Source organism: Adiantum capillus-veneris, chromosome 3, assembly GCF_014529385.1.
Source record: "Adiantum capillus-veneris isolate H3 chromosome 3, ASM1452938v2, whole genome shotgun sequence".
Lineage (NCBI taxonomy): Eukaryota > Viridiplantae > Streptophyta > Polypodiopsida > Polypodiales > Pteridaceae > Adiantum > Adiantum capillus-veneris.
The window spans coordinates 83,651,099-83,723,187 of NC_140933.1; the positions used below are offsets into that span (position 1 = coordinate 83,651,099).

The window sequence follows — 72,089 nt, forward strand, 5'->3', positions numbered from 1 at the left end:
AGTCAATGGCCGATGGCCGGTGGCCGAATTCAAAAGCGGACTTGTCTTCTCAAGGGTGGCCACACATGGGCGGATTGGAGGGTCCGATTTGGACTTATTCGCACAAGGGCGGCTACACATGGCTATCTCTCATAAGAGAGGGCAGCCCTTTTGGCCTATAAAAGGAGGCCATTTCTACACACATTTCATAGTGTGAAGTTGATGCAACAAGGTGAGTGTGAGGTGGTGAGAGTGAAGCAAGGCGGGAGCTCTATCAAGGGTTTAATCCCTTTGTAAACTACTTCTTCTTTTGAAGTGCTAAAGCCATTGAGTGGCTGCTTTCCCGTGGACGTAGCCCACATTGGGTGAACCACGCATGTCATGTGTACTCTCTCTCTCTCTCTCTACTCTATAATCTCTTCTGTGTGAAATCTATCTCTCTCCATTAAGTAATCTACTAAAAAATCTATTTAGCTACGTCTTATTTCCTAACAACAATTCAAAAGCGGACTTGTCTTCTCAAGGGTGGCCACACATGGGCGGATTGGAGGGTCCGATTTGGACTTATTCGCACAAGGGCGGCTACACATGGCTGTCTCTCATAAGAGAGGGCAACCCTTTTGGCCTATAAAAGGAGGCCATTTCTACACACATTTCATAGTGTGAAGTTGATGCAACAAGGTGAGTGTGAGGTGGTGAGAGTGAAGCAAGGTGGGAGCTCTATCAAGGGTTTAATCCCTTTGTAAACTACTTCTTCTTTTGAAGTGCTAAAGCCATTGAGTGGCTGCTTTCCCGTGGACGTAGCCCACATTGGGTGAACCACGTATATCGTGTGTACTCTCTCTCACTCTCTACTCTATAATCTCTTGTGTGTGAAATCTATCTCTCTCCATTAAGTAATCTACTAAAAAATCTATTTAGCTACGTCTTATTTCCTAACAACTGGTATCAGAGCAAGGTTTGCTCGTAGCTAAATTATCTCAAGGAAAGGATTCCTTGAATTGAGTAGGAATTATGGCGGAGGAAGGGAAGCTCAAGATTGAGAAGTTCAACGGCAAAAACTACCAACATTGGAAGATGCAGATTGAAGACTATCTCTACCAGAAGGACCTCTATTTGCCACTAGGCGGTCTTGCGAAGAAGCCCGCAACAATGGCAGATGAAGCATGGATTGTCCTTGATCGAAAGGCACTGGGAACAATCCGGTTAAGCTTGGCGTCAACGGTGGCCTTCAATGTTTCGGAGATGAAGACCACGGAGGACTTGATGAAGTCACTTGACGACTTCTACGAGAAACCATCGGCATCCAATAAGGTATTTCTTATGAAGCGCTTGTTCAATCTAAAGATGGCAGAGAATGGTTCAGTTGCAGAACACCTAAATGACTTTAACACAAACATAAGTCAACTTCGATCAGTGAAAATCAATTTCGATGACAAAGTGCGAGCTCTCCTTATACTATCATCTCTACCGGATAGTTGGGACAGCCTTGTGATGGCTGTAAGTAATTCTATCTCTGGCACAAATACTCTTAAGTTTGATGATGTTGTGGGTGTTCTCCTAAGCGAGGAAATGAGAAGGAGAAGCACAGGAGAATCATCAAGTGCTGCACTATCAGTGGAAACAAGAGGAAGGCCTAAGGAGAGGTTCAAAAATCAAAAGGGTCGTGATCGCTCAAGGCGGAGCAAGTCACGCACAAAGTCAGTTCTTGAATGTTGGAACTGCGGCAAGAAGGGCCACGTCAAGAAGGATTGCTGGTCCAAGAAGAAGAAGGAGACAGAGTCTCAAGACAACAAGCCAACATCGGAGGCCAATGTGGCAGGTAAAGTAGAGCAAGATGCTCTAATTCTCTCATTAGACAATGTGTCTAATTCCTGGATAGTAGATTCCGGGGCTTCATTCCATGCGACACCACACAAGCAACATTTCCAAGACTACACCAAAGGTAATTTTGGGTATGTATACTTGGGAGATGATGAATCTTGTGAGATTGTCCGCAAAGGTACAATTTCTGTCAAAACTGCTAACGGAAATGAATGGAAGCTTAAAGATGTTAGGCATGTTCCTTCTCTTCGCAAAAATTTGATCTCTACAGGACAATTGGACGATGAAGGTCACAACATTGCATTCGGAAACAAACGATGGAAGATCTCAAAGGGATCTTTGGTGGTTGCCAAGGGAGAAAAAGTCGGTACACTTTACTTGTGTACTGTTAGCACGCAACCTTCAGCTTGTGCAACAACTACAGAAGTTGACAGTGCGGTGTGGCACTACCGACTTGGGCATATGAGTGGCAAAGGAATGCAAATCCTTCAAACAAAGAAGCTTCTACCAGGTTTGAAAGAAGTGGACTTAGAGTTCTGTGAAGATTGTGTTTATGGTAAACAAAAGAGGGTAAAATTTCAAAAATCAGGAAATGAAAGAAAAAATAAAAAACTTGAGTTGGTTCATTCTGATGTTTGGGGTCCTGCAAGTACACCATCACTTGGTGGCTCATTGTACTATGTAACATTCATAGACGATGCGACTAGAAAAACATGGGTTTATGTCATGAAGAATAAATTCGATGTATTTTCCATATTTCAAAGGTGGAAAGCCTTTGTGGAGAATGAAACAGGTACCAAGGTTAAATGCCTCAGATCCGACAATGGAGGCGAATATTGCAGCCAAGCTTTTGAAAGCTTTTGTGCTAGCAATGGCATTCGGAGGCAAAGGACAACCCCAAGGACACCTCAACAAAATGGGATTTCGGAAAGGATGAACAGGACAATCATGGAACGAGCACGAAGCATGCGGCTACATGTAGGCCTACCGCTTGAGCTTTGGGCGGAAGCTGTAAGTACGTCTGTGTACTTAATCAATCGGTCACCCTCAACGGCATTGGATGGGGGAGTTCCAGAAGAGGCATGGACAGGTAAAACGGTGAATTATGCATTTCTCAAAGTGTTTGGGTGTGAGGCTTTCATGCACATAGATAGAAGCCTAAGATCAAAGCTAGATGCAAAGTCCAAAAAGTGTTTCTTCATTGGCTATGGAGAAGGAGACTTTGGGTATCGCCTATGGAATCCTGAAGATGGTAAAATCTTAAGGAGTAGGGATGTAATATTTAACGAACAAAATATGTACAAAGATTACTTGGAAAGAAAACAAACAAAAGAAACAGGTGATGAGTACATGGAGCTTGAGGACGGTGAAGAATCAAGGACTGCAAACGGTGACAATGTGCAACAACGTCAACCAAATGAGGAGCCTCAACCTATTCCCCGAAGATCTACAAGAGCAAGTAGACCTCCAGAAAGGTTTGTTCCTTCCTTCAACCATCTCTTGATCTCAGATTCTGGAGAGCCGGAATCATACGAAGAAGCTATGCAACATGAATCCAAAGAAGAATGGACGAAGAGCATGCAAGTGGAGATGGACTCACTACATCGCAACCAAACATGGAAGTTGGTTGAGTTTCCTAAAGGTAAGCGGGCACTTCAAAACAAATGGGTGTACAAGCTGAAGGAAGAAGAAGGTGGGAAGAAAAGGTACAAGTCTAGGCTTGTGGTAAAAGGTTTTTCTCAAAAGAAAGGTATTGACTTCAATGAAATATTTTCTCCTGTTGTAAAAATGAACTCAATTAGACTTGTCTTAAGCCTTGTGGATACTCATGATCTAAATCTCGAGCAAATGGATGTAAATACGGCATTCCCTCACGGTGACTTAGAGGAGGAAATCTACATGCTTCAACCAAAGGGGTATGAAGTAAAAGGTAAGGAGAAAATGGATTGCAGATTAAAGAAGAGCTTGTATGGTTTAAAGCAAGCATCAAGACAATGGTACTTGAAGTTTGATCGATGGATGTTGGATCATGGATTCACAAGATGCAACTCGGATCACTGCGTCTACACAAAGAATTTGGGAGATGGGAAATTCATCATCCTAATGTTGTATGTTGATGACATGTTGATTGCAAGTGCTAACATGCAGGACATCAAAGACCTAAAAGAGGAGCTGTCCAAATCTTTTTCAATGAAAGATTTATGTGCTGCAAAGAGGATACTTGGTATGAAAATATCAAGGGACAGGACGAAGAAGACAATAAAGCTATCTCAAGAAGATTACATCAAGAAGGTACTAGAAAGGTTTGCAATGCAAAATGCAAAACCAGTTTCTACACCTTTGGCTGGTCATTTTAAACTAACAAAGGATATGTGTCCAAAGACAAAAGAGGAGATAGCCTATATGTCTAAAGTTCCATATGCTACAGCGGTAGGTTCTCTAATGTATGCTATGGTCTGGACAAGGCCAGACATTGCACATGCAGTGGGAGTTGTGAGTAGGTTCATGGACAACCCAGGTAAAGAGCATTGGCAAGCTGTGAAGTGGATACTTAGGTATCTAAAAGGGACAACAACAAATGCTTTGTATTTTGGAGGAACTGAAATTTTACTAGAAGGGTATGCTGATGCAGATATGGCAAGTGACAAAGATACTCGAAGGAGCACTACTGGCTATGTGTTCACGGTTAGAGGCACAGCAGTAAGCTGGGCTTCAAAGCTGCAGAAAGTGGTTTCACTTTCTACCACGGAAGCAGAGTATGTAGCAATGACGGAGGCAAGCAAAGAAATTCTGTGGCTTCACAGATTCTTAGAAGAGCTTGGATTCAAACAAGACAATTGTGTCTTGTATAGTGATAGCCAAAGCGCTATCCATCTTGCGAAGAACTCAGCCTTTCATTCAAGGACAAAGCACATTGAGGTGAGATATCACTTCATACGCACTCTTTTTGAAGAGGGACAGCTAAAGCTAGGAAAGGTGCATACAAGTGAAAATCCTATAGACATGTTTACAAAAGTGGTCAACAAGGAGAAGTTGAGCTTTTGCTCATCTTCAATCGGCATTCAAGGATAAGAAGCCAGAATGGAAAGCAGTCACAGGTTTGGTTTGGAGATCAGTCTCCAAGTGGGAGATTGTTAAGTATGGAGCCTGATTTACCCTTGTAATTTTCTGTGGTAAAAGCGCACATTTGTAAGGCCCGCATTATGAGGAGAAGCCATCGTGCGTGAAGGAAAATCACTCACCGGAAACCAAAATTTTCACGGACAAGAATCAGGGGCAACTTTAGAGGCCTCGGGGGCGGAGGCCCCCGAGACTTTTTTTTTTTGGCCAGACCATTATGAGGAGAAGCCATCATGCGTGAAGGAAAATCACTCACCGGAAACCAAAATTTTCACGGACAATAATCAGGGGCAACTTTAGAGGCCTCGGGGGCGGAGGCCCCCGAGACTTTTTTTTTTTGGCCAGACCATTATGAGGAGAAGCCATCGTGCGTGAAGGAAAATCACTCACCGGAAACCAAAATTTTCACGGACAAGAATCAGGGGCAACTTTAGAGGCCTTGGGGGCGGAGGCCCCCGAGTCTTTTTTTTTTGCCCGGAATATTCCTTTTCGCCGGAATATTATGGCCGGCCGGCGGCCGGAAAGTGGTCGGAAAACAACCGGTCGGTTGGCCGGTGGCCGGTGGTCGGAAGTCAATGGCCGGTGGCCGGTGGCCGAATTCAATGACCGGTGGCCGAATTCAAAAGCGGACTTGTCTTCTCAAGGGTGGCCACACATGGGCGGATTGGAGGGTCCGATTTGGACTTATTCGCACAAGGGCGGCTACACATGGTTGTCTCTCATAAGAGAGGGCAGCCCTTTTGGCCTATAAAAGGAGGCCATTTCTACACACATTTCATAGTGTGAAGTTGATGCAACAAGGTGAGTGTGAGGTGGTGAGAGTGAAGCAAGGCGGAAGCTCTATCAAGGGTTTAATCCCTTTGTAAACTACTTCTTCTTTTGAAGTGCTAAAGCCATTGAGTGGCTGCTTTCCCGTGGAGTAGCCCACATTGGGTGAACCACGTATATCGTGTGTACTCTCTCTCTCTCTACTCTATAATCTCTTGTGTGTGAAATCTATCTCTCTCCATTAAGTAATCTACTAAAAAATCTATTTAGCTACGTCTTATTTCCTAACATCTCTCTCTCTCTCTCCCCCCCCCCCCCCCCCCCTAGGAGGGCCAAGGCTCGCTCTAAACCAAAGGAAAGAGTATTTTCCCATCTTTCTCTCTCGCTTCCAACCTTAGTCAAGGGATGAAGGAGGGGTAATTGAAGGGCCAATATCACTCTCTATTCCTTGATCTGTTTAATGAAGGAAAGTTGGAGAGAGATGAAGACAAACTTAATATATACTTTCAAAGTACCCTGTAGAGCAAGGGTAGACAAATAAGATGGGTAATTGCTAAACTTAAAGGGAATCTATAATACAAAATCCTTTTGGAAGGGGGACTAGCTCCACATAAACCCGGTCCTCAACTGTTGTCATGTTTTCTAGCTCTTTCTCTAAGTATAATGGTTATGTTGCTACTGCTAATTAAATTCACCCTCTCTGTTCTCAAAGTAGTCTCACAAAAATGCTCACTCTAATTCTCTTAATTCCACTATTCAAAGTTAATAGGCCATTTCCATTACACTGATAGCCATATGTGGCGTAGTTTGAGACTAGGTGGTTTGCAAGTGGGTATGATATGCTATATAATTATACAATTAAGAAGGAGCATTTTGCAGCCATGCTATACGTGAAATCCATGATATGGTTCATGCAGTATGGAAACACAGCTTTTCCAAATTATGATAATTTGAAGACCAGATTTTTGGCAAGATTTAGGGCATAAAAGACCCCTAAAGATGTCTTGAAGAAGATCAAGAAAATTAAACAAAAAGATTTATTGATGGAATATTATGCACAACACTTCAAGAACTTGATGAATAGAATGCAAGAAAATCAAAGACCGTCATGGGAGCAGTTGGATGGTTACTTCTGTAGAGGTTTAAGGAATCATCATAAGAGTGATATTGCAATTAATGCACCTCTCACCCAACCACGGGACTTTGGTAACTTGGTGGATGTAGCAATGAGAGTTAAAAGAAGATGTGGGACAAGTGAGCAAAGAAGAGTCAGAAGAAGAAATCCAAGCATTATTTAGATTTAGAAGAGGAATATTTTGATCAGGATCAAGATGAAGACGAAGATACTGATGAGGATTGATATGAAGATTCAGATTTTTATTCAGATGAGGAGTCAAAAATGATGACGAAGAAGATACCTAAGTGCAAAGAAGAAAAAGAGATCAAAGAAAAAGATAAATGTTAATCCAAAGAACCTAAAGAGTAAAATGGTAAAGTAGATTCTGAAGACACCTCCAACGTTAATAGACAAATTCTAGAGAAGTTAAAAGAGATCCAACCTTCACCATTTTCAAGTCCCTCCGAACCACCATTTTGTGAGGTATGTTATAAACTTGGGAATAATTATATAAATTGTTATTATAATCCTAATTTCATGGAAGGAAAATAGCCCATACTCTTGCAAAAATGGAATCAGGGGCAAATGTGGTGGCACCACAACCCTTCAGGACCCAATTTTAGAATATAGGTCCACCAAGGAAATTTCAGCAAGGAAATTGGTAGCATGTGCAGACATATTAGCAACAAAATAATCTAATGCAACCATGTACTTGTGGAACTCTGGGAACAGGAAGGGACCTACATGTGAAGTGTGCTGCAAACATAGGAATGAGAGGGGAATTCCAATTGTTAATTATCCACCTATAAATGCAGGGGAGGTAATTCGTCCAACGATGGGAGAATGAAGGCACTTGCTCAGGTAAATGTAGTTCTTTTGGAGGAGATCTCCTGCAGTTGAGTAGTAGATAGATCAATCAGTAGAAGAACCTTGGACACAACACTCTCAACTAGCCCATGCAAAAATGACAAAAGGAGAAAGTGATACCTTGCATTGTTTTTGGTGTGACTTCCCTACATGCCATTTTTTTTGTTCCTATGATGAATCATTCAAAGCCAAGGCAAAAGAATTTCATTAGGAAGAAGCTCACTAGCAAAGCTTGGATCACTTGTGGAGGAGAGAGAGAAATATGGTGGTGGTTAGAGAGAGGATGTGAGCAAGATGATGTGAGAGGGAAAGAGAGACAGACACAAATAGACCAATCAAGTGTCGTAAGTGCTCTTCCTCACATGGACCACACACTAGGATTTCATTGTAATTTTTTTTTTGACAAATTTGCCTAGATATAGTTTTAGCTTTTTAATTCAAACACTCAAAACTGTTAGTTTAGTTGAATTCAAGTTTTTTTCCCAAAATGAAATTAAAAATCTAGTGGTAGGTTAAACCATATTATGTAGCATATCTATGGAAAGAGCTCAACATGTAGATCACAACTATATAATCTCCGCTCAAATCAAAGACTATATATAGGATGTCTAGAAGTTCACAAATTATGAAATTGTTTACGTTTTTTTGGGGGGAAAGTGTATCCTTTAACCACTCTTACACATCCACCATTTTTGTACACATGGAGTGTACCTATTCATCAAATGTTAATCACCTCCATAATCGCATGGAAAATAAAGGGGCCCTCCTAAACTCCATCTGCTTCCTAATGTAATGAAATTGTGAGGTTCTCCCTCATCTACTATACCCATTTGTCAATTGTTTTCCTAGTTAAGCTTAAATTCCAAGCAGTGCCCAGGGAAAGGTAGGTTCGCTTTCCCTACTTTATATACCATAGGGCTAAAGCATGGGATCAACGATCCAATTCACCTAAACCAATGATTGTAACTTTTGAATTTTAAGGAGGCTTTGGATGGAACGGAGTAGCAAGTAGACTACCATGACATTCTCGGGGTGGGTTTTGGTGGCAACATTTAAGGCCATGCTTTCCAACAGCCTCACATCTACAACGAACTCACCAAGCGGGCACATTGCACAGTTTCCTGTAATGGATTAGTTTTACTTCATCATCTCTCTGATGTAGAAACCTTTGATTGCTTTCAAGCTATTAACACAAAGAGGTGATTGCCAAGACCTCATTCCCTTTTCATACTAGAAGATTGTAGCTCAACCAGTTCCTGTCCTAACATGCCATGGCACAAGTAGCACAAAATTTTCTCTATTGGGTTGTTTATTTGCATACAGAAGAACCACAATCTTGTGCATATTGTGAGTTGATTTTGATCAAGTGCTTTTTTGATGCAAATAGATAGACACGGGTATGCATCCATAGTATGCATGGATATACACACAAACACAACAAACTTACATAGAAACAGACATTACATGACATAAAACATGTATGACTTGATGATGCATGCCATTGTGTACTTTATCCCTATAACACAAAAAACTTATGCTTTTTTGTACTCGCAAATAATAGCTAGACATGGAGGAGGTTTCCCCCCAATTCCTTCCTATGTGCCTCTTAGGGTTCTGCATGATTGTGGTGGCATAGCATGTGTCCACAACAAGATCTTCATAATCGGTGGTGGGGACCACTTTCACTGGTGCAGTTTGCACTGGCATGTACATGTTGGACATTGCATCCGACTTATGGAGATGGGAAACTTTGGCTCCCATGAACTCTAGAAGGCCCTTCTTTCATTGCATTTTCTATCACAAGAGATTTATATAGCTACGAGAAGCACATAATGACCCAGACCTCAATCCTAAGGTGTACACTGAAGAATGGGAGCTTTTGTTGAGAGTGGTTATGAGTAGAAGCTTGCATTACAATGGTGTATTCTTCATCAAACATGTCAGTCTACACAAAGAGATTTATATAGCTACGAGAAGCACATAATGACCCAGACCTCAATCCTAAGGTGTACACTGAAGAATGGGAGCTTTTGTTGAGAGTGGTTATGAGTAGAAGCTTGCATTACAATGGTGTATTCTTCATCAAACATGTCAGTCTACACAAAGAGGTAAGCTGATCAATTTTTTGCACACATATAGCCACGTGATGGGCATATGGGGTGACTATGAAGGTGAATATGAGATGGAGAATGACGTCTATGATTTCAAAGGTTATATTGTAAGCAATTTGGGTGATGCTGAAAGAAGGGTTGCAAGCAAGATTAACAATATGCCAATTGTGAATATCGTGCTTCCAACAATAGGGAAACGCCATACTGTAATGATAAAGAGAGTGATGATAAAATGAGGAAAGAGAAATGCATGTGCATTGTTAAGAAGTGTGCAAAGTGGCTAGGGCCTCGTGGACTGCGAGGGTTTGAAGCACAATCAAGTGATTCCTTTGAAGCTAAAGACACACTCAAAAAGACCAAAACTCTATCCATGAAATCATTACTCTTGGAAAAATAAAATAACCTCAAAACTCTTGTGTGTGTGATGATTTGATGTAGCCTTGCTCCCAATTGCATAGATATGGTTCTATTTCACCTTGATAAAAACTCTAAATTCACGCTTTAACTCTTTGTCTCATGACCATTTCATGGAAGCTTCAGAATGTCATCGCGTGCCCAAAAATCCAAAGAGGTAGAGGATCTTAGAATCCATTTTCTTTCTAAATTATTGGATAGGTGTTGGATGCATAGGATGCCCAATCCTCCAAGTTCCTTAGCCTTACAACATGATTGCCATGCCACCTTAGGAACTCTACTGATAAATTCAATGTAGCCCCAAAGAAACCTCCTAGCCAATGTAAAGATTTTGTTCAATTGGTAATGTGAGGGCTGCCAACATGCTAAAACATAGACAAGGGAAGAAAGTAAGTAATGATTTAATACAAATACCCTAGCTAAAAGGTTAGGTTGGTGGTTTTTCCAGGTAAATAATACTTTCTTGAATATTTCCAAAAACTAGCTCCACCTCTGGTTGAAAGATACATTAAACCCCATAGTGATACCAAGAAATCTAAAAATTTTCCCCTTTTGGATAGGTTTTGCATCCAGACTAAGAGAGTATAAGTGGAGTGGAACCTTTAGAAACTTTCAAACCTGTTTTAGAATGTTGATAGTTGAATCACTTGCAAGAAAAAAGAGGTTAAGGCACTCCCAAAAAAATTCAACCAAGTGGCTATTATTCATCACTAATGCATTGGTATCATCTCTAAATTGCTAAAGACAAAGGTGATCAGATGTCCCTTCAATAGAAATACCTAAGGCATGTCCTTAACTAGCCTTTCTAAGGCATCAGATGTAATTGCATAGAGCAAAGGAGGAAAAGGCCAACCCGTATCTAATAGACTTGTGCAAGGGTATAGTATCAATCAAAATTCCATTGACAAAGACTCTAGAAGTGGCCTTTCCAAAATGTAAGTGCACAAGTCTAATGAATCTTTTTCCAATACCAATATATTGCATGCTCTAAAGAATGAAATCCCACTCTATTCTATCATATGCCTTGTCAAAATCAATCTTGAAGAAGATAAAGGCCTAGTTTGTCTCTGCAGCATACTCAATACCCTCCTAGATAGATATAATGGCATCCAAAATGAACCTTCCCTTCATAAAACTTTTTTGTTCCTTCAAGATAAATTGGTCCATGGAGGGACTTAGTCTTCTTTCTAAGGCCAAAGAAAAGATATTATATACACAAGTCAAACATGTTATTGGCCTCCAATTTTAAAGTTCTTCCCTAGAGCCCTTCTTATGGATAAGTTTAATGACACCAACATTGATTGAGGGGGACATAGCATCCTCGGGGGATTCACTATGTGTAAAACTACCATATCACGTGCGTTCAAGACATGTTTGTAAAACCCCTTATCTGTGAATTTTGTTAGGAATATAATGTATCCTTCTCTTTTAAAATCTGTAAGTTTTTGTCAAATTTTAAAAAATAATGCCCTTCTGTATATATATTTATGTAAGTTTCAAGAACTTTAAATACCTTTCTATTGAACTCACGTGATAGGTTACATTTTTATTAGGTGACCTACCCGGGATAGCACCAAGAGCTTTCATTGTACATAGGCATGTGTGAGTTAGGGACTTTTCCATATCTCCTTGAAAACCCTCACCTACCTAGTCATTGGGCTAGTTGAGCCAAATAAACAGGCATATATATATATATATATTATGGCCCATCCTTTGCGTGTTAATATTTTCTTTTACCTTGGGCCTAATTATATCATGAATTTGATTACTCCACTATTTAAGACTTATATACATACTATATTTAGGTGTGCCTTTTTACCAGGCCTACTTTGGTCATTTTGCATTTGTACCATCCATAATATATTTTAATATCATCCATGTATACATCTCATGCATTCGATGTCCTCACTCAAGCTTCCACTAAGCTAGTTGTGACTCCACTCTAGCAAAATTCAAAAAAAAAAATCCTTTCAATCCCTCAAGATGAAATTTTTGTAACATTTAATGGCCTAGTAACTTGTGTGTAGCGGAAAATAGCATAAACATAGTGAGCATTTCATTAGAATAGATTCCTAATGAGAATAACAAGAGTGCTTGGGTGGAGAGAGCAACAAAAATTATAACACCTAGTTAGATAGCATGAACAATACTTCAAAAGAGAGAGGAATTAAGCAATTGACAACAGTTGAGGACTGAATTTGCATGGAGCCGGCGGTCCCCCCTCCAAAAGGCTTTGTATTATGGTTTCTCCCATCAAGAGAGACATTTTACAATACAATTCTTTGTGTTCCTTCAGTACTAGCTAGTGCAATGAAGATGGAAACTTCAAGCACTAAGCAAAACGATTATCTAACACAACATCAATTCCCTCACGGTCTCAGACCCAAGGCCTCACACACCTTTGAAGATGGTGAGAGCTAGCGGGGTGGTATGAGAGTAGATTGAGAGGAAGAAGGAGTAGTCTTACGAGAAAGATGTACATCTCCTCACATAATCACTCATATTAGCATAGCTTAGCTTAGTAATTAGCATGGTATAGGAGATGATCATGCATTGAATCTTGGCTCTTGGTTGGATTTGCATCACAAAGCCAAGACTTGTTGGTGTAGGTCTCTCTTCTCACAAGCTTGGAGTAGGTGATAAGCTTTTCATTAAAGCTTGAGAAGAGAGAGAGAGTCTTCTTACTCAGCACATAGACTAGTTTGAGTGTGTAATGCAATAATGCCTTGAGAAAATCATCCCTCTCTCTCTCTTGGTCGACCCCTCTTGCTATTTGCTCATGCAGACACCCCATTGGACCTCCCCAGGCTTAGCCAATAGGATTTGTGGAGCATAAGTGATAGCCTTCTGACATGTGTCTCCCTTTCCCCTTTTGTGAGAGCTTTAGGTAATTAATTAATGCAACTAAACTATCATTGTACCCCTTTGTCTCCTGGCCAATAGGAATTAGGCAAGCCATTGGGCTGTTGAATGCTCATTGGACCCACTAGGAGGCTATTCAATTGTCTTCTAGAGAGCTTAATTCTTATTGGTTCTTTTTTTAAGTGTTTTTAAATTAATTTAACAAGATTTACTCTAGACTAATTCTCATTGGTCCACCTCCATGGCCATCCAATAGGATTTGACACACCTTGTGGGTATCTAGGCTAGGGAGCTGACATGTGTCCCTCATTCCCTTTGTGTAAAGGGAGCTTGTGTGTGTGTGTGTGTGTGTGCACGTTTCTCTCTCATCCCCTACTTGCAAGGCTCACCCCCTCCTATGTAGGGATTATGAAGACTTTTTGGGACACACACAAAGCATCCAATTTCCCTAGTGTTTGGCCTTTGGACACAACCTTTGAATTTTGGAACCCTTAGCATTTTGGAAGTCTTAATGGACTGAACCTTAGGGTCTTTTTAGCCCATTTTTGCACCTTGCTCTTTTGCAGATGGCCCCCCCTTTGGATTCCTTTTTCCCTCCTTTGGATCCCTACTATGGCCGGTCTGCCAGCTTAACCAATATTCAAGATTTTTCTCCCATGGCACTTCCCCATATTAAATGATCAATTTAACATGAGAAAATCATTTAGGAGAATTAGATATTAGTTATTATGACATTACCTCTCTCTTGAGATTCGTCCTTGACTATGAGGTAGAGAAGATAAAGCATATGCACTAGTCCTTTTGCTAGCGGGTAGAGGATCCCCATGTTACCTTACAACATCGTTCCAGAATGGATGACTAGTGCATTTGGTGCTTGAGAACCTAAGCTGCTGCAAGCATGTCTGCACATTAGTCCTATCAAATTCCATAGTAGAGTGACAAGATCTACTTGGTGTTTGGGAGACGTCGTCTCCGCAAACTTGATGTAAACATGCGTGCTAGTTCATTTTTGTGCACAATAAAGAAAAACAGAGTCTTATAAGACAAAAACACTTTGTTCATTTTTAACATTTGTACATGTGCTTACTCTTGGGAAGCATTGTAAGCATTGACAAGGTTTAGGTTATCCTTTAATTGTATGCCTTGAATCCATCTAGCATCTTCAAAAGGATAATTCTTAAACTTAATGAGATATTTTCAGATAGTCTTACCGCCTCCAAGTACCTTGTCTTCATGTCGGAGAATGGACTTGGGCTGTAGCACCTCTTCTTGGTCCTCGATCTCCGGTGGGTCTTCAATAGTTGGTTCTTGTGGCGGCTCTCCGTTGTAAGGCTTTAGAAGGCTCACATGGAAAGCATTGTGTATGAGACAATGGCCGGGCAACTTGAGTTGATAGGCCATCTCATTGATTGGCCTAAGAATCTGGGAGGGACCATAGTACCTTTTTGCTAACTTAGCATAGTACTTTTGGTGTCCTGTAGGAATCTTGCCTGTCAAGTGCCTTAATCGAGCTTTGGTAAATTTGAGTAAGACCCAATCATTTTCTTTAAAGGCTTGGGCTCTTTTGTGCTTATCAGCAGTAGACTTTTGCCTTTGATGTGAGATAGAGATAGCATCCTTAATCTTTTGGAAAGATTCTTGTAGGTCTCGGCTATACTCATCTGCAGCGAAGATCTTCCCGTGTACCTTAAGTAGCAGGGGACTTTTTGATCTTCCCTCAATTACCTCAAAAGGTGCTTTTCTGTGGAAGTATGTACAATGTTATTGTAGTCATACTCCACTAAGGGTAAGTGCTTCTCCCATTGGGATCTTTGATCTACTTCCGTTACATAGGCTTTTAGTAGATCGAGGATTGTTAGGTTAGCTATTTCACTTTGGCCATCCGTTTGTGGGTGATAGGCCGAAGAGAAGTTTAGCCTAATCCCTAAATTCTCAAAGAGACCCTTCTTGGTCATTCTAGAATCTCTGTCCGACACTATGGACATTGGCAAGCCATGGTACTTGAAGATTTGTAAAATGAAGAGGGTTGCCTTTTGATGGGCTTTGATAGTCTTTTTGACATGTATAAAATGAGCTTGTTTAATGAATCTGTCTACTATCATCCATATTCTCATATTCCCATGGATAGACTGAAATGCTCTCCCATGGTGAATTAGGGATTGGCAAAGGATGAAGCAATCCAGGTTGCTTCCTTCTATCAAACTTTGTCTTTTGGTATACCACGCATTTAGAAACATACTCTTGTATGTTTGCTTTCATGGTAGGCCAATAGAAGTATGTTTCAATCCCCTTTAGGGTAGACTGAATCCCTCTATGCACCGCATAAGGAGGAGCATGAGATTCATACATTAATTTCTCACGGAGTGAGTTAGTAACGCATAGTCTATTGCCATAGAGAAGATAACCATCTTGTAAAGTAAATGGTTCCTCTTTATTCCCTAGTGCAAGAGCTGAAATCACATCTCTAAAATTGGGATCAATAGCATACTCATCTATCATAGAAGATAGATCATTGTGAGTTGCTATGGAAACAACATTCACTCTCGGCCATCTTAAGAGTGCATTGGCTACTTGATTATGTTTGCCAGCAATGTGAGCAATATGAAAATGAAATTGCGAAAGGAAATTTGCCCAGCTGATTTGTTTGTCGGAGAGCTTGGTCTGCGTCATGAAGTACTTAAGACTTTGGTGATTCATTCGCAGAATGAAAGGAGTCCCCAATAAATAGTGCTTCCATGAGTCTAAGGTATGTAGAACTACGAGGAGTTCCTTTTCATATATGCCTAGAGCTTGCTCAACAGGGTCGAGCCTTTGAATTTCATAAAGTATGGCATGCCCTTCTTGGAGCAAAACAGTTCCAAGGCAATCACCACAAGCATCACATTGGACCTCAAATGGATTTGAGAGATCCGGTAGTGTAAGCACAGGTTGAGAGATAAGCTTTTTGAAAGCATCGTTCTCCTTGGTAGACCATGTATACCTAACGTTTTTCTTTGTTAGGTCATGTAATGGTCCTGCTACTATTAGTGAGAACTTTTCTATGAAGAATTTATAGTATGCACACATACCTATAAAGCTTCTTAGTTCATGAAGATTCCTGGTTTAGGCCATCCTTTTATTACCTCTAATTTTGATGGATCCATTTGGATGCCATCTTGAGAGATAATGTGACCTAAATACTGAATCTCTTGTAAGAAAAATTTACTTTTCTTTCAATTAACATAAAGTTTATTATCTCTTAGAACTTAAAATATTACCTGCAGGTGCTGCTTGTGTTTGTCTAATGAATTAGAGTAGATGATGATATCATCAAAGAACACTCCAGTAAATGTTTGGTGAGGCATGAATAGCTTCTCCATCAAGCGGTTGAATGTGGCTGGTGCATTCGTCAAGCCAAAAGGCATGACAATGTATTTGTAAAGACCAAACGTAGTGCGAAATGCGGTCTTTACAATGTCTTGATCAACTATCCTTATTTGATGATAGCCACTTTTTAGGTCAATCCTACTGAAGCAGGTGGACCCTTGTAGCTTATCAAATAGATCTTCTGCCTATGGAACGGGAAACCTATTCTTGATAGCGATCCTATTTAGTGATGTATAGTCGACACACATATGATATGTGCCGTCTTTCTTTTGCACTAATAGCACAGGAGAACAAAATGGAGATGAGCTAGTCCTAACCATGTCCTTCTCAACTAACTCATGCACTTTCTGCATAATCTCCTCTTGTTGAGCTTGAGAAACTCCATAAGGAGGTTTGTTAGGCAGTGAACTTCCTGGAAGAAGTTGAATTGCATGGTCATCATTGCCTCGTTTAGGAGTAAGCTCACAAGGGATGCCGTCAATAAAGACATCTTGAAACCCCTTGAGAAAATTGGATAACTCTAATTCCTTTTGATTGTGTAAATTTTCTTTTGCTAAAACATTAAGTTCATTTTGAGAGTCTTTAACAAAAATCATGTACACGGAAATAGAGCTCTTTATTGAGTTATTGAAAGCTTGCGTATGTACAATGGGTATGGTGTTACCCATTTCCTTAGCATCTATGTACATATCTTTTTCCCTGAACCTACAGGAGATTCTCCTTTCAGGGAATTTAACATTGGTAGCCATGCAATCAAACCATGGTGCCCCTAGGATTACATCCTCATGCTTGAGAGGAGAGATAAAGAAGTCCTCTTTGTCCACATAGCTTTGGACATGGAGCCTCAATTTGCCGATTAAGGGAGTGACTGAAGCTTCTTGCCCCTTGAAAGCACTGTCTGCGGGTAGGACATCTCCCATCTCCTAAGCTTTTATGCCTAGCTTGGTGGCCAACTCTGTGGATATCAAATTGTGAGTAGATCTAGGATCAAAGAGAATAAAAGCATCATGTTCTCTTACCTTTCCCCAAGCATGGCATAGAGGAGATCCCAGCCCCCTCTCTCTCTCTCTTGGTCGACCCCTCTTGCTATTTTCTCATGCAGACACCCCATTGGACCTCCCTAGGCTTAGCCAATAGGATTTCAGGAGCATAAGTGATAGCCTTCTGACATGTGTCCCTCTTTCCCCTTTTGGGAGATCTTTAGGTAATTAATTAATGCAACTAAAATCTTATTGGACCCCTTTGTCTCCTGGCCAATAGGAATGAGACAAGCCATTGGGCTGCTAAATGCTCATTGGACCCCTTGAGAGACTGTCCAATAGTCTTCTAGAGAGCTTAATTCTAATTGGTCCTTTTATTAAGTGTTTTTAAATTAATTAAACTACATTTATTGTAGCCTAATTCTCATTGGTCCACCTCCATGGCCATCCCAATAGGATTTGAGCACACCTTGTGGATATCTGGGCTAGGGAGCTGACATGTGTTCCTCATTCCCTTTGTGTAAAGGGAGCTTGTGTGTGTGTTTCTATCTCATCCCCTACTTGCAAGGCTCGCCCCCTCGTATGTAGGAATTATGAAGACTTTTTGGGACACACACAAAGCATCCAATTTCCCTTGTGTTTGGCCTTTGGACACCTCCTTTGACTTTTGGAACCTTAGCATTTTGGAAGTCTTAATGCATTGAACCTTAGGGTCTTTTTACCCCATTGTTGCACCTTGCTCTTTTGCAGATGCCCCCCCCCTTTGGATCCCTATTTTCCCTCCTTTGGATCCCTATTGTGGTCGGTCTGCCAGCTTAACCAATATTCTAGCTTTTTCTCCCCTGTCACTTCCCCATATTAAATGATCACTTTAACATGAGAAAATTATTTAGGAGAATTAGATATTAGTTATTATGACAGATACTATCACAAGTCAATGCACTAGTTTGTCTATTCTTCCATATTGTATATATTTTATTTCACCAAAAGTTATCATTCATACGTGTGTAAAGGGCATCTCAATTATCAATGTCTTGTCATGATGCATGGAGGGACACACTCTTGGAGCCACATGGAGGTTCAACCAAAAGGGACCACAAGAAGACTTTTGTAGTCCTGAATCATACATATTTTGGTGGAATTTTTGGCGTCCACCTCCACTCTGTATTTGAAGAAGTCATCAAAAGACAAAATTTAGCCCACAACATGAATAATCTTCCTAAATTTTTTCCTAACTTTTGGAGCTATCACCAGTGAGATATGATTTTTTCTAGTGGACCCAGTCTATCCACTTTTATCACAAGTCACCCATATTGTTCTCTCACCTCCTTTCACACTACTACTACTACTACACACACACACACACACACACACACACACACACACACACACACACACACACACACACACACACACACACACACACACACACACACACACACACACACACACACACACACACACACACACACACTCATTCCTCTCCATCCCTCACTCAAACCTTCACCTTTCATGGCTTTGCTCACCCTCTTCACCATTACCCTGTCCTCTCACACCCATAGCTCTCTTTTAAAGCTCTACCCACATACACCATCTCCATATCTCTCTCTATTATTCCCATATTACAATTTTATTTCACCTTTTAAAAAATTCATAAAAATTTAGCAACCTAGCCATGCTTAATCTCTATAAAATGGGGAGTTTTTTAATCAATAAAAAACCCTCATTTTCTTTGTGGTGTTCAACTATTGCAGCGCCGTGAAGAGACAAAGAACAAGACTTGTGGTCACTTTCAACAATTTTTGCACGCGTGAGTCCAAGATTCCTCAAGGATTCACAATTTAAGGGTTTAACCATCTCATTCACCCCTCTTTTCGCGACCCTTCAAATCACTCTACCCGTTGTAATTATATTACTAACCTTTTCTTAGTGATTACAGAGACTAACTACTAACCCTCTCTTGTAAATTCCACCCATGCTACTCTATCTTGGAGTAGTCAACCTCACACAAGAAATCACTCACCTCTCTAGAATCTTCTCTATTTCACCTCTATCAAGAGCTTGAGCATAAAGTCCATCTCTAGAGCTCCCATGAGAGAGAGAGAGAGAGAGAGAGAGAGAGAGAGAGAGAGAGAGAGAGAGAGAGAGAGAGAGAGAGAGAGAGAGATCTTTGCTAACTTGGACACTTGAGAGAGAGTGTGATAGGATCAAGAAGAGCCAAAAATCCCCACAAGCTCCTTCTTATATGCTTGTGCCATTGTCCAACTATACTTCAATTAGAATGCTTCACACTTGCCAATGAGGTGGGAACAACTCATAATGCAACTCAAGCACACCACACACTTTTCCACTCTTGACATAGCCTTAGTCTTTAGCTTTTCCCTTTCATTTAACAAAATCCATAAACTTACCTTCTTATTAATTAGCTCGATGCAAGACCTTTGCAGAAACCCTAGAGGCTTATGAAGCTGACCCGGGACTACAACCTACCTTCTAAGTTAGGACCTGCTAAATTAGGATAATTTTTGGTAAAAATAACTCACCCTTTGGGCTTTAAAACTTTCCCCTCTTGTGCAAAACCTTAGCACAATGCTTTGGAGGTTCTGCCAAGTTGCTTCCCAAAACTTGCTAAATTTAGATAATTTGTGGCAAGTTATAATTCCACCTTAAACATCCCTCACTTCATACTTGGACTCTAAAGAGCTATTCTAAGGACTTGATCTTAGCACATTCACTTTGTATTTTTAGACTCCTATAATTTATCATGTCCTTTGTCTTGTAACTTTGATGAAGGGTGCCTAGAATACATTTATCCTTCCTTGATCTGTATCTATGACTAAGATAATTAGTTAACTATTACCCTTGATTTTTTATGGCCTTGATCGGGTTGGTCCATCAACACTCAATCAATGTCCTTGTTCTCTTTTTATTTTTTCTGAACTTAAGTGGCGAAATTAAGATGGAAAATCCTTTTAGAAGGTTAAAAATTAATATTCATGAAATATTAATTTAAGAGTCATTGGGCAAGAGCAACTAGTGAGACCTTCATAAAAGTCAGAGAAAAGCCATACAAAGCACTGATAGATCATGGATCAGAGTTTAACCTCATGTCAAAGAGTCTATATCAAAAAGGAAAATGGCCAATGGATATAAACCATGGATGGATGATTTTTGTACCAAATAACTCATCATGGGAGCTACATGGAGCTTGTCCGAATGTAAGGATGACTATAGGGGATGTGAAAGATGACAAAAATATCTTTGTATAGGAGATGTCTACATATCCTCTTATCTGGGGGCAACCATACTTCACTACTACTTTGCATGGAAACAAAGGTGATGGATGATGGATTAGCTTATGCTAGGATAAGGAGCAGGGATGTCCAATTCCCTACTATTTGTATGGACCATGAAAGGAACCATGACACTCTTAAAGAGAAACCCTTGCCAAAGACAAAAAAAGGATTCAAGGACTATAGGGATATGAGGGGTTTTGGCCATGTACCATTGTAGAGATTGGGATTGTAGTGGTACAAGAAGAGAAAAGTTTTCTCATGTTCTATATGCAAAGGAGATATTTTCTATGGGTCTTGTAGGAGTAATAAACTATGGATATACCACTTTTACAAAGTGATTTAAGGAAGGGTTATGTATGATTATGCATGATTATGGTAGGATGTGTTGATCCTTCCATTATTGCTCCTATGGTAATCTTTACAATCCATCATGTACCTTGGAACTTGCACCCTATTCTAGTTCCAAATTCTCATTTGCCCAAACTCAATGAGTTTCTTAATGAAAAGACCAAGATGGGTATTTTGAAGCCTACTTCTGCTCCATATTCAAACATGTGGTTCACAATTCCAAAAAAATTGCTTTTCTACACTTTATCTAGGATTTGCAAGGATTTGCAACATGTGAACAAGGTTACAATTAGAAATGTGGCTAGATGGCCAATTGTAGATGAGTTTGCAGAGGTATTTATAGGAAGGGCGATATATTCTATGGGAGATTTGTACGTAGGGTATGATCAACTCCAACTAGCAATGTGGAAGGCAAAGACTTGACTACCACGAGGACACCTTTGGGTCTGGTAAGGATGTACACCTTACCTCTAGGAGAAACTAATTCAGTTGCACATATGATGAATGGTATGAACAAGGTGTTACGATACTTCATATCTCAAATTATGATGCCCTTTCTTAACTATGTGCCGATCAAAGGATGTGAAGCAATTGATATAGATGGGGCTCTAGATTTGAGGGGGTGCCGCAAGTATGTGGAAAATCTTATCAATGATTGTGATAAGATCTTGTCAAGGTTGGAAGAAATTAATCTTACCTTCGTCTAGGCAAAAGTTAGTGTTTGATGTGAATTAAGTTCTTATTGTAGGCCATATGCTCGAAGATTCTTGGGTGCATGTATGTTTTATGCTATCTAGATTACACATTATGTGCATGTGGCAGAAACTTTTTACCAACTCTTGAGAAAGAACCAAAAATTCCAATGGGGAAGAAATGCATACACATGCCATGAGGAAATTAAAGAATTTGTTGCTTATGTCTCCAACTTTGAGGAAAGTAAACTATGAATCTAAAAGACATGTGATTGTGACAATGGATACTAGCCCCACAAGAATTGTATGAGGGATTAGACAAGATGATCATGATGGAAATTTGTGGAGAGATTTGGAGCAAAGGTCCTACCCTCGTCAATGCAATTCTCCACAGGTGAAAAGGGGATTATGGAGAGAAGTCACAACACTGAAATGTGATAAAGAGTATTTTATAGGAGCAAATGTAATAGTGGAGATTGATTGTATATATAGTCCCACATATCCATGACCACCATGAGTAGTTTGTCATGGTAGTTAACCTCCAGCCCCAATACAATCACAACAAGTAATTGCAATGCAAATGGGCACTTGCAAATGGTGAGCCCAGGGGATTCACTAGTAGTACTAGGGAGATGTCACTTGTGTGTGTGTTCAAACTACCTTATTTACCCCTATGCACAGGACTTCCCTCTATAAAATCTACATTTTTTTGGCCTTACAAAACCCCCCAATTGCACATTTAGGTGATAGCATATGATAACCCTTAGTGAATACCCTAGGATAGTGAGCTTGCTCCATTTTTCATCACATGTAGTAGGTATGCATGTTGCCTCATGGCAGCATGTGTGAAATTCGCCAAACGGAAGAAGTGATCTAATTGGGAAAGTTCTAGGATCAATGTGAGTCACTATGACAAGAGAGTGAGGACAAAAAATTATTGTGATACCACCATAAGATACAAGAGAAACTCAAGGCGTATGTAGGAAAGCACTTTTTGTCCCTGGAAGTAGTTAGAAACTGTTGCTAGCCACACTATAGACTACTAGAAAGTGCTTCGGTGGGCTGCTAAAAGTTGATTCTGAAATACTTGTAAGTACTTTCAAACATTGCGTAAAATAGGTTTTAAGCACTCTAACAATTGTAATAAAGTCCTACAATGTGTAGTATGAAGTAGCACTGACAAAGCACTTTGAGAAATGCTTTTAAAGTAATTTCTAGAAATCTGCTGTAAAGTGCCATTTGAGCAATTTCAAGTATTGTTGGGTGATCCCCAAAACACATGTGTGAGTGTGTTTCTTGGCCAATAGCACTCAATAACTCACTCTCACTCTCTCTCTCTCTCTCTCTCTCTCTCTCTCTCTCTCTCTCTCTCTCTCTCATATTTGGGTAATCCCTCCACAGCTATACATAAATTGACGCGTTTTAACACATGGATCCAAATTTATGGCCAACAATGTATAGCCATGTACGTGTTTGCATGTCTGTCTCGCAGTGGGGACTATAGAAGTCCTCTTACATGTGTATGGATCTCTATTTTCACATGGGTGACTATAACCCTACTTAGAGAGTGTTCTTTATGGCCTAATGTATTGTCAAACAAGTATGGATTTATCTATGGTCACGTATTTGGTCGTACGTTGTGGGATAGGGTGATGTTTATGGTCATATATGTATGGAGTTCCATAAGTATGACCCAATACATCATCATGCAAATGTTGATATGGCAAACACGATTTTGTTGGTCATGTCAAGGGTCAAATACTTATGAGGTCACAGGTGTGGGTCTTAGGTTGGACACGACCATCTATGTGGTCATGTATGTTGATGGTCCTTCCAATCTCTTGTCTTGTATAAGTCCTCCCAATCTCTTGTCCGTTGGTGGTTGCAAAGATCATTGTAAGAGGCGTGAATGTACGCGTGCCTTCTAGGGATCGATAGATAGATGGGATGTTTCATATTCTAGTACTTTCCGGTGCTGATTGTAGAGCTACCTTGATTCCACTATGTTTCAAATTTTCCATTATCCCGTAGATTTTCTCACAAAAAGTGGTAAAGTTAGTAGATTTTGTTTGCAGGTGGCAACAAGATCGTTACGTAAACATCTAGAATCCAAGGATGTTAGGAGGGGTGATATGAGTATGGAGAACCTAACTCGTAAGAGAATCCGTTACGGCAGCAGAGGTTGCCCGTGCTGTATCCCATTGATTCATGATTGTGAGAGGCCTGTGTGGAACAGGCCTTCCAAAAATTGTCCGAAGCCCCCTTGGGAGAGAGCCACAGACGGGGTTTGGAAATAGTTTTCAACCAGCAATTGATGCGTCTTGGGAAACCCTCACTAACTGCGTCATTGCCCCAAGCGCAACTAGTCTTGCTTGGTGGGCCTTGCTATGTAACATCTATAGAATACAGTAGCACAAATATAATCTTTGACATTTAACATCTGAAGGAAGAAGCAGCATGACTATTTTGCCATTGCTGGCACTGTGTGAAAAGCATATGTAGATTTGAGAAATGGTACTTTTTTTTTGTGACGAGAATATGGTGCTTGGTTTTTTTTATAGTTTAAATGGGAGGATCAAAAATTGATTTAAATGTGGAACAATAGAGATTGATATGAGTTTTTTAATAATGAATGAATAATACTACTTGATAGGAATCTTGCAAATGTTTTTTGTGCACAATAATTGAGGAAAAAGAGAGAAAAACGATGTTGTGTTAGCAGACTGAAAAAATCAAATTTGATTGAGACGTGCATGACAACGACAAGGGTAATTTAGATCTTTCTTTTTTGTTTCAAGAACATGTATTTCTTGCAGTGAGGGGGATGAGCTCGTAGAATATTATATCCAAATGAACTTGTACTACTATGTGTATTGATGAATGTTTTTTCTAATGTACGTGCTACATGTAAATTCTTGGAGACGGAAAGTATGTCAAAAATAAAGTTTTCTTCGAATGGCTGGTAGCAATTAACGTCGGATCGCATTTTTGAAGGTGGTTGTCGAATGTGCTCTGCCTTTCGTCTTTCAAAATTGTTTGTGACACCTATGTACTTTCGTCCGTTTTGGCGGCATGTGATGGAGTAGACGATGTATTCAATGTCCGTTGTTTTTTGCTCGGTTGATTGTCGTGCTCGAGAAGAAGAACTTGAGGCTTGTTGTCCTGTTCTGTACAACAAAAGCAAGAAAGAAAGAAACAGAATTAATGCAAGATTGCATGCTGAAACTTGAGAAAACTAGACTATATAATCGAGCGGGGTATTTCTTGAATTTGTTTTTCATGGTGGTGTCACCTGTGGGTGGGTTGTCGATGTTGATGAAAGAGTATGGATAGTCACTTCCAAAGCGTGCTTTATAAACGTCCTTGTTGTGTTGCCACGTAAGCTTTTGTTTTGTAATTGATGGTGGCTCTTCGTTGCACTGTCTCTTGAAGATTGCGAAGATATCACTTGCGTCATTGTTCGTTGTATCTAAGAGGTCCTTGAGTGCGACATCGTAGCCATAGTGCAACATCTCAAGAATGTAGGGCTTTTTTGGTGTCTTCAATTGAAGCAGACGATTACCATCCTCAACTATCATGAGATCCTCGGGCACGTCAATCTCTATAGATAGTTTGCAAATGATCTCTTTCATTAGACCTAGAAAAGAAGGAGTATTAGAAGGGACAAACAAATTTGTTTTCCTTGTAAAAAAGAATGTTTTTTTAATGTTTAAAGCAATGAGAAGAAGGAAAAAAAAGAGAAAATTGCATGTGTGTAGAGCTAACCTGTTGTTCTTTTAATACCCATGCTGTTGTTTTGTTCGAGCTGCTTTACGGATCTATCTATTAACAATCGTAGTTCAGCATAGTTTGCAAAACCGTTGATGTAAGTGTCCGGGTGGCAACCTGCCAGGTTAAGCAGATGCATTTGTCTCTCTGTTGGATACTGACGTGGTTCGATTTGGGGTTTTTTCTTTGAGGCAATGTTTTTCTTGAAAAGGGTAACAAGTCTCTGCAAGGTTATACAAATGCGATCAGTATTTTGTGTGCATTGCAGGATCATAATGTGATATGGTTTATAGAGCAATATACCTTTGAATTGCTCATTTTATTCTCTTCGTTATTTATGTTTCCTGCAATGGTGACATGGTTAGAGTTCATACTGAAAAAACCAATAGTAGAATTGTGCAGAAGCGTTGAGAAAGTGTTCATAAGAATCGAGACAAAAGTAGAGCGCAAGGTAATGCTACAAAGAGTGCAGTGCAAGTTAATGACAGTTTCGAAAGATCAAAATGGAAGAACTCTTGAGACATCAGTTATATATTTATAGATTATTTTTTGCACAGATGCTGGAAAACAAAGGCATATGAAATTTTATGAACTATTAGAGTACATGATTTACTAGCCACCAAAACATTTTTAATGAGTTCTGTGTATAACATGGAGTGGAACAGGGCGAAATATATCAGGAGTCGATAGATTGAGAATTCGGAGATTTCGACGATCTGTGATTCGCAATAACATGACATATGCAAGCCCCGGTGCAAATGCATCTCTGAAGATATGTAATGGAATTGGCCTATTTAACTTGAGAGTACAGGAAATTAATGAGAGTACTTTTGACAAATGACTTTGTGAGCATAGTGGGTGAACATAGTTAAAGATAGCAACATAATCATAGCAATTAGTTAACTTGGCATGAACAATACTTTTGCAACAGAGAGAATTTAGAGAACATGACAACAATTGAGGACCGGATTATGTGGAGCCGGTCCCCCCTCCAATAGGCATTTGTATAATGATTTCTCCTATTAAGAGAGACTTGTTACAATACAATCTTTGTGTTCCATGTGACCTAGGTGATGCAATGAAGATGGAAAGCTTCATGCATCACAAGCATAACATAAACTTGAAGAAAGCTTTAACTATCCCAAGCCTCAGTCCCAAGACCTCAAACACCTTCGAAGGTGGAGAGAGCTAGCAGGGAATGAGGGTAGGGAAGAGGAAGAAGAAACATTTCATAGGAGAAAGAATTAGTTCCTCACTTATCATAACTCTTGTTGCTAGCATACATAATAGCATAGTAATGAAGAAGAAGGAGATGGCAAGCTTAAGCATTGAAGCATGGCTCTTGGTTGGATTTGCACTCCATAGCCAAGAGTGTTGGTGTAGGCTCTCAACCTCTACTTGCTTGGGGAAGGAGAGGGAGCTCTTGCACTTGAAGTACATTTATGTTACCTCCGTTCGTGTTCAGGTCAACTTTTGTAATGTCAATTTGATTGTACAACTTATTCAAGGCAAGGTTGTTGTAGTGTTGGACGTCTGATCTATGAGTGCAAATTATTGTAGTGGAGTCGTTGATGTAGTCATGAACATGTGATTCATCTATAATGCATGCTCCCAAGGTACAATTAATCTCATCTGTGGTTGGTCTTCTTTCACGAATAATGGTCAAGAATTGGAGGAGTTCAGGGTCCGTTACATGTCGTACGGAGCATGACATCTTGTAGAAAGTTGCATGCACCAGTGCACCGAGCTTGTGATATGGCATGCTTCACAAAGGTCCCGTGTGTGTTTACAAACTGGGGGCAACTGTGCAAGGTCACCAAGCAAGAGAATACATGTGTTGTTGAAGGGATCTATCAATGTGCCACTTCTTACATTGACAATGTGTCTTATGATAAGGTCAAAAGTGGTCCGTGTTAACATAGACAACTCGTCTATGATTAAAATATCTGCTTCTTTTATATCCAAATATCGTTCGTTGGTTTCATGAATAGAGAGAGGATAATGTTGATTTCTTGTTGGTATCTTGAATTGATAATGGACTGTAGATGCAATGCTGCTTGGTCTTGTTGCTGCAGCTCCGGTCGATGCAGCAAGTATGAAGCTCATGTTTCGTCTGACATACTCATATGTCAAATATCTGATAAGATGTGTTTTTCGGCTCCCTGGTGTCCCCGTGATGACATGCAAGTCATTCTTGGCATTCAACAATTTGTTGTATATATTTAACTGTTTCGTTGTGAGTTCTGAGTCATTGACAACAACGAACTCCTTCAATATGGCTAGTGACTTTACTCAATGCCGGTTCATGTCTGGGTCATTATCTGTTGAAGATGTAATTGTTTCATTTTCTCTTCGCAATGCAATTTTTTGAAGTATCATATGGACAAGCTGATTGATTTGTTCATTGACTAGCATGTTTCTTTGTGTGTAGTCTGTAATGTACATCTCCAAGTCCTCATTGCTTTGGATCAAATCCCTTGCTTGACACTCCACGAAGTAAGAGCCCATTGTATTATCAGCTGATAGAAGCTCTGTCTCTCTTCGGAAGCATACATGACGTAGCAAGATGTTGTAGAAGAAGGCTTCTGTGTGGTGTCCTGGATGGTATTCGGTGAACCTGAACAATCTTTTCTGATGTTTAATGGCATTTCCATAGTTGTCCATCAAAGGTGTAGATTGTGCACTTTGCCGACGTTTTTTTATAATGTGGTTTTTGTGGTACTCAAAGAATGTCAAGGTTTCAAGGGTGGTTGGTCTAGCACAATACAAATCAATAGGGTGCATCACAACATTGTGTGATTTGGACATGATATGTTGTCTGAGTTCTGGAGGCTATGAATCTATGTAGAATACAACATCGCTTTTTGTTATGATTGGAATCTGTAAGCAGTTCAATGTAGTTTCTGTGGCAGAAATTGGCTTAGTCAAAAGAGCAGCAGCTATCAGTGTTGCAGTTTAATCTTGTCGAGACCTTACAAACCCAATTTGGTGGCTGCTTCTGCAGATATGTTCAATGGTCCAATATCTTCAGTCTTCATTGTGTACTTGAGTAGATAATACGACAAAGATGAATTTGTGACACGTTGAATATTCATATGAGCGCCCCAAAGTAGAAGAACAGTTGAATGGTACGGAACCACATTCCGATCATCGTGAGTTGATCGATAGTACATCCACTTCAAGGAATGGGAATCTAGAGATGGATAAGGATTTGGCTGAATGTCGTATGGAAATCCATACTTGCATTTGCTGTTGTGGCTGTGGACGTGACATGCATCGCGACATACATGCATTTGTTTCTTAAGGACGAGCTCACGAAGTGTGCTTGCATGTATTTCATCAGCAGCAGTGAAATAGGAATATGAGAAGAAATCTATGTTGCTATTTGCTCGATGTCGTTCTCATCCACCCATAGGATGACATGGGCATCGTAGGGATCCTCTGTTTTGGATCTCGTACCGTACAAGGTGGTGATGAATTCGGCCCAGGATCTGGTTTCCTTGTAAGATATAGCGATTCATGAACTATTTTAATCGATTGTTGTGAAAGAGCAATGCACATTCAACTGGACAATCTTTCCAAGAGAACTCATCGTTGAATGTCCGAGCTATCATCTCGATTGTACGGATCTCATTCCATTTTGTGGCGGTCACTTCATCAACTGTGAAAGTAATGAATATGTTTGGCAAACCCCATGCATCAACCATGGTGATCAAATCCTTTAATGAACGTCTATGCCAAGATGGACTGCCAGCAATTGTCGCTGGGAGGTTGAAGCGAAATATGTTCCTTATGGCTTCCTTGTCGTTTGCATTCTTGTGTGCTCTTTTGTACTTGTCGATATCTCTCTATAGAATGGTAGTTGTTGTACTGTTCGCAATCAAAATTGCCTGTTTCAGCTAGTACATTAGCAGGAGGTATGGCTTGTACAATGTATACAAAGAGAATAGGGTGTGAATTCTCATTCGAATGTAGTCACTAAATCAAATCTGTCCATTGTACTGGCCATGTCCATAAGGAAAGAAGAACGGAAAAAGAGCTGACTCTATTTTGATGTCTTTGAAATCTGATATCCGGCTTGGCAAGCCATTGTACATAAAGGAAGCAACACGATTGAGAAGCATATCTCCGTTACGGAGCTGTATGGAACCAAACTCATGCGTGTCGTATGTAGTATATGCGTGTCGTCTTGATGGCTCAGCCAATGTTTCCAAAATCGAGAAGTTGTTTTCATTCTGGGCTTGCTCCATCAAGTCGAAGGGTTGTACCTCTGAATGACGACGGATTATTTCTCCTAGAACCTCTTCAGACAATATGCACAACCCTATTCTTTTGTGTGGTCGTTCGGCCATGCACTTATATCTCTGCAATATGGGATTGTTCTTGATATTGAAAGCTAGGACATCTGAAATGCTTGAGGTGGATAGCTCATGACTTGTAGAGTGTAGACTAGCAGCACTCGACCAAGATATTAGTGGGTTATCTAGCAATGACCTCCGCTCTAGTGATCCTCGTGCTATTGCAGGTGTAGGTTTTGTCACACTGATTGATACATCTATAATGTTAAGCAGTTGTGTGTGTATCTGTCGAGCAGAGAGAATACGCTCTATCTAGTCAGGTGCATGAATGGCAATATATCTTTGATGGGAATTAGTTGTTTTACAAGAAGTACACGTTGTCCATGAGTATTTGACTTCAGCGTGTTCCAAAGCACTCAACAATAATACTCAAGTGAGTGCAGCAGGACTATCTATTTCATTTGTCTCACGGCCTCGTTTGTCGGTGTACGTTGTCGTGCTGTGGCATGTATATATTGGGAACGGGCATTAAACGATTTATCTTGTGACTTTTTGATGCATAAGTATACTTCATATAATACTCATATGCATAAATAAAAGCTATCTACCATACCTTAGTATTACCTTTAAAGTAATATAAATGTACATTACTATTAGAAAGTACTACAAGAGAAGTATCAATGATTGTGCTTCTTTTTGTCTGGGGGAAAAGCATTTTTATATTTCTTCTAATATCTCAGCTATACCCTACCATATATAAATTATTTTCTTATTTTCAACTTTATTTAATAATATAACCCTTCAATAATGCATACCTTCTTGGATACATACAAGAGGGAAGGGCCTACTAGAAGACTTTATGAAAAGGAAGATCCAAAGCTTCTTGGCCCATCCCAATTTGAAAATCCCGACCTAAGGGCGTGGAGAAAAGGCCAAAACCAAGTCAAGCTCTTTTAGTAGGCCAATTTTGCCTTTTGAAGCATGTCAATCCGAGTTACAGGGAAACCAGTGAAAAACCCTCTCACAACTACACTGCAAGAAGAGATGGTAAACAGGTGAATCAAGTGAAAAGAGGTAATCTTGGTCTTTTTCCATAAAATAAGATATTTGAAGGATAAAAGACATAAGCATGTGAATGTGACACCTCAAAGATGCCTTGAAGGACAAGACACACAAGTTGGGACCCCCTGCTGGAGCCACACAGAAGATGCCTAGGTGGGGCCCACATACATCAGGCACCCACATGGAGCCTCAACGACCAAAAATGCTGAATTTCATGATATTTTGAGTCCTAATATTGCCCCTTTTAAGAAATATCCAAAGAACATTTGATTTGGGCTAATTCTTTGGCCTAATCAAGTGATTATGTAAAACATGGCTCCCTCACCTATAAAAAGGGCAACCTTCTCTTCATTGAGGAAAGTTATGAGTGAGTGAGAATAGCTCAATTCCATAGTAACACACTCATCTTAGTGCCACACTTTCTCTTGAAGAAAGGCTGAAGTCTTGCCTCATCTTCTCTCTCCATTAAGGTGGTGGCGATTGCTCTCATCAATCTTGTCAATATAACGGGCACAACCTTCTTGCGGGAAACAATTATGTGCACAAGGTTAGTAACCATATCTTCATCTTTCACAAGCACCTCTCTCTCTTAAGGTTCTCATTCCTCATTCTCTTCCACAAACTCTAGAATCTCCTTGCTACAGGTACTTCTCTCCCCGCAGTATCCTTATTGCCTAAGGGCAACAATAGGGCTTGGGAGAGAAACTCTCTTCTTCTTCTCCTTTCACTTCTTTCACACCTTTATCTTTGAACATGCTAAGTATATCATTGATGAATAACCATAATCCACATAGAGGTAATTTCTTTCAATTCCATTCAGTGCAATCTATTAGGGTCAACATTTGGATTAGTCGAAAAATTCACTTTCAGCAACACATAGTGTTTCTATTTGGTCCTGAAAGGCTCAACGAAATACTTCTCTCACCAGATCCCATCATACTACCTATTATTGACTATGACTTCTCTTTTGATGTGAATATGGTTATTTTATTATGAATCAAGAGGATTTATACTCACAACTAATCCCCATCGCTAGACAAAAGATATACATTATAGTAAGCACAAAGCTACAGTTCCAAAGAGAAATCCGTAGCTTATTTGGACAACAAAGATTAAATATCATTAACTCATCCATTAACCCTTTTATCCTAGCCATGATACGATATGATCGTAATCTCGATATTTTCATTTTTGTTTTGTTTTGACTATCTTTCATGAGTTCTCTCCATCACGTGTGTGTTTGTAAGGAAAAGTGAGCGGCTTCTTTGGCTACATTTCTTCTTTAGCTCTAGAAGCTATGCTATCTACATCTTAGCTCTTTCTCATAACCCTTGAGCTTCCTCACAAACTCTCACAGCAAGAGGCCCGGTGCCTTCCTGGCAAGACCGCCTACTTCTTGACATATTTTTGGTGAACCCGACACGAAACTGCCAGGGTGAGAGTTTGTGCGTAACCATGGGTGATCATGTTGAGCAACAGGGTATGCATTTTGACCCAACAACAATGCAAATGTTTCAAGCATTTTCAATGTTCATGCAACAACAACATGCCACTGAAAGAAGGGAGATTTCAGCAACGAAGGCCATACAAGCGGTCGTCAACAGAATGGATCAATTCAATGGCAAAGATGTAACCAATTACTTACGCAAGTATGTGAAGGAGATGGAGCTGCATCGCGTGTCAGAAGGTGAGATGATTCAAAGCTTGGAGCTAGTTGTTGCTCCAGAAATTAGGGAGCATGTTAGGGAAATTAAAGATGGGCATGGGAGACATTGGGAAGAACTCAAAGTAGCTTTAAAGGAGGAATATTTCATGGAGGACTCTGAGAGAGTAACCAAAAGGACATTCTTAGAATGGGTAGTCAAGCCAAAGCAAGGACTATCAATAACAAAGCTACTTAGGGAATTTGAGCGGCGCTATGCACAACTCACAAGGACAGAAAGGGCCACACTAGATGCAGAGAAGACAGATCTTTTCTTACAAGCTGTAGGTAAAGAGTTTCAAGAAAATTTGGAGCTTCTTCTTGAAGATAAAGATGTTGAGCAAGGACTAAAGACCGACTGGAATGAAGTTGAAGGTGCTATCTCGTTGCGTGCCAAACGACAAAGAAGAAGGGACAGGATGGTAGTAAACACTACAAGTCCTTCAACCTCAACTTCTGACAAAATGGTAAAGCCTACTTTTATCGCTCCTAAGTTTGATGAGTCCATGCTAGATGAGCTTGTGAAGGGAATGCGTGACTTGAAGGTGAAGCTTGCAAAGCTTGAAGAAAAAGGCCAACCATCCGGGCCACTTCCTAGGCAAAGACAACAGCCCAAAGAAGGGTTTGTTAATAGATGTATTTGGTGTGATAGTACAGACCATGTAAGTAGGGATTGTGATGATTTTAGTGATGCTTTGTCAAAAGATGTTGCCTTTTTCAAGGATGGTAAAATCCACTTAAGAGAGACAGGTCTACCCTTGAGAACTAACTTTGGGAAGGGGGGAATGCAAACCTTAGTTGAAGATATGGCAACTAACCGTGCCAGCTCTTCAGTTGAAGCAGCTACTTATGGAGTCAAAATTGAGCATTTTTGTGATGAAGAGGTGATTGACCATCATGGTCAAATTTGGCCAAATTTCATGTAATTAGCTAAAAAGGGAAAGCTTACAAAAGAGATTCTACATGAAGCAGGTGATTGCATACGTCTAGAAACAAGATGGAATGATCCAGTGGACTCATTGTCAGTGCATGCCTACATTACAAAATGCCAACAAAATGAGGCAATTGTAGAAGAGAAGCGGAGACATGAGAATGCTGATGAAGGACCATCAAAAAGAGCTTCTAGAAGTGGGGGAAGAAGCGACTCAAAGCCTTCTCAAACACCCTCGACACAAGGAGCATCTCCACCTGAAGTACTCATGGAGGAGTCTACAACAGGAAAGAAGAAAGAGCCAACAAAAGGTAAGACAAAAGGCCCAACTTATAAACTACAATCTAATATTGAGGTTGCTACAGATTTAAAGAAAGTCTTGGAGGAAAGGATCTTGAATAGCAAGATTGAGTTTACTCTGGGAGAAGTTTTTGGCATTGCAAAGCGTGAATTCCATGAGGAGATCATTGACATCATCAAGAGGAAGAGGCAAACCCTTGCTGAAGTTTCTCGTCCACAGGTTGAAGGGGAAACCTCGAAGACACAAGGGATGCAGCTGCAAAAGAAAGAGGATGATGGAGCTGTGGTAGGATGCTACCAATCTAGTGGGAGAGTGAAGCAAGTGCATTTCTCAAATGATGATGAAGATATTCCTAGGAGCTATTATTCACGAAGTCACTGGGCAAGGGCTACTACAGAAACTTTGGTCAAGGTAGGTGATCTTGAAGAGCCATTTGTTGCCTTGATTGACCATGGTTCAGAAATAAACATGATGTCAAAGAGTCTCTACAACAAGTGCATATGGCCGATGGACATAGATCATGGTTGGATGGTAAAAGTGGCAAACAATTCATCCGGTGAATTGTATGCAGCATGTCCAGGTGTGAAGGTGACAATAGGTGATGTAGTAAAGATTGACCAAAACTTCTTTGTACAGGATACATCTTCATATCATCTCATCCTTGGACAACCCTACATTGTGGGAGTTTGAATGGAAACAAAGGTAATGGATGATGGTTCAGCGTATGCTAGGATACGTAGCAAAGATGGTAAACGAGCTGTCCAATTCTCACAATTTGTGTGAACCATGAAGGAAATCGTGACAACCTCAGAGAACATCCTCTACCAAAGGTGAGCAAAGAGTTTCATGACCATAGGGAAATGATGGGTTTTGGCCAAGTACCATTGTAAAGCGGGATTGCAGTGGTACAGAAAGAAAAAGGGTCTCGTCTGATCCAAAAATAGGTGAAACTTTCTCAATGAGCTCCTTGGTAAAAAGGAATGGATCAGTATGTTTTACAACACTTGAAGATTTGAAGAGATGTGAGAGGCAATATGTGCATAATGTAAAAATAGGCATGAAAAAGAGTGGGTTGCTAAAGCCTACTGAAAATGTTTTGGGTTTGTGTGAACAAGTTTCTTTTGTAGATACTATGGGTGAGCTTGATGCTATAATGAGGTCTAGTTTGCATCCTGAAAATGAAGTTGTGGAAGTTTGCTCTATGGAAATGTATCAAGTAATAGAAGTCTTTAAAGAAAGCCAAACAATTGGCCCAGAAGTCCATGTTGAAACTAAATACAAGAGTGTAGCAAAGAAGGTGAAACCAGTAGCTTTACCCTTACCACCCAACAACAGGAAAAAGATTGAGCAGGCTTCTTTACAACCAAGTTTGAGGAATCCTAAAAATATCGGGCATATCTTCACAAAGGAGTCTTTTCAAGAGTTGCAAATTGGTTGCGAGGAGTTTCTAACACAGGAGGAGACAAAGTGCTTCAACGAAATGCTTTCAAAGCATGGTAAGGCTTTTGCATTTGAGCCACATGAGATAGGATGTGTTGATCCTTCTATTGTAGCTCCTATGGTAATTTCACAATACCTCATGTGCCTTGGAATCTGCAGCCTATTCCAGTTCCAAAGGATCATTTTCCAAAGTTAGTAGAGCTACTGAATGAGAAAATGAAAATGGGAATCTTGGAGCCTTCTTGTGCTCCATACTCAAACAGGTGGTTCACAATTCCAAAGAAGAATGGTTCTCTACGCTTCATCCAAGATATGCAACCAGTAAACAAGGTGACAATTAGAAATGTAGATACAGGTCCAATTGTGGATGAGTTTGCAGAGGCGTTTGCAGGGAGGGCAATCTACTCAATGGGGGATCTCTACTCAGGGTATGATCAATTTCAGCTTGCAATCGAAAGTAGAGACTTGACAACCATGAGGACACCTTTGGGTTTGGTAAGGATGTGTACCTTGCCACAGGGAGCAACCAACTCGGTTGCACATATGATGAACGGGATGAATAAGGTCTTACATGACTTTATTCCTCAAATCACAATGCCTTTCATTGATGATTTGCCTATCAAAGGATGTGAAGAAAGTGACAAAGATGAAGCTTTGGATCTCAAGGGATGTCGCAGGTTTGTGGTAGATCACATAAATGATTGTGATAGGATTTTTTCTAGGTTGGAAGAAGTGAATCTTACATTGTCAGGGAAAAAGTCTATGTTTGGTGTCAATGAAGTGCTCATTGTGGGGCACATGTGCGGGCCATATGGCAGGAAACCTTGTACAACAAAGGTAGATGCCATCCAAAGAATGAAAGAAACGTGCACTAGCATCAATGAGGTTAGAAGGTTTTTGGGAGCATGTGTCTTCTATGTTATTTGGATTCCACATTATGCACATGTAGCTGATCCTCTTTATCAGTTGCTTAGAAAGAATTAGAAGTTTAAATGGACAGAAGCACATGTAAAATCCATGAAAAAGCTAAAGGAGTTGCTCCAGTCAGCAAAAACTTTGAGAAAGGTAGACAAACTCTCACAGCAAGAGGCCCAGTGCCTTCCTGGCAAGACCGCCTACTTCTTGACAACGTGAGGTTTGTCACCGCGCAAGAAGGACATAGTTCTAGATTGTGAGCGAGGATGTCACATTGCATAATCCAATCTTTATATAATGGAGTAATTTCAAACCATGACCTAGCATATGGACGGTGAGCTGCTTTTAAATTGGCTACAATTCATTTCTTGGCATCATGACGCTTGGACAGCAACCTTGTAGGCCTTGAGAACTTCATATTGATACCTACTATGGGAGAAATGAGGACAAATATAGTATGGCATCAATTATTTACGTGAAAAGTAAAGATGCAAAAAGTTGGATTTATGATTGCAATATACTACAAGTGTTTACTACTCAAAGAGTTGTATGTATAATTAATAAATATAGATGTTGGTCGACATCGATTGTATACTTATGAAAGCAGTATGCAAGTAAATAAAACTGAAGGAACCAAGCTACAAAATTCTAAAACAAGCAAATCGATAAAGCATCAATGAATTGCAATTTAAAATGAAGTGCTTCACTGACCTGAAATGTGGTACAAATGTTTTCGGATTGTCCAAGCTACACGGCGATATTTGGCGTGAGCTACAGAAAAGGAATGTGAATAGTTAAACATTTCATCTTGTAGTGAAGTGCCATAAATTGAAGATGTTAAGTAAACAGTGCACAACATGTAGAAGTGCCATACAAAAGTATGGTGGAGAGTTGGCACTGTGGTCTCTCCAAAAGTTATAAGAAACGGAAGCCGTGCCCTGCCCCGTAGCGTTTATGTGTTGCGCCAAGCAAACGCGTAGTCATGGAGAGTTGGATGGAAATAATGAACCTTGCAGTGTAGTCCAGCTAGAGTAACGTTTGTGTTGCAATCCAAATGTCCAGTGTTGTGAATATATGTTCTCTCTGCAGGACACAAAATATGCATTAGCATAATACAGGGCATGCAAGGAAATACAAGATGTCAGATTTCAGTCAATGATCATTTGGCATAATCTGGAATCGAGTCAACAGTAATAGACACGGGCATGAATCTCTCTCTTTCTCACACATGGCATCGGTTTGATCTAGTTCTATTGAAATAGAAGATGTCAGATTTGAATCGATGATCAACTGGCAAAATCCTATGTATCCTCTCTGACTGGAAAAGGTCTGTTCTAGTGCTATTGAAACAGAAGATATCAGATTTCAATCAATGGTCATTTGGCATAATCTAGAATCGAGTCAATAGTAACAGAAACGTTCATGACTCTCTCTCTCTCTCTCTCTCACGGCATTGGTCTGTTCTAGTCCTACTAAAATAAAAGATTTCACATTTGAATCGATGTTCAATTGGCATATTCCTATGTCTCTCCCTCTCTCTCTCTCTCTCATGGCACAGGTCTGGTCTAGTGCTATTGAAACAGAAGATATCAGATATGGATCGATGATTAGGCAACATAATCCTCTCTCTCTCTCTCTCTCTCTCTCTCTCTCTCTTATGGCACATGACTGTTCTAGTGCTACTGAACCATATTAGTAGGTTACATAATGTGAATAGTTGAAAAAGAAGCTTGGAAATGCTTACGATTCAAAGGCAAGGGACTATGATTTATGAAAGTAGGCATGATCAGTTGGTGTAATTCTCTCTCTCTCTCTCTCTCTCTCTCTCTCTTTATCACACGGCATCCTACTTGATTATTCTCATCAACTCATGCTGCTCCGCTTTTCTTTCCTTATCACGCGGCATGGCCACGTTCACCTCAGCCATCATTAGTATTATCGCGCTACTGTACACCATCATCATCATGATTATCATTGCCAATCCCCGCCTGCACAGAATGCCACGAGCTCATCCCATGGCTTTTCCAACGTGCACTCGGCCGCCAACTCCCACCTCTTCTTCACCTCAACATGCATAATCTCTCTCTCTCTCTCTCTCTCTCTCATGGCGAACTTGCTTCAACGCGACACCATCATCATGATGATTATCATTGGAAATCCCCGCCTGCACAGAATGCCAAGATCTCATCCCATGGTGTATCCCGAGTGCCTCAATAGGCATAATCTCTCTCTCTCTCTCTCTCTCTCATGGGGAACTTTTTAATGAGCATAATCTCTCTCTTTCTCATGGCGACATGCATAATCTCTCTCTCTCTCTCTCTCTCTCTCTCTCTCTCTCTCTCTCTCTCTCTCTCTCTCTCTCTCTCTCTCTCTCTCTCTCTCTCTCTCTCTCTCTCTCTCTCTCTCTCTCTCTCATGGCGAACTTGCGCACCTGAAGCACTGTTGCTAAGGACGTGACTGCTGCGGAATTGAAACTGCTTGTCAGCGGTATTCAGCAAAGCTCCGAACTCCTTATGGTTATGGCGAACCAGCAAGGTCCGAACTCGTTATGGCGAAACACCAGCAATTTGCGCCTGAGTGGAATTGACAAAAGCAGTAGCCAACGTAGAGATTTATTCGATTGCTGGCTGACATAGAGCTTTTCATGGCAACATTTTTTTTAGGGAGTTTTTTTTTTTAATGAGCTTTTTTTATTTAATGCTACGTGGTGCATTGTGCGTTCAGATACTGGAAAGAGCACCTTTGGCTCACCAAGTAAAGATGAAGAATCCACGAGGGTCTTGAAGCAATATATACCTGCTTTCATGTGCGCCTTTGCCTGTGGGGTTAATAAAAGTGCACTGCCGTGCCTGTAGACATGTAGTAGTGTTAGTGTGTATACGCGCTTCACCAGGGGCACTTTTCTCCCACTGGGTTTTCCCCCCTGGACACTTGGTGTGAAAGGACACCTTATCTCTTAGGGTTTCATATAAGCTTTGTAGCTCTGAGTTTGTATATACAATTATTCCAATACAGAGAGAGAGACTACAGAGATCTCGTACACAAGCTCTGTGTCTTCTCCTTCTCCATCTTCTTCCTACTCTGAGTTGCTGTCTTCCTTCTGTTTCCTGTTTCATCATCTTCAACAATTGGTATCAGAGCAAGGTGATTTCCAGAGCCTCTACTTGCGTTTTCGCGTCCGTGCGCGCAATCGCAGTTTTCAGGCAGTTTTCGGAAAATTTGTTCGTGGGAGCATCCTCGACGTTTCGGGAGTATTCTGATCAGACGACCTGGGGTTTTACCCCCCTTTCGAAGCCGTTCAAGCCCTCAGAATTTCGTTCTGAGCAGCGTAGCAGAAGTTACTTTTCCGAGGTGTTTAGATCAAGAGGGTGTGCTTTTTGACAAATTTTCTTCAGGTAAACAGTTCTTTTGGGAAGTAGCTTGTCTTAGCTTTGTGCTGAGATTTTGTGTAGAGTTTTGCTTGGATTGGAGAGGAGATTTGTGAATCTCTTGGAGGTTCTTTTGCTCTCTTGTGTGCATCTACAGTATGGCTCAATCTACGGAGAAAGAGATTTTTGGTGCGTTTACATCCGAAGACAAATTGGATGGTACCAACTATTCTCTTTGGTCTTTTATGGCCAAAAATGTTTTGGTTGGTAAAGGATTGTGGGATTATGTATCTGGAGATGAAGTTCCTCCAGGTAGCATTGCACCTGCCACGCTTGGTCGTGGTGTAGCTGTTGGTGCAGGACCCTCACAAGTCACTCCAGAGCAAAAGAGATGGGATACTAAAGATGCACAGGCTATGGCTGTGATTGCCTTAACCATAAAGAGGACAATCACACCACATATCAGATCTTGCAGAACTTCTGAGGATGCTTGAAACACTCTGCAATCTATGTTTGGAGGAAGAAACGCTGCCAGAATAGAGTTTTTGAAGAAACAACTTGACAAAATACAGATGGACGAAGGTGACGATATTGTCGAGCATCTTACAAAAATCAGGGATCTTAAAGAGCAATTGCTTAGCATTGATGAAGTGATTCCAGAGAAGGACTTGGTTTCCAAAACACTCAATTCACTACCACCATCTTATTTGACTTTTCAGACTTCTTTGACTCTGTCTTTGCGAGCTAATCCTGACCCTCTTCATTTTGAAGAGCTAGTGGCTTTGCTATTGCAGGAGGATCAATCACGTAAGAACAAGTCTTTACAGGTGGATGGTATGGATCATGCTCTTGTTGTACAGAACAAAAACAGGGGTAAAGAGAGTGCTCATCACTCCAAGTCTAGTGCAGGACAATCTTCAGAGAAGTCTAAAGGTGATTCCGACAAGTCCAAGAAGAAAGGTAAATGTCACTACTGCAAGAAACCTGGTCACTACATTAGTGAGTGTAAAAAGCGAATTGCTAAAGAAAAGAAGAAAGAGTCAAGTTTGGTTGTTTCAGCTTCTGGTGATTCTTCTATAGCTAAAGAAGAGTCTGCAAACTTTGTGCAGGATTCTTATGCTTTTGTAGTATGTTCAGATTTTTCTGCTTACAGTGTTGACAAGACACAAATGATTTGGTACTTTGATAGTGGTGCATCCAGGCATATTACTTCAAGGAAGGATTTGTTTTGTTCATTGGATGCAGCTCCAGCAGGAAAGAAGGTGACATGTGCAAATAATGCTTCTTATCCAATCAAAGGCGTTGGTAAGATTTTGATTACCATTTCAGATGGTTCAGATTTATGCTTGCCAGATGTCTTATATGTTCCAGGGATCAAGAAGAATTTGTTGTCTGTATCCTCTCTTGCAAAAAATGGTCTTCGGGTCATTTTTGAGGATGACAGATGTGTTGTACGAGATCGAGAGAATGGTTATTCTCTTATCACTACAGGTACGCTGGACAATGGACTATTTGTGCTAGATCGTTATGAAAAGCAGATTCAGGTATGTATTGCAGAAACAAAGACTTAGGCCATGCAGGATGCTGAGTTGTGGCATGCTAGATTTGGGCATGTTGGTTATGGCAGTTTGATGACTTTACAACGTCATAATATGGTGCATGATTTGTCTTTATTGGAGATGCCACCAAGACATGTATGTGAAGGTTGCGTTCTTGGAAAGATGCACAGATTTGCATTTTCGCAGGATGGTTCAGTTAGAGCGACACGAAAGTTGCAGCTTGTACACAGTGATGTATGTGGTCCTATGAGGACGCCATCTTTGGGAAACAGCCTTTATTTTGTGACCTTCATTGATGACTTTTCCAGGTTTTGTTGGGTGTATCCACTCAAAGCAAAGTCAGATGTGTTTGCAGTTTTTCAACATTATGTCGCCATGGTTGAAAATGAAACAGGCTGCAAAGTACAGACTCTTCGTACCGATCAAGGAGGTGAATACATGTCAGGTGCATTTAAGGATTTTTTGGGAAAGAAAGGCATTAAACACCAATGCACTATGCCATACACACCACAACAGAATGGTGTTGCAGAAAGGAAGAACAGGTCTTTAATGGAGACGGCTAGATGTATGCTCAAGGCTAAGAGTTTGCCTCATAAGCTATGGATGGAGGCAGTTGCTTGTGCAGCACATGTTTTGAACAGGTTTCCTACTCGTGCCTTGAAGACCATTACTGCATATGAAGCTTGGTATGACAAAAAACCTTCAGTTAGTTATCTTCGTGTTTTTGGTTGTCTTGCTTATGCTCACATCCCTCAGCAGTTACGTGGGAAGCTTGATGATAAGGCAATCAAATGTATATTTGTGGGGTACAGTAGTGGAAGTAAAGGTTATAGACTTTACAATCTTGCTACAAACAAGATTTTTGAAAGTCGTGATGTAATTTTTGCAGAAACTATTGCTCAACCTATGGTTGCTTTTGATGTACCTCATATGCAGACACATGATGTATTTGAAGGTTTGCTTCCTTCTTTTGTGGAGGATCAAGAATCACAACAGGTTGATAATCTTGATCAATCTTTTGATCAGCATGTGACACCTCATGATGTAGAGGAAATTGTGCGTGAAGAGCAAGAAGTTCTCAGGGAAGAAAGAACCTTGCCTAAATGGGTTCAGAAAACTTTGCAGGATAGCAAGTTGGATGCACCGTTGCCACGAAAAACACGTGCTGGTACTACTTTTGGCAGAGAGCAAGTAGATTTGGCTTGCTTTAGCACTCTTTGTGATGCAGATGAGCCTGATTCATTTGAACAAGCTTTAGAGTGTGTTCAGTGGAAAGATGCTATGCAGCAAGAAATTGATTCTATTCATAAGAATCATACATGGGATCTAGTGGACTTGCCTACAGGTAAAAAGCCTATTGGTACAAAGTGGGTTTTTAAGGTAAAAAGGAAACAATATGGTACTGTTGACAGGTACAAAGCAAGGCTTGTGGCAAAAGGCTATGCGCAACAGAAAGGCATAGATTATGATGAAACCTTTGCTCCTACTTCTCGTGCGTCCACAGTTAGATCACTAGTTGCAATTGCTGCTCATCATGGTTGGAAAGTGCATCAGTTGGATATCAAAACTGCTTTTTTGAATGGTGATTTGCAGGAAGAAGTTTATGTAAGTCAACCAAGTGGTTTTGTTGTAAAAGGTCAAGAGCAAAAGGTATGTAGATTGCGTAAAGCTTTGTATGGTCTCAAACAGGCTCCAAGAGCATGGTATGAGAAGATACATACTTATTTGATTGGCCAGGGATTTCAAAATAGTCCAACAGAAAGTACTTTGTATGTCAAAAAGAGAGATGGAGTTCTCATTATGCTAACACTTTATGTGGATGATATGCTTCTTACAGGCAATAATGCAAATGAAATTGAAGCGTTTAAAGATGCTTTGAGACAAACCTTTGAGATGTCTGATCTTGGTTTGCTACATTATTACTTGGGTATTCAGTTTGTGCAATCAGAGGATGGCATATACATGTTGCAGGCAAAATATTTGCATAAAATTTTGGACAAGTTTGGTATGCAAAATTGTAAGCCAATCTCTACACCCGTAGAAACTGGATCAAAGTTGAGCATGCACGATGCTGGAGAACCTTTTGATGTACATACTTATGCAGCAGCCGTTGGTTGCTTGATATATTTGGCAGGCAACACTCGTCCAGACATTCAATTTGGGGTTTCACAAGCAAGCAGATTTATGCACAGCCCAGGTATGCATCATTGGCAGGCTGTGAAGCGCATACTTCGTTACCTTTCAGGTACCCCTAATCTTGCCATGTTCTTTCCAAGGGGGGATATGTATGGAAAGCACAGTTCTATGCAGCTTCTTGGTTACAGCGATTCAGATTGGGCTGGTGATTTTGACACACGACATTCCACAAGTGGCAATTGTTTTTTCTTGGGAAATGCATGTATATCTTGGCTAAGCAAGAAGCAACCCACAGTGGCTACATCAACTTGTGAAGCTGAGTACAGGGCAGCTTTCACGGCAACAGTTGATTGTGTATGGATACGCAGGTTATTGGCAGATCTTTGTGAGTGTCAACAGGCACCCACTACCATTTTCACTGACAGTCAGAGTGCTATGGCAGTTGCAAGGAATCCAGTATTTCATGCAAGAACAAAGCACATAGAGGTTCACTACCACTATGTCAGGGAAAGGCTACATGCAGGGGAGATCACACTAACTTACTGTCCTACACAGGATAACATTGCAGATCTATTTACGAAGGCGTTATCACGAGAAAAGTTTGAAGCTTTCCGAAAAGCTTTGGGCTTACTCTCATACACATGATGATCTGCTACCTTGTACGGATTCACACTATCACTATAGGGGGGATTTGTAGACATGTAGTAGTGTTAGTGTGTATACGCGATTCAGCAGGGGCACTTTTCTCCCACTGGGTTTTTCCCCCTGGACACTTGGTGTGAAAGGACACCTTATCTCTTAGGGTTTCATATAAGCTTTGTAGCTCTGAGTTTGTATATACAATTATTCCAATACAGAGAGAGAGACTACAGAGATCTCGTACACAAGCTCTGTGTCTTCTCCTTCTCCATCTTCTTCCTACTCTGAGTTGCTGTCTTCCTTCTGTTTCCTGTTTCATCATCTTCAACAGTGCCCTCTTCTTCTCTACCCAAATCGTGTCCTATCCTGTCAAGTCATGTCTTACCCTCCCCTCCGGTTGAACTCCGGAGCCACTACTCTCCTAACTAACTTGGAGGATAATTAGCATAAGGTTTCATCAATTAAGTGTGGGCATAACTTGCATCTCAAAGCATTCAACATTTTAATAAATTTCCTACACTAGTTGAGCTTATCATCACCATTGCGTGATTCGTTCATCAATTTTTCACAATCCATGGTCAATTTATGCTGATTATAAGACACACTTAGCATTTGGAATACCCTCTTTGCATTTCATTTTTGCTCATTTTCAATTACTTTGCACATTCATTTCTCCCTTGTTAATGTTCATTCCATCTTCCAACTTGTGTGTGCCGTACTCTAAAGCCCCTAATTATCAAAATTGCAAGTCATTTAAGTCTTCAATTGTACATCCAAAGACCCCTCCTTCTCAAACCTCCAATAGAGCTCTTAAGTAGCCATGAACCCTTATCTTAAAATTAGGTGTGTGTGCTTCAGTGTGTTGGCCACCCCCTCCCTAACTAAACAAACCTATTTTGAATCATATGTGGTGAGAGGTCCTTCAAGTTGACTTGTCAAGTTCTCTACAGTTGGAGCGCTTTGTGCACGTGGTTTGAACCTTGCAAACTCAAAGGGACTTCACACTCCGACTTTGTAGAGTTGCTTCTTCAGACTTATTTTGATTTTCTTAGTTTTTTCTCCAAACTTCTTTTCTAAAATGTCCCAAGCTTCATTTGCATGATCGCATTCATCCATAAATGTACGTAATTATCATGTAGAGAAGTGATTATGATGCCTAAATCTTGTTCATCTTCGGCTTGGACTTGTGCGCTAATGATGGAAGTTGTAGCTCTAGTTATGGGTTTTGTTTGAATTAAAGGTACCTTCACTATTGCTTATAAGTTCTTTTTCATCAAATACCCTCTCAATTTTGTATGCCATGTATGAAATCCTTCACCGTCAAATTTATCTACTCCTTTCTCACCCATTGTGTAAGTAGAGGGGTCTTAGCTTTAGGAGACTCTCCTAATGCCAATGTCTTCCTCTTTACAACAAAGTAATAATCACCAAAATGATAGCATACACAATATACAAAAGATTTAGCCAAAACCTACAAATTCAAGTACACTATTCACCAAACTTTGGGCGTAATTGCACTTGAAGATTGTTTTTGTCGACTTCCTCAATGGGGTTGAATTGTGGTTAAACTTTGAGACACTAATGCTGAGGAGGTGGTTGCTTCAGTCTAAGATTTCTGCACCATTGTTCCCAATATTCTTGTCTTGAATTTTTTACTTTTTGTGCAGATGAAGCAATAGAATTCTCTTGATGTGGCTTTTGATTTCAAAGTTGTGTTGCCACTAGCCATAAAAGGATTTCATGAACTGATGTCGAGGATATATGTGAGGCCTCGTAAGGATGCCCTTTAGGTGGGCAGCCGGTATGGATAGCGCACAACATTGGTTTAACGCATAAAATAACCTTCTCAGGGCAGCCTCACCTGTATGCAATGAAAGAGGGGCTACAACACTCATGAAGGCTCTATCAAAGGGTGAATGGGATAGAGCCATAACAAAACAGCAATCTATTGGTTGAGAGCTACTCAAACGAGTTGAGAATCGGGTCAAAGCGTTAGGGCCAAAAATTGCTAAAAAAGGGATGTTTAAGAATCTAGGATTAAGTAATAGTCCAATAGTCAATTGACGCGTATACAAAAGTATGGCACTCTTTTTTCCTCTACCTTGAGTCTTTATGGTCCTATTTTGGTGGAGAACGGCTAAATCTCCCGTTTTTTTGGCTAAAATCGCTATATCTAGGTGTTTTCGGTGGCTAACATTAGAGTTTGGGTCCAAAGTACTGGCCTTTTGTTCCATTTTATATTTCACAAAATCAAGCTAGAAGATACGAATCTCCCTTTTCATGCTCTGAAAACAACGCCATTATGATAAATCACCTAGTTTTTTCAAACGTATACTTTTTTCACATTCCCTCCATTTTGTGAGAGTTTTTTCTATTTCTGTTGCATTTGAAGTCACACACTCTTCCTCTCTAATCTTTGAGATTCCATGGCATCCACTACACGTCGTCCTTCTCACAGTGTAACTTCTTGTGATTTTCATAACATCAGAGAAATAGTCTTTGAGAACCCATGTCTTTTTTGTGAATGACTGGGTAACAATGCTCCCTTCATGCCAAGGTGTCCACACACAGAGTGAAAAGAACCAATCAAAATGAAGTGAGAAACCATTGGAAAGGTCGTGTTCTTGCCTTCAAAGTGATCGACAACGGCTATGGCCAAAGACATGGTGCTAAACTTGGATGATTATTCCATTCTCCATTCTCACCCCGCCGTAAGGAACACAAAGCTTATATATTTGATACAACCAATCTTCATCTCATTGTTCTCTCATTTTATTTAATTTTTTTCTTTAATTTCACTTATCTTTCCATCAATAGCTATGGAGTAGCAACCTATTGAGAGCTTACGTGGTGCATTCAAAGCTATTCACAAAGGGATTGCAAATGTTATGGATGTTGACAATCCATCCTCCCTTTACAAAGCAGTTGGTATGTTTGTGCATTTTGCAGAATATAGGGTCTCATCAAGAGAAGGTGCACATGAAGAACTACATGAGTTTCATGTTCCCACCGTACGATCACTAGAATGGGAAGCCCCTGATCCGAGTACCTTCAAATCCAAAATCAAAGAAGATATCCTCAAAGCTATGTCTCTGAGAATGATTTCAAGAAGGATGAAGATTCAATGGTTCTTGCATATACATGTCGTTCTGGCATGTTTCAAAAAAATGGATTTGTTTAGGACAAGAATGATGTACTAGGAGAAGTCTGGGGTACCAAGGAGACTTTCCATATTGGCGATAATATCACTTGTAAAGTAAGCCCAAGCTCTATGTCTATCTCATACAAGCTATGCCGTCAGTCATTATTTTTGGGCAATGACTACAAGAGATGGAGAATCGAGCTAGGTAGTTGGGTCCCTCTGGACTCTGAGGAGAATTGTGCAAAGTTTAAATTTAAGATAATAATCCATCCATTTGTTGATCCTATAAACCTTATAGCAACATCAAACTAGAGCCTACAAGCTCACTAAAAGATGTCAAAGAATCTCTCAAGTTTCTAGATGAAACATGCTTTTAGTACGCATTCAAAGTTGATGACATTGTTGTGAGCACAAGGATGGAGAACGCAACCTGATGCATCACATGTCTTCCCCCAAAAAGAGTTGCATTTGAGCCACTTGCAAGGACTTGATAAGGTGAAGTGGATTTCTCTAATATTGTAATCACTACATTTTGCAAAAATACATGTCTTTTCTACTTTGTTGATGTGGCCATATTTTATGTGCATTTACATCTAAATGACACCATGATACACAATTAATAATTGAATTTTTGATATTAAATATTTTAGTACAAAAATATAATCTCAAAAAGGGTGTCTATTCATATGGAAAAAATGAACAAAACTTGTGGAATAATGTAATCAGCCAACCAAATCAACTTTTCTTTTTGCATGGTGTGATTTAGGAGATACTGAGGGGTTGGCATGGGAGACTTGCTGGGGGGAGGGAGTGCTCTAAGGGGCTGGATTGCTAGACTTGGCAATGTGTTCCCTATGGGGTCGTGAGTTTGGCTTTTGAGGAGTTGGCTTGGGAGACTTGGCATCCATCTTGACAGACATGAATGGAAGATTGAAAGGGGAGCCAAGCTTGGCCCCTTACTTCCTTAGATGACCGATGCTTTTGCACTTTCAATTTTAGTGGTGAGGTGGAATGGCGGTCCAATGTCACCGAGAAGAGTTTAGTAGCCCAAACAACATAAGGTAGGAGCTTCTTAAATTCACAAACACCCGCTATCATGTCGTGTGAGGAGGGGGGAGAAACCTAAATAAGGAACATGTGCTAAGTAGCCCACATTGTCATCGAGAAGAGTCCATAAGCATGAACAACGTGATTGCAGAGCTTCTAGGAATCACAAATGAGTGTTATCGCATTGTGCGGGGAATAAGAAATGTAGCCCGAACAAAACGAATGGAGGGGTTTAGAAAAGTATGAGAAGGCCCTATCGCTTCGTGTCGGACTAAGGTGAGAGAATGAAGCAATGCTCGAAGATCAAGGGTGAGATTTTTGTGGTCAGTGGAAATTGAGCATGTGTAGAGGTTTTCATTTGCTAACAAAACAAAATAGAAGCTTTATCCCAAAAATCATGATCTTGAATGAGAACAAACTTCGAGGTGTACCACAAAGGAATAGTGTGAAATGGATATATTTCCTAATATATAGAGATATGTACCTAGATATGCTGCAATCCCATGGATATGCTTTAAATGCTCAAAATGGCCAAATTTAGAGCCGTTTTGACCATCAATGGCTCTACTAAATAGCAAGTTAACCGATTCCTTACACAGCCCTTTTTGAGTCGTTTTTGGCCCTAATGGTGAGGCCGATTGCTAGCGTGAGGTTGTGGCTCCAAGGATGAGAGCGAGTTGATTTGTGTCGAGCATGAAGAACCTTGGGTTGGCGGGCAAGCCATGAGCCTTAATTTGATACCTTCAAAAAAACATCCTCAAGTTTAAAGGCTCCCAAATCTCTTTTATCTAATGAAGAGACACAAAATAATTTGACACTTGGTTTATGGGCTAGCTCACATCTAACATGCATGCATAAGGACACCTAATTTATCTCTAAAATAGACACCTCAAAAGTAGGGTATTTACAATTAATAATGCTAATAATAATTACAATAAGCCTCACAATTGCACTCTGATACCACTTGTAAGGCTCTAATTAAGGTGTTTTGTCACATGTTGCATTTATAATTGATACATGATTATGTGTAGTTATGTTTTAATAGAGAAACGAGATATGCAAACGTCAAAATACAAAAGAAGTCTTGCTAGATAGATTATATTATGGAAATGTACAAATGTTGCTCTTATATGTGACATATGGGATGACATCATAGCTAAGGTGGTAGAAATATCTGAGATATTATTTCAAACATAGTGCCACACATATTATTAGCTAGATAGTGTGCCACACAGGGTAATAAATAGATTGTGTGTGTGCACGTGTGTGCTTGCAAGAGCTCAAGCTCCCTCCTTCATTATCTCTTAATGGAAAGTTCTTAGCATGGCAAGGCTCTCAAGTGAAAAGCATCGCATTAGTTGCAAACTTACAAAAATTACATGTTCTTTTAAGATTTTGCAAGGTAAGTTGCAAGACCAATTTTGGAAAGTTGTCAAAATTGATTCATAAATTCAAAGATAAACATGGCGAGGCTCTGTTTCAGCTAATTTTTGGTATTCAATTTGATCAAAGATTCAACTTTGGGCAATTTAAGGCTATTGTAGCTTCTAACTAAAATTTAAGGCTATTATAGCTTCTTTCTACTATCAAGCAAGGTCATTGGGAGGTATTCTAGAGTAGTAATCGGCATCAGATCCAATTTTGACCCGTTATTTTGACATTTGCGGCTTTTGATTCTCCATGGCCAATCCCTAGTTGTAATTGCTCATTGAAAACTTGAAACAAAGCCTCACACTGCTTTCTTTATCCAAGGTATTTATCTTAGACTTAACCATGCATCACGCTTGTGATTTTAAGAAGACTACGCCCATTAGCTCTACTATTGCACCTAACTGGATACTCTCATGGAGGATACTTGCTTAGCAACTGGCATGGATGACATCAAAGAACTACTTGATCTATAGAATCTTAGAGTATTGCAAGCATGCATCTCTATTTTGGAGTTGAATTTTGCACACTTGAATGTGAATATGACTAAAATGTTTGATATATTAGTGCAATTCATGAATCAGGGGGCCAAGGGATCTCCGAGTGATTAGCCTCAAATTTATTTTGGCTCTATACCTAGTGTGCCAGAGCAAGGCTCCAATCTAGAACCGTTGCTAGATCTCACTTAGAAAGAGGTGGACGAGTTTTTTTAAAAACACGAAACCACTTTTTGAGGAGAGGAGAAATAGCACAACAAAGATGCGATAAATATCTTCTAGAGTAAATGGGATAGTATCTATGATCTTCCTTGGACTTTGGATGAAACCGAAGCACTGCAAACTAGGTTAACGCTAGAAGGTGAAGCTTATAAATGGTGGATATCACTCAAGGATAAGGGCATCATGGCTCACACATGGTCTGCCTTTGAGGATGTGTTTGGAAAAGAATTTACTAAAAGAAGGATAGAAGTTGGACTGCAAGGGATAAGTGCCCTATGGATCAACATAGAGTTTGACATCTCAACACTCCCTCAATCTCAATGCCATCTCTCGTATGTAAGGCATTTCTCAAAACCATTGATTTCCCGCTCCAAGGGCCTTCATGAAGATTTATACAACTTGCTCATCTGGCGTCACATACTCAAGGTCAATATTGCCTGCCAAGAACATCTTTCTCATGAATTGGTAATGAATCTCAATGTGCTTTGTTCTTGCATGAAACACTGGGTTCTAGCTATAGGGATCAGTGGCTATGGCAGGTGGTGTCGGAGTTTGACCATGGTGAGAGAGAGGGCGAGAAAGCAGAGAACAAGGGAGAAGGAGAGAGTAGATTGACAAAGAATAATTGCAAGCTAATTTAATTGATTGAAGACCACTTACATATATAGGAAACTACGACTAAAATTAGCCATTCCTTTACCATGCAAAGTCCACAAAGACTAATGATGTGCATCAGTTTGTTTTTTATAGAGCCCAATCCCATGGGTTAGACTAGGGCTTGAACCCAACAATCTCCCCCTCAAACCCACCACTGACAATGGGCTAAGTAAAGAATGTGACGAGTTCAACAGACCACCTAAAACAATGAGTAGACGCCCCCTCCCTTGACAAAAACATCGGGGTGTGTGTACTTCCCTTGGACAACTTCTTTCTGTGATAGTGTCTCTATTTGTACAATTTTATTGGACAAAAACCTGACAATTGATAAAGTAAAAATACAACTGTGATAGGAAATTGTTTCTGATAAAAAAAATTCTTTGAAGATTTGTACTAGATTATTGAAACAAACCATTTGCATAGTGATTATGTGTCTCCTAAAAAATTGGTGATCCATGTATCTTCTTGCTTCATCCGATTTCTTTGCCAATTTGACATCCGGCCTCTTAAACATCTTGCATGCTTTGTATGTATCTTCTAAATTTATTCCATTGTGCATCAACAATTAAGCAATACCCTTTGTGGTTGTTGGAAAGTGTTGTTTATACAAGTGAACAAACTAGAAAACAATGTAGCATGTTGAAACGTTGTTATGTTGCAAGCACCAAATCATAGATGGGGGCGTTTTGAAATTGTCAACAAGTGCTCACAAGGCCGTCAAGATCACCACCATGCAGTGTTTTGAGATGCTATGCAAACTGTTAACAATCTCACCCACCACTGGCTTGAGAGTTTCAAAAATCTGCGATAGAATTGTCCTTGAAGTATGCCTTCTTCACCGCCTTGGCCTAGCAGTGTTTTAGAATGCAACTTACCGTTGACAACGTCTCACCTTGCCTGTGTTGTGCGCTTTGATATGTTGTTCAAATAATTGTCGACTAGGACCACCTTGGGATCTGATACCATTTGTAGGGCTCAATGGCTATGGCGGGTGGTGCCAGAGCTCGACCATGGTGAGAGAGAGGGTGAGAAAGTAGAGAACAAGGAAGAAGAAGAGAGAAATTTGACAAAATGAAAACTCAACAAAGACCAGTGGTGTGCATCATCTTGTTGATAGAGCCCAATCCCATAGGCTATACTAGGGCTTGAACCCAACACTGAGCCAATTGTATGTTGTTAAGGTTGTCATAGTAGATGAAAGCTAGCCTTTGTACCTGTACTCCAAATTCTTGAAGTAGCAATCCTAGTCATGCTACATACGAGAGCATGGCGATGTGCCTACAAAAAAGTTAAAAAAAAACATGTTACATACAATAAATCAACACATCTACACACGTGGTAATGCATATACAAGCAATTGACCCAACACATCTGCATACCCGATAGCACATATACACCCATGATTCAACATGAGAACAATCAAAATAGAGATAGAGAGTGAGAGTCAATAAGAGCATGTGCATGTACATCTCTTAGAGTAGAGTGATATGCATGTCACAAGAGACGAGAAGAAGAACACAAAGCATTGCATGCAATCCCCCCCCGTTCAAGAGGGAACGATTTCCTCATGCACTTATTTATTTATTTATAGATTTCTTCAATGCTCAAAGTGATAAAAAACTTCTATCGGGACATAAAATGACCATTGCTCATAATTAAAGAGCACTTTAATTATGAAATATCCATAAACTTGCTATCTTCGCGGATAGTCCATAAGCCAAGCATACCTTTGAATTGTAATAAATATATATTAGTCAAATCCCATTACAAACTGTGCTATCTTACATGCCACTACGGCAACACCTTGTACTCTACCTCTATACTGATCAATAGAGAAATTGTAGGTCACTTCTTGCTACTCCATGTGATAGCCTCATTTTCAAGTGAAAACATGAATCCACTAGTAGACCTGCAATCATATGTGCTACTAGCCCAATCTGCATCTCTATAACCATAGAGCTAGAACTAACCATTAGCCCTGTAAAAGAGTGTATAATCCAAATTAGCACTCACACTGCATCCAAGCGTGGCTTCCTAGGAGACTGCATAACTGACTCACCAAACCAGCTTTGTAGCTAAAGTCTGGATATGAGATGGTCAAATAGATTAAACTACTCACAATATTCATATACATGTTAGCCTTGGGGGTCACCCATAGGTATGTTAAGATAGCATATGAGTTCAATAGAATGGTTTTTTTATTAGAAAAAGTTAGCATAAGTATATTAACAAAAGGAGGTTTTTATTTCATTTTGAGAAAAAATCCATAAGTTTCTTAATGAAAAGGGATTTTTATATTACTTTAAAACGTGTAAATATAGGGATTTTTTAATACCCTATGAATGCACGTGATATAGTCATTTTCCTGTAGTAAGTAACCCCCCCAAGATGGTAGCATTCTCAAGTACTTGACCTACATCATTCCCTAACTTCAAATTCTCATCCAAGGGAATCACAATAGACCTACAATCAGTCATACCATACTTTTTCAACATGTCCAAAGCATATTTTCTTTGTGGCACCTATACACCCTCTTATATACAAACAATTTCAAGGCCCAATAAATTTCACAAGTACACTAAGCCTTATCATCTCAAAATCCTACATAAGTCTAGCCCGCACACCCTCTACTTCAGCCACATTATCACCTTCAACAATCAAGTATTCCACATAGATGTATATCACCACAGTTCCTGCCTCATTCTTTCCCCTTATGATCTCTCATGCACAAGAGATGAAGAGACTGCTCCACCCATCTCTTTGTGTCATATCTTCTCCTTCTCCACAACACACTCACAATTGGTATCAAAGCTTGGCGATGGGGTAGATTCATTGATTGCATAATCATGAAGTTCAGTGAGAGATAAGATCTTTATAAGACCTTTTGCAAAGCAAGAAATCAAGTGTGCATACTGTGTACTATATTTTTTGTGTATTGTGAACGTTAGAGACTTTGGAGGCTTTAGGTAGCAATAAATTTTATTGTAAAGCCACAAGCAATGGTAGTGTTGAAGTGCAACTAAGGCCATGCTAGGTATTAAAATCAGGTAGCCCTAAAGTTCAAGTACAAATAGTCTTAATTTTTTTAACACAAGAAGAAGCACAAAGTGCTAGCATTAGAAAGTGTCACAAGTCTCAATATTAAGGAGGGAATTATGGAAGGGGCAGTAAATGGAAAGAAGGGGATCATATTTTTTCTCTTGCTCTCACTAGATTCAAAGCAGAACAAGAGGAAGGAAGGAGGAGGGCAAGCTCGAGGATTTCTGGGGGAATTCTCTCTCTCTCTCTCTCTCTCTCTCTCTCTCTCTCTCTCTCAAGGAGGGCCAAGGCTCGCTCTAAACCAAAAGAAAGAGTATTTTCCTATCTTTATCTCTTGCTTCCAACCTTAGTGAAGGGAAGAAGGGAGGGGTAATTGGAGGGTCAATATCACTCCCTATTCCTTGATCTGTTTAATGAAGGAAAGTTGGAGAGCGATGAAGACAGACTTAATATATACTTTCATAATACCGTGTAGAGCATGGGAAGACAAAGAAGATGGGTAATTGCTAAAGTTAAAGGGAATCTATAATACAAAAGCCTTTTGGAGGGGGGACTGGCTCCACATAAATCTGGTCCTCAACTGTTGTCATGTTTTCTAACTCTTTCTCTAAGTATAATGGTTATGTTGCTACCACTAACTAAATTCACCCTCTATGTTCTCAAAGTAGTCTCACAAAAATTCTCACTCTGATTCTCTTAATTCTGCTATTCTCAAAGTTCGTAGGCCATTTCCATTACACTGACAGCCATATGTGGGGTAGTTTGAGACTAGGTGGTTTGCAAGTGGGTATGATGTGCTATATAATTATGCAATTAAGAAGGAGAATTTTGCAGCCACACTATAGGTGACATCCATGATATGGTTCCATGCAGTATGGAATTGCAGCTTTTCCAAATTATGATAATTTGAAGACCAATTTTTTGGCAAGATTTAGGGCATAAAAGACCCCTAAAGATGTCCTGAAGAAGATCAAGAAAATTAAACAAAAAGATTTATTGATGGAAGATTACGCACAACACTTCAAGACTTGATGAATAGAATGCAAGAAAATCAAAGACCATCATGGGAGCAGTTGGGTGATTACTTCTGTAGAGGTTTAAGGAATCATCTTAAGAGTGCTATTGCAATTCATGCACCTCTCACCCAACCACGGGACTTAGGTAACTTGGTGGATATAGCAATGAGAGTTGAAAGAAGATGTGGGACAAGTGAGCAAAGAAGAGTCAAAAGAAGAAATCCGAGCAATATTCAGATTTAGAAGAGGAATATTTTGATGAGGGGATCAAGATGAAGACGAAGATACTAATGAGGATTGATATGAAGATTCAGATGAGGAGTCAAAAACTGATGATGATGAAGAAGATACCTGAGTGGAAAGAAGAAAAAGAGATTAAAGAAAAAGATAAATGTTAATCCAAAGAACCTAAAGAGTAAAGGGAAGAAGAAAAATGGTAAAGTAGGTTCTGAAGACACCTCCAACATTAACAAACTGATTGTAGAGAAGTTAAAAGAGATCCAACCTTCACCATTTTCAAGTCCCTCCGAACCACCATTTTGTGAGGTATGTTAGAGACTTGGGAATAATTATATAAATTGTTATTATAATCCTAATTTCATGGAAGGAAAATAGCCCATACTCTTGCAAAAATCGAATAAGGGGCAAATGTGGTGTCACCACAACCCTTCAGGACCCAATTTTAGAATATAGGTCCACCAAGGACATTTCAGCAAGGAAATTGGTAGAATGTGCAGACATATTAGCAACAAAATAATCTAATGCAGCCATGTACTTATTGTGGAACTTTGCGACACATGCACGGACATACATGTGAAGTGTGCTACAAACATAGGAATGAGAGGAGAATTCCAATTGTTAATTAGCCACCTATAAATGTAGGGGAGGTAATTCGTCCAACGATGGGAGAATGAAGGCACTTGTTTAGGTAAATGTAGTTCTTTTGGAGGAGATATCTCTTGTAGTTGAGTAGCAAATAGATCAATTAGCAGAAGAACCTTGGACACAACACTCTCAACTAGCCCATGCAAAAATGACAAAAGGAGGAAGTGATAGGGGCATTGTTTTTAGTGTGACTTCCCTACATGCAAATTTTTTGTTCCTATGATGAACCATTGAAAGCCAAGGCAAAATAATTAGGAAGAAGCTCAATAGCAAAGCTTGGATCACTAGTAGAGGAGAGAGAGAAATATGGCGGTGGTTAGAGAGAGGGTGGGAGGAAGATGATGTGAGAGGGAGAGAGAGAGACAGACACAAATAGACTAGGCAAGTGTTGTAAGTGCTCTTACTCAGATGCACCATACACTAGGATTTCATTGTAAATTTTTTTTGACATACTTGCCTAGATATAGTTTTAGCTTTTCCATTCAGACACTCAAAACTGTTAGTTTAGTTGAATTCAAGTTTTTTTTTCCAAAATGAAATTCAAAATCTAGCGGTAGGTTAAACCATATTATGTAGCATATCTATGGAAAGGGCTCAACGTGTACATCACAACTATATAATCTCCGCTTAAATCAAAGATTATATATAGGATGTCTAGAAGGTCACAAAATTATGAAATTGTTCACGTCTTTTTTGGGGGGAAAGTGTATCCTTTGACCACTCTTACACATCCACCATTTTTGTACACATGGAGTGTACCTATTCATCAAATTTTAATCACCTCCATAATCGCATGGAAAATAAAGGGGCCCTCCTAAACTCCATCCGCTTCCTAATGTAATGAAATTGTGAGGTTCTCCCTCATCTACTATACCCATTCTTCAAATTTTTTCCTAGTTAAGCTTGACTTCCAAGCAGTGCTTAGGGAAAGGTAGGTTCACTTTCCCTACTTTATATACCACAGGGCTAAAGCATGGGATCAACGATCCAATTCACCTAAACCAATGATTGTAACTTTTGAATTTTAAGGAGGCTTTGATGGAACAGAGCAGCAAGTAGACTACCATGGCATTCTCGGGGTGGGGTTTGGTGGCAACATCTAAGGCCATTCTTTCCAATAGCCTTACATCTACAGTGACCAAGCGGGCACATCACACAATTTCCTGTAATGGATTAGTTTTGGTTCATCATCTCTCTGATGTAGAAACCTTTGATTGCTTTCAAGATATTAACACAAAGAGGCAATTTCCAAAACCTCATTTCCTTTCCATACTAGAAGATTGTAGCTCAACCAGTTCCCGTCCTAACATGCCATGGCACAAGTAGCACAAAATTTTCTCTATTGGGTTGTTTATTTGCATACAAAAGAACCATAATCTTGTGTATATTGTGAGGTCATTTTGATCAAGTGCTTTTTTGATGCAAAAAGATAGACACGAGTATGCATCCATAGTATTCATGGATGTACACACAAACACAACAAACTTACGCATACATACAGAAATTACATTACATAAAACATGGCGACTTGATGATGCATGCCATTGTGTACTATATCCCTATTACACACAAAACTAATGCTTTTTTGTACTCGCAAATAATAGCTAGACATGGAGGAGGTTGCCCCCCAATTCCTTCCTATGTGCCTCTTAGGGTTCTACGTGATTGTGGCATAGCATGTGTCGATGGCAAGATCTTCATAATGGTGGCTGGGACCACTGCCACAGGTGAAATTTGCATTGGCATGTACATGTTGGACATTGCATCCGACTTATGGATATGGGAAACTTTGGCTCCCATGAACTCTAGAAAGGCCTTCTTTCATTGCATTTTTTATGACAAGAGATTTACATTTTTACCATATACATGTGGTAGTGATGTGTGTGAACACACTAGGACCGCCAGGGCAATTTTTCCCTCTTTAGGAGGTTTTTTCCCCCGTGCATTGTATATATGCCCATCGCTCTAGGGCTATCTATCTTTTCCATTGCACACTAAGTAACACACTCTCTATTGTGTGACTTGAGCTTCCTTCGTCTTCTCCAAGCTGTGTGTGTTTCTCTGCAACCCTAATTCCAACAATTAGTATCAGAGCAGGTTGCGTCCTCCTGGGCTTAGTCGCCAGCTGCTCTAGTACACGCCTACTCACTTTCTCTGATTTCAGTGAGCTTTGGTGAGCGTTTGCAGGTCGACAAATATTTTGGGATAGCTCTTAGAGCTTGGTCTACTCAGATTTTTGATTTGGGCTCATTTCGGCCTCCGTTTCCACTACAGGTAGTACTGCACAGGCTATTTTGTCATTTTGTGCAGAATTTCTGTCAGTGAAGTTTTCTGCATAATAGGTGCCTTATAGTCTTCTACGGTTTGTGCTATATAGCATGTGTTGTTCTCGCTCCATTTCTCCTATTTCCGGGCAATTTTCACATCAGGTACAACATTTACCATGGCTGACAACAACAACACAGATGTGTTCAAGATGTTTGCTGCTGAGGATAGGTTGGATGGGGACAACTACCCTATGTGGGCTTATATGATGTAACATGTTATTGTATCAAACGGCATCTGGAACATTGTGCAGGGCATTGATGTACGTCCTGGTTCTGAGGATGTAGGCGATGTTGAGGATGTTGCAGGTCTTGCTGCAAGGATTGATGCTGTTAGAGTTGTTTTGCCTATGGCAGAACAAGCTCGTTGGGATGTAAAGGATGCGCAGGCTCATGCATTGATTGTGTTGTCTGTGAAGCGCACCATTGTTCCTCACATCCGTTCAGCGAAATCTGCAAAACAGGCTTGGGATATTTTGGCTGGTCTTTATGCAAGTCGCAATGAGGCTAAAATTGCTTTGCTGCGTAAAGAGCTGGAGTCGAAGATTATGCATGAGGAAGATGATATGGACACTTTCCTTGCTAGTGTCAAGGATATCAATGAGAAACTAATTTCTGCAGGTGAAGTCATTTCAGACAGTTCCCTAGTGCAGACTGTTCTTGATGCCTTACCAGATTCTTACCAGACTTTTGCTAGTACTTGGAGACTTATGACCCAAGGAAATCCTGAAGTTTTCAAGTTTGATGCATTATGCACATTGCTATTGCAAGAGTCACTTTCTAGAAAAAACAAGACTAGGCAACGTGCCGTTGAACAGGCTTTTATTGCTTGTCAAAGAAAGGGTGGTAACAGTAATGCAACCACTTCTTATGGTTCTGCTGCAAGTGGCAAAGATTTTGTTCCTAATGCTTCTGCTGGCAGCACTTTGTCTGGCAATTCTGGTGATAAGGGCAAAAAGAAGATGCGTTGCCATTATTGTAAAGCTAATGATCACTTGATCAAGTCGTGTCCTAAGTTGAAGGCCAAAGAGGCTAAGAAGAAAGAGGGTGGTTCCACTGCAAATGTTGGTTCCACTACAAATGTCAAATGTATTTTTTTTGGTTATAGTGCTGAAAGCAAAGGTTACAGGTTTTATCATCCAGAAATAAAACGTATTCTGGTTTCTCGGGATGTAGTGTTTGTGGAAGATTCTTTTCAGCCCTTGATGTCATGTACCAGAGACAGTAATGTAAGCTCACAAGACATTTATGACACTTTTTTGCCTCTTTTGAATGGTAGAAATACGAACGTAAGTTCCAATGAGGAAAATGTACAGCCTATGGGGGTTTCTGAAAATGTTTTAGATCAGCCTATTACTGATGCAGATGTACATGATGTACTTGATGAGGAAATGGCTGAAAATGAACAGGCTAGAGGTATGCCAAAATGGCTGGTGCACACTTTGCGTGACAGTAAATTGGATGCACCTTTGTCTAGTCGTACTCATTAAGGCTCTCGCCATGCATCTTATGCATCAGATTGTTATGCTTTGGCTGTGTCTAGCTTACATGATGCTGAGGAGCCTCTGTCTTTTGATGAAGCACAGAATTCAAAAAATTGGATGGCTCCCATGCAATCAGAATATGATGCACTTATAGAAAATGACACATGGACTTTATGTGATTTGCCTCCTGGCAAAAAGGCCATTGGTACGAAGTGGGTTTACAAGTTGAAACACAAGCCAGATGGTGAGATTGATCGCCATAAGGCTCAACTTGTTGCAAAGGGTTATGCATAGCAAAAAGGCATAGATTATGAAGAGACTTTTGCTCCTACTTGTCGTATGACTACTGTGCGTTTTCTATGTGCATTGGCAGCTCATTTTGGTTGGGATGTACATCAATCAGAAATTGTTACTACTTTCTTGAATGGTGACATATTTGAGGAAGTTTATGTAACGTAGCCTCGCGGTTTTGTCATAAAAGGACAAGAGGACAAAGTGTGCAAATGTAAGAAGGCTTTGTATGGGTTGAAGCAATCTCCTCGTGCTTGGTATGAGAAAGCTGACACACATTTGGTTAAACGAGGCTTTCGTAACAGTCCAACAGAAAGCACATTGTATGTAAAGTGTGAGGGTGATGTACTTCTCATTGTGGTTCTTTATGTCGATGATTTGCTGATCACTGGACCAAATGAGAGACATATTGTTGAATTTAAGGCTGATTTGAATGCTACTTTCAAGATAAAAGATTTGGGGCTGTTGCAACATTACTTGGGTATACAGTTTAAGTAGTGTGATGGTGGTATTGCTATGTAAGTTTGGACTTGAGGATTGAAAACCTATTGCCACTCCCATGGAAACAGGTTTGAAGTTGAGTCTACATGATGCTGGCGATCATGCTGATGTCACTCTTTATCAAACTATTGTTGGCTGCCTCATTTATGTATGCAACACGAGGCCGGATATTCAGTCTGCAATCTCACAGGTCAGCAGATTTATGCATAGCCGAGGGTCTAAGCATTGGCAGGCTATCAAGAGGAATTTCCGCTACCTTAGTGGCACTTTACATCTTGGCTTGTTTTATCACAAGGGGGGATCATTGCCGCCAGACTTACATGCTTTTTCGGACTCAAATTGGGCTGGTTGTTTTGACACGCGAGTGTCCACAAGTGGTTTTTGTTTCATGCTTGGCAGTTCATGTATATCATGGTTGAGCAAGAATCAACCTACTGTGGCCACTTCAAGTTGTGAGGTTGAGTATAGGGCAGTCTTCAAAGCTACGATTGAGTGTGTATGGCTCAGACGCCTTATGGATGATTTGGGTGTTGGATAGGACATTGCCAACACTATCTACACTGACAGTCAGAGCGCATTGGCATTCGCGAGGAACCCAGTTTTTCATGCTTGCACAAAGCACATTGAGGTGCATTACCACTATGTCAGGGAGAGGCTCTCAGCAGGAGAGATCATCTTGGCTTATGTGCCAACACAGGACAACCTTGCATATCTTTTCACAAAGGCATTGTCTCGTGAGAAGCTTGAAGCTTTCTGCAAAGCTTTGGGCTTACTCCCCTTTGTGGACTGATCATGTCCTCAGGGCATGGCACTTCCCTTTACTCATGTGCCAGCTCTCATTCATCGCATCACTCTAGGGGGTATTTGTTACCATATACATGTGGTAGTGATGTGTGTGAACACACTAGGACCACCGGGGCATTTTTTCCCTCTTTAGGAGGTTTTTTCCCCCGTGCATTGTATATACGCCCATCACTCTAGGGCTATCTATCTTTTCCATTGCACACTAAGTAACACACTCTCTATTGTGTGCCTTGAGCTTCCTTCATCTTCTCCAAGCTGTGTGTTTCTCTGCAACCCTAATTCCAACATATATAGCTACGAGAAGCACATCATGACCCAGACCTCAACCCTAAGGTGTACATTGAAGAATGGGAGCTTTTACTGAGAGTGGTTATGAGTAGAAGCTTGCATTACAATGTTGTATTGTTCATCAACAATGTTAGTCTACACAAAGACGTAAGCTAGTCAATTTTTTGCACACATATAGCAACATGATGGGCATATGGTGTGACTATGAAGGTGAATATGAGATGGAGAATGACGTCCATGTTTTCAAAAGTTGTATAAGCAATTTTTGTGATGCCAAAAGAAGGGTTGCAACCAAGCTTAATAATATGCCAATTGGGAATATCGTGCTTCCAACAATAGGGAAACGCCATACTGTAATGATAAAGAGAGTGATGATAAAATGAGGAAAGAGAAATGCATGTGCATTGTTAAGAAGTGTGCAATGCGGCTAGGGCCTCATGGACTACAAGGGTTTGAAGCAAAATCAAGTGATTCCTTTGAAGCTAAAGACACACTCAAGAAGACCAAAACTCTACCCATGAAATCATCACTCTTGGAAAAATACAATATAACCTCAAAAATCTTGTGTGTGTGATGATTTGGTGTAGCCTTGCTCCCAATTGCACAAATATGGTTCTCTTTCACCTTGATAAAGACTCTAAATTCACCCTTCAATTATTTGTCTCATGACCATTTCATGGAAGTTTTAGAATGTCATCGAGTGCCCAAAAATCCAAAGAGGGTCTATTGGATAGGTGTTGGATGTATAGGATGCCCAATCCTCCAAGTTCCTTAACCTTTCAACATGATTTCCATGCCACCTTAGGAACTCTACTGATAAATTTAGGTAGTCCCAAAGAAACCTCCTAACCAATGTAAAGATTTTGTTCAGTTGGGAATGTGAGGGCTGCCAACATGCTAAAACATAGACAAGGGAAGAAAGTAAGTAATTATTTAATACAAATACCCTAGGTAAAAGTTTAGGTTGGTGGTTTTTCTAGGTAAATAATCTTTTCTTGAATATTTCCAAAAACTAGCTCCACCTCTGGTTGAAAGATACATTAAACCCCATAGTGATACCAAGAAATCTAAAAATTTTCCCCTTTTAGATAGGGTTTCATCTAGACTAAGAGAGTATGAGTGGAGTGGAACGTTTAGAAACATTTAAACCTGTTTTAGAATTGTTGATAGTTGAATCACTTGCAAGAAAAAAGAGGTTAAGGCACTCCCAAAAAATTTCAACCGAGTGGCTATTATTCATCTCTAATGCATTGGTATCATCTATAAATTGTGAGATGTCCCTTCAATAGAAATACCTTTTAGTTTTTCCTGATGCAGCATATGCTTAACTAGCCATCCCAAGGCATCAGATGTAATTGCATAGAGCAAAGATGGAAAAGTCCAACCCGTATCTAGTAGACTTGTGCAAGGGTATAGTATGAGTCAAAATTCCATTGACAAAGACTCTAGAAGTGGCATTTCCAAAAAGTAAGTGCAAAAGTCTAATGAATCTTTTCCCAAGACCCATATCTTGCATGCTCTAAAGAATGAAGTCCCACTCTATTCTATCATATTCCTTGTCAAAATCAATCTTGAAGAAGATAAAGTCCTTGTTTGTCTCTTCAACATACTCAATACCCTCCTAGATAGATATAATGGCATCCAAATTGAACCTTCCCTTGATAAAACCTTTTTGTTCCTTTAGGATAAATTGGTCCATGGAGGGATTTAGTCTTCTTTCAAAGGCCAGAGAAAAGATCTTATATACACAAGTCAAACATGTTATTGGCCTCCAATTTGAAAGTTCTTCCCTAGAGCCCTTCTTATGGATAAGTTTAATGACACCAACATTGATTGAGGGGGACATAGCAACAAGAGCTTTCATTGTACATAGGCATGTGTGAATTAGGGACTTTTCCCATATCTCCTTGAAAACCCTCACCTACCTCGTCATTCGGCTAGTTGAGCCAAAAAAAGAGGCAATAATATATATATTATGGCCCATCCTTTTCTTGTGAATATTTTCTCTTACCTTGGGCCTAACTATATCATGAATTTGATTACTCCACTATTTAAGAGTTATATACGTACTATATTTAGGTGTGCATTTTTACTAGGCCTACTTTGGCCACATTGCATTTGTACCATCCATAATATATTTTAATATCATCCATATACATATCTCATGCATTCAATGTCCTCACTCAAGCTTCCACTAAGCTAGTTGTAACTCCACTCTAGGAAAATTCACAAAAAATCCTTTCAATCCCTCAAGATGAAAATTTTCATACCTATTACATCTATTCTTCTTTACAATAGAAAATTAAATTCACAATCACCTACCATTTTAATCAATAATTGAGGGATACTTATTTTATTTTATTAAATTTGTTATTTCCATATTTTTATCTCTTTATCCTAAAATCCTATCACAAGTCAATGCACTAGTTTGTCTATTCTTCCGTATTGTATATATTTTAGGGAAAATTACCAAAATACCCCTCTAATTTGTGGAAATTCCAAAAATACACCTCAAATTTCAAAAACTTTAAAACACCCTTGTATCTATTTTAGCTGGATTGTTCACGATTTCCTTATCTTTATTCTTTTTTGACAATGTATATCCATTTTTTATTGCTTAGCATGTAATTTGTCACAAATTACCTCCCAAAACAAGAGAATTATGTCTAAAAGTAATGAAGCAATTCATCTCCAAAGACTACATAACCAGCTCAAATTCTAGTTTTAGTATCTTGTATTCATAGACAATAAGTCTGCTTATGAAAGGCTACAATTATTTTAATCTTTGGATAAATTTACTCTCACAACCAGGGGTATTTTGGGAATTTTGGAAAATTTGAAGGGCATTCTGGGAATTTATGACAAAATATAAGGGGTATATTGGGAATTTTTGAAATTTGACGGATATTTTGAGAATTTCCACAAATTAGAGGGGTATTTTGGTAATTTTTCCTATATTTTATTTCACCAAAAGTTATCATCCATATGTGTGTAAAGGGAATGTCAATTATCAATTTCATGCCATGATGCATGGAGGGACACACTCTTGCAGCCACATAGAGGTTCAACCAAAAGGGACCACAAGAAGACTTTTGCAGTCCTGAATCATACATATTTTGGTGGAATTTTTGGCGTCCATCTCCACTCTGTATTTGAAGAAGTCATCGAAAGACAAAATTTAGCCCGCAGCATGAATAATCTTCCTAAATTGTTTCCTAATTTTTGGAGCTATCACTAGTGAGATATGATTTTTCTGGTGGACCCCAGTCTGCCCACTTTTACCACAACTCACCCGTAGTGTTCTCTCACCTCCTTTCACACTACTACTACACACACACATACTCATTCCTCTATATCCCTCACTCAAAACTTCAACTTTCATGGCTTTGCTCACCCTCTTCACCATTACCTTGTCCTCTCACACCCATAGCTCTCTTTTGAAGCTCTACCCACATTCACCACCTCCATATCTCTCTCTATTACTCCCATATTACAATTTTATTTCACTTTTTCAAAAATTCATAAAAATTTAGCAACCTAACCATGCTTAATCTCTAGAAAATGGAGAGTTTTTAAATCAATAAAAACCCTCATTTTCTTTGTGGTGTTCAACTATGGCAGCGGCGTGAAGAGAAGAAGAACAAGACTGGTGGTCACTTTCGACAATTTACGCACGTGTGAGTCCAAGATTCCTCAAGGATTCATCATCTCAAGGGTTTACCCATCTCGTTCACCCCTCTTTTATTGACCCTTCAAGTCACTCTACCCGTTGTAATTATATTACTAACCTTTTCTTAGTGATTATAGACACTAACTACTAACCCTCTCGTAAATTGCACCCACTCTACTCTACCTTCGAGTAGCCAACCTCACACAAGAAATCACTCACCTCTCTAGAATCTTCTCTATTTCACCTCAATTAAGAGCTTGAGCATAAAGTCCATCTCTCGAGCTCCCATGAGAGAGAGAGAGAGAGAGAGAGAGAGAGAGAGAGAGAGAGAGAGAGAGAGAGAGAGAGATCTTAGCTAGCTTGTACACTTGAGAGAGAGTGTGAGAGCATCAAGAAGAGCCAAAAATCCCCATAAGCTCCTTCTTATATGCTTGTGCAATTGTCCAACTATACTTCAATTAGAATGCTTTTTCACTATACTCAAGCACACCACACACTTTTTCACTCTTTGCATGATAGAACTCTCCCCCTCCTACTTTGGATTGTTCTTGGCTAGTGGAGACACCACACATACTTGTTAAGTTCACACAAAGAAAGTGTGTGCTGCTTTGGACATGTGGCCCAGCCAAGCTTAGTAAACAGAGACTAGAGTGAACTTACTAAATGAGGTAGGGCTGAAATAGCCTTAGTCTTTAGCTTTTACCTTTCATTTAACAAAATCCATAAACTTACCTTCTTATTAATTAGCTTGATGCAAGACCTTTGCACAAACCCTAGAGGCTTATGAAGCTGACCCGGGACTACAACCTACCTTCTAATTTAGGACCTGCTGAATTAGGATAATATTTGGTAAAAATAACTCACCCTTTGGGCTTAAAAACTTTCACCTCCTGTGAAAAACCTTAGCACAATTCTTTGGAGGTTCTGTCAAGCTGCTTAAAACTTGCTAAATTTAGATAATTTGTGGCAAGTTAGACTTCCACCTCAAGACATCCTAGACTTCATACTTGGATTCTAAAGACCTATTCTAAGGACTTGATCTTAGCACATTGACTTTCTATTTTTAGACTCCTATAATTTATCATCTCCTTTGTCTTGTACCTTTGATCAAGGGTGCGTAGAATACATTTATCCTTCCTTGATCTGTATCTATGACTAAGATAATTAGTTAACTATTACCCTTGATATTTTATGGACTTTTTTCCTTTTGGTCTCAAGCCTTGATCGGGTTGGTACATCAACACTTAATCAATATCCTTGTTCTCTTTTTTATTTTTTCTGAAATTAAGTGGCCAAATTAAGATGAAAAATACTTTTAGAAGGTTAAAAATTAATATTCATGAAATATTACTTTAAGAGTCATTGGCCAAGAGCAACTAGTGAGACCTTCGTAAAAGTGGGAGAAAAGCCATACAATGCACTAATAGATCATGTATCAGATTTTAATCTCATGTTGAAGAGTTTATATCAAAAAGGAAAATGGCCAATCGATATAAACCATGGATGGATGATTTTTTTGTATCAAATAGCTCATCATGGGAGCTCCACAAGCAAACGGACAAGCTAAGCATACGAATAAAATTCTTAGCTCGGTGCTGACTAAAGTGGTTAGTTCAGGAAGGACAAACTGGGAAATGAATCTCCATGCTGCTCTATGGGCTTATCGAGTTTCATTCAAAACAGCTCTAAATGCTACACCCTTTAACCTTGTTTATGGTCTTGATGCCATATTGCCAATAGAATTTCTATTGCCGACAGTAAGGGTAGCACAGAATCTTGAGTGGACTGGACATGAATTGTCAGAAAGACTTGAAGATTTGGGAAAGCTAGACGAGCAAAGGCTAACTACTGTAGCTCATATCTATGCACAAAAGCGGAAACAAAAACAATTTTTTGATTCCCACTTAATCACAAAAATCTTCAAGAAAGGGGACTTAGTTCTAGTCTATTCCCTTGAGCAACACATTCCCAAGTTTAAGAAAAAGAGAAACAGACCATTTATCATTGATGTATCTCCAAGTGGAGCAATAAAATTGTCCACCGTAGATGGTGAACCAATCGCTAATTGGATTAGTGGATGTCATTTAAAGAAATACAATTTTCCACTAACCAATGAATTTCTAGAGAGAATGCATGCAGCCAAACAAAGGAAGATCAAGCGACAGCAGGTTATTGAGGAGGCCCAAGAGGAAGCTAGACTTTGGGTACTCAAGTGTAAAGATGCTCTCAAGTATCAGCAGATACCGATTCCCATCAACACTTTGGAAATAGATGATTGACAATGGGAATTACCTAAAGACGCAATTTCAACAGATGACGACTAGTTAGATGGAATGGATCTGCGCATCAAAGTGCAACTCAACAATCATAACACCAATGCTTTGGTAGACACAGGAGCTAGATTGAATGCAGCTAGTTATTCCACATACAAGAAGGCAATAAGTCAAGCATTGACAGTAGGAATGGCGACAATCAAAGGATGCAACAAGAATCCAACTCCAAAATTGGGAGTAGTCAACTTGAACGTGATAGTACATGGATGTTCATGTCCTCATCAGTTTGTATGCTTGCCAAATGAACACATGAATGAGACGATGATTCTTGGAATTCCCTGGATGCGTACATACAAAGCAATACTAGATTGGGATACGAATCAACTAAAGCTATCGCCTAAAGGAGGGCAACTCATTGTTCCAATTGCACCAAGCAAGGAGAAATGGAAAATAAGCAATCAACAGACCAATCCACGAAGCCAATCTTCTCCATCCCCTCGATAATCAAATGCTACATGTAGCATGCAAGGAGTCAGACAGATTTGGGTACCAAAAGCACAGCTTAAGGATAAATTGATTCAGGTCTGGGTGCCTAAAACTTCAATGAAGAAACAAAAGAAGGTTCCAAGGGTTCAAACATAGAATCAAGCATCTCCAAGCAAGGAACCTAACATGAAAAGGGTTTGGAAGAAAAAGGAGCACTTATCTTCTCCACAAACCGCGAAACCAATCAAGCAATGGTGAGTTAAGTCTCAACAAACTCCACCACACCATGCAACACCAAGCCGACGGAGCTACCAATGGAGAGAAAAAACTTGACTACAGTCGAAAGTGCTACCAACAGTTCAAGCAATCAAAGTGCTAAAGCACCCTGATGGTACAATCAAACAGAGAGCACAAAACCTACAAGATTTTCTCTTTGGAAGACATCAACAACAAACCTCGACATCGGAAACCCTTAAGTTAATTACTCAAGACCCAGCTCTTGCACAGCATATGGGTTTGAATTGCATTGATCTTCATATCATGATAGAGCCAATCATGGCTATGCATAGACACGGTTGTTCAACCCATGCACACAGTCGTCCCTGAGTACGCCATCTAAGAGGGGTGAAAGGGCACTAAGTACTAAGTAATTAAGGGCAATGTTTGAAGAGGGAGAAAAAGTTCTATATTAACGTGTGAATTTTTGCAAAATTACCTAATAATGTGCTTATAATTCATCATCAAGGGAAAATTCACTAATAATATCTTCCCAATGAGTGTAAATAGTGTATATACTATCAGAAAATCATAAAAATAGTCCTTTTTTGGATATTTTTCATCATTTTTGTTGATAAGGAGGCTTAAAAATGGAGAAATCCAACAAAAAACAATAAAAATGTGTTTTTCAAGGGATTTTCTTAATTATTGGGTTTTTACTTTACTTTTTTAGAGCATTTTGCTATTTTCTTTGATTTTTTCAAATAAACATGTCAAAATTAATAATAAATAGCAGGGAAGCTCAGATGGAAAAATGGAAGACACGATGGTGATCAGAAAGACAAGGCGGACAAGCACAAAATTTTTCAATGAAATCAGAAGATGGAAGCGGGAAGCCTAAATTAGGCGGCCAGGCCTACTTTTGCAAAATTCTTGCAGAATGAGCTACAGGAATCCAATCAGGGAAATTTTTGAGTCTAACATAGATTTCACGGCTTAGTAGGACTAATGGGGGAATCTGGGGAAATTTGGTTCGGAAAGTCCAAGTATAGATATCCAGGGTAGGCTAAAACCACCTCATTTCCACTTGGAGGCTTTGCAGAGAGAGATTTCGGCCTCTTTCGCGTGACAATTCCAGAGCCCACAGTTGACCATTTTCAGCGCCGTATCACACGAGACATGAGGGGTAAGTTCTTTACTTGATAATGATCCATTTTGTACGGCCGGTAGCTAGTCTAACTTGCCTTAGAAAAAACCCTAGAAATCGAGCAGTGCACGAAGACCTACAACCTAAAACTAACCATAGCGACCTGCCAGCTTGACCAAATCGGATGGGATTTGAACCATAGCATGCCCTAACATAATAGAACCTTTCTATATCATCAGATGACCATTTGGTTGGGGTCAAGGGGTCCCCAGTAGGAAAGTTAGGTTTTTGGAAAATGCCAGAATTCCGACCTGACTCCACAGATAGCTTGCTAATGAGATCCATATATGATGTATATTATTGGTTTGGTGAAATCCATCAAGCAAATCCCTCGAAAAGCAAAAAACAGCTCGAAGGTTACAAAGCGTCAAATTCGACATACGAGGCCAAATTGACTTCAAATGAGCCAGAATTGGACAGGTTGCTTCGCAAATATGTTACGGACAAGTCCAAAGCCTCAAAGTTGACCGACCAACCCAACAGACAGAGTAATCACAAGAAACGGTAATTTCAGTGTCGACAGAGCACAAAGTGATGCCGGCATGACTAAACTTGACCAAATTCAATTTAGGACTTGTATTAGGTGTATGAAACATGTCTAGGTCAAAATTTGTGGATTTTGCAAAGTTTTTTTCACTGAAGTTAATAATCACGCTTATTTACTTTTGCATCAGTTTTGCTTGGAAATTGTCAAATCACCTCATCTATCATGTGTATACACCTATTACATGCCAAAAATCAAGTATGAGCCAAAATGACCACCCATTACTTGTAAAATTGCTAAAAAACGCAAAGGAGTCTTTGCAAGCCAAAATTTGGGTTATGAACAACTTTTCTTGATCCAATTCACCTTATATCTCATACCCAAGGTCTATACCATGCCTAGAACCAATTTGTACCAAAAAAATGTCAATTTTGGAAGAAAAGTTAATAATCGCGATTATTTACTTTTTGGTCAAAATTGGGGAATTTTGATATTTTGCCATCATACATCTAAAATACATGCTGTGATAAAGCCACCAGCCAACTTTGAATCAATTTGGAGTTCAAAATCTCAAATTTCCTTTATGTCTAGACCGAAAGCCAAAATCTGGTACCATTTTCAACGTGTACATCCAAATGAGTCCATAATTCACTTAGAGCCAAGTTTGAAAAAAGTTGGAAATTTTCCTCAGCTGTCTATAAATAATCGCGATTATTTACTTTGGTTGCAAATTTTTGTTTTGACCATACAGCTTTGTTCCTTGCATGATTTTATGCATCTTTGCTTGTTCAAAAGTTGATTTGAAGCAATTTGGACCAAATTGTCAGCATTTCAGTCTAAAAGGACATTCCAGAGAAAAATCCGACAAATCTGCTAACTTTGCACTCTATTCACTGAACAGGAGCAATGCAAGCAGCGGAGAGGGCCAAGAAGAAAAACCAAAAAGAGAAACTACAAGAACTACCTACGTATCAACTATACCCCGAGTCAGTCAAAGCAGCAAAGGCATCTTACCTTTCTAGAGAGTAGCTGGAAGAACACCACACCACGGTCTTCACTGGCAGGTTCAAGAGTGAAGAAGGGCATCATGTGCAGGAGTTGGAACTCTTGCCTCAAGAGGTCTATGATATAGCTGCCAAGCCAGAGACCAAAGAGGCTAGCCACATGTTGGGGCTCATACATTTCTAAGAACAAGAGCCTTACGGAGTGGACTTTCAGAAAGCTTACGAGCTTCTATCCACCATCAAAAAGAGGACGGAACTGCACAAATATCCGACACCCAAGGGAACAAGGTCGAGGTAGTAATCACAAAAGAGATAGTGATAGAGGCACTCAGATTGCCCACTGAAGGAATGACCATGCGGGCAAGAGACCATAAAATCGTAGGCACATTTACCAAGGAGACTTGGGCATGCCAAAGGTGTTGACTAGAATAGCGTATCATGCCATCGACATGGCCGACAACCTACCATTTGCCCCTGATCATAATACATGGACTTTGGCCGCACAACCCTCTCCAAGAGCTACAAAGGTCAGGTAAAAGGTCACAGAAATCAGATGATGAGTCAGGTGATAGCTCACCAGAACGGCACGACAGCGAGAGCTCTGACAACGAAGAAAAGAGAGCTCGGAGAGAAGAGATGAAGAGGAAAGCTGTGGCTGCACACCAAGAGGAGCCAGCTAAAAAACAAGCGTATTTTGAAAGAGAAAAACAGGCTTACCAGCCCAGTAGGCAAGCACAAGGGAAGGACCCAGAAAAGTGGATACCCACAGGATTGAAAGGACCTCAAACAAAGCATCATACCACAAAAGAGGTAGATGATCCAACATAATATTTAGAAAGAATGTACCAAGAAGCCGAACCCCTAAAGCTGAAAGAGGCAGAAGAAGCTACAAAGAAAGTTGAGGAAACGGCTACACAAGAGCAAAGCCATGGATCTCCCCGACCCACCTCACCGCCTTCGGAACAACAAGACCATCCCATGCCTAGCCCACCACCATCACCAGCAGGCAAAGGTACCAATGAAGAAGCAGAGACTGAAAAAGAGAAAGATTTTGAGTCTACCCAACGAGAAGCTGACCACCCCGACAGACAAAAGGAAAAAGAAACCGAGCTAGAACCGGAGCAAGCAACAGAAGAAACTCAAAAGCCGGAAGAAGAAACTGATAAGGAAACAGATATAGAAAAAGAGCCTACCACTACACATGAGATGGAGCCCGAGCCAGAGAAGGAAGAAAGGCCGGCACCTAAAGAGATAGCAAGGG

General features: G+C 39.9%; 1 protein-coding gene and 1 non-coding gene across 2 annotated transcripts; both read right to left on the reverse strand.

The window, feature by feature from the left end:
- Positions 1 to 23,965: 23,965 nt before the first annotated feature.
- LOC147461212 (U4 spliceosomal RNA) lies at positions 23,966 to 24,110 on the reverse strand. The gene has a single exon (XR_015187705.1). It is a non-coding gene; the product is annotated as a U4 spliceosomal RNA (small nuclear RNA).
- A 679-nt stretch (positions 24,111 to 24,789) lies between these two features.
- Positions 24,790 to 25,376, reverse strand: LOC147461213 (uncharacterized). The gene is made up of 2 exons (XM_086500306.1): positions 25,037 to 25,376; positions 24,790 to 24,911 (listed from the first exon to the last, which is right to left on the reverse strand). The coding sequence occupies exons 1-2, from the start codon at positions 25,374 to 25,376 to the stop codon at positions 24,790 to 24,792; spliced, it is 462 nt and encodes a 153-aa protein (XP_086356432.1).
- Positions 25,377 to 72,089: the final 46,713 nt, after the last annotated feature.

Excerpts from the sequence above, each read along its gene's own strand:
- LOC147461213 (XM_086500306.1), bottom strand. The coding sequence starts at position 25,376 with ATGAAAGAGATCATTTGCAAACTATCTATAGAGATTGACGTGCCCGAG. Across the intron at positions 24,912-25,036 it reads CATCGACAACCCACCCACAG|AACAGGACAACAAGCCTCAA; the intron begins GTGACACCACCA and ends TTTGTTGTACAG.